The 72,089-nt window shown below is 36.7% G+C and overlaps 1 long non-coding RNA gene across 1 annotated transcript; it reads left to right on the top strand.

The window, feature by feature from the left end:
* The first annotated feature begins 32,608 nt into the window (after positions 1-32,608).
* Positions 32,609-61,246, top strand: LOC125122288 (uncharacterized). The gene is made up of 3 exons (XR_007133756.1): positions 32,609-32,653; positions 34,260-34,365; positions 61,186-61,246. It is a non-coding gene; the product is annotated as an uncharacterized LOC125122288 (long non-coding RNA).
* The last annotated feature ends 10,843 nt before the right edge of the window (positions 61,247-72,089 follow it).

The raw sequence follows: 72,089 nt of genomic DNA, 5'->3' as shown, positions 1-72,089 counted from the left end.
TGAGATGGTTATCAATGGCAACCTGTCCCCTAAAGTTCTTTTTTTTTTTTTTCTTGGTTTTTTCCCTGCCTTTTCTAGGGCCGCTGCCGCGGCACATGGAGGCTCCAGGCTAGGGGTCCAATCAGAGCTGTAGCCACCAGCCCACGCCAGAGCCACAGCAATGCGGGATCCAAGTCGAGTCTTCGATCCACACCACAGCTCACGGCAACGCCAGATGCCCGACCCACTGAGCAAGGGCAGGGATCGAACCCGCAACTTCATGGCTCCTAGTCGGATTCATCAACCACTGTGCCATGGCGGAACTCCCCCTCAAGTTCTTAAAGAAAGATTAAAATATTGAGTCATTAGCTCCTATCATGACCCTCCCACTTATACATCAATTAAATTCCAAGTCTTAGTCTTCCAACACTGGATGATTAATAGTGGCTTCCCCTTTTTCACAGAAGAGGAAAGTGAGTTGAACAGGTTATGTAGATTGTCCAAGGTCACAAGAGTTCAGTCATATATAAGTGATTTATGTGGTCCAATTCTAAGAGAATTCACAAATACCTCAGATCTTACACCTAAGAAATGTATGTTGATGAACATTAATTGAATAATTGGTAAATGCTAGCCACTGAGCTAAACACTTTCTGTGTAATTTCCCATTTAAGGAATAAACATCTATCCTAATTGCTCCAACTCTGTAATCTGTCCTTTCTTTGATGAATATGTAATAAATTATTTTGTTGCTACAATCTAAGGCTTAGAAATATTCAAGTTGGTCAACCGAAACACTCAGGGCAGGTAATATTACCTGGAAAGCACGTGAGGCGTAACACGGAGATGTCTCTCTTCATTTGACCTCTATCCCTCACTCTCTGAACAAATCAATCAGCCTTCTTTGACCCAAGTCTTCTTTTCTTTAAAGTTAGTGGATTAGATCAGTGACCTCTGTACACCCTACTGATACTATCTGTATTGTTTTTCTTTTAGTCACTCTGTATCCATTCGGATTAAGACAACAAGGAAGACGTTAAAACCTCTATCAGCTTTGTGAAAGAAGTTTCTAGAGCAAGGAAAAAGAATGACTAAGATGATAGTATGAATCAGACAAGGCTACATTCAGTCCTCAGCAGAAGTAATAGCTCTAGTAGGGTATTCTTTGTGTCATGTTTCAAGGGACTAACTTATGCTGGGGTGTCATCAGGACTAATGGAAGCAAATGACACTGAATTTTGCTTTGGTCATAGAGTGTAGCTGTTAACCTGCTTCTCAGCTTGTTGCAGCTTCTCCTGCAGCATGTTTTTCGTTAGCCTCGGTACTAGTACTATGCACTGAGTCTAAATCAAGTGAGAAGGGAAGTCAGAAGGAATTCAAATCAAAGGTAAAAAAATCCAGCCATCTCCTCTCATTTCCAGGTCTTTTGTTCCTTAAAGATTTTAGATGTCCTTTGAGCTCATGATTCCTAAGTAGTGACTGAAATTGCCTCATTTTCATGCTACTGCGATATTAAAGTACCACATTTCTGAAATGAAGTACTATACCAATGGTATAAAATCGGCTATTTTATAAAGACAAATAACAATTTTTTCTCCAGACAATAAGCTTACAACACCAATTTTTCTCAAGTGACAATAAACATACCGAAGAATGACTTCCTTCTCAAAAAGTGAATTTGTTAAAGAATAGGTTGTATGATATGAAAAATTCATACTGCATATAAAAGTTGTAATTATTTTAGTTCATCATAACATTATGTAAAAACAAATGGATTCTGTTATATAAATTGGCTACAAAGGCCAACTAAGTTTCTAAACCTAGTGACTCGAGAAAGATAGAACTCCTTGGAAACATAAGTAAAATCTTTTGGTGACCAAACAATTAGTCCCATAGATCATATCCAAGAAAGATGTGTCTTTATACAGTCTGGGCTCCAATCTGCTGCTTACTCCTTCAGATAAATCAGGCATATTTTCTTGTTAAACAGACATAACCAATATTTCTTTTTTTGTCTATTTGTCTTTTTGTCTTTCGGCCTTTTCTTTTTTTTTTTTTTTTTTTTTGCTATTTCTTGGGCCGCTCCCGCGGCATATGGAGGTTCCCAGGCTAGGGGTCCAATCGGAGCTGTAGCCACCGGCCTACGCCAGAGCCACAGCAACGCTGGATCCGAGCTGCGTCTGCAACCTACACCACAGCTCACGGCAACGCCGGATCGTTAACCCACTGAGCAAGGGCAGGGACCGAACCCGCAACCTCATGATTCCTAGTCGGATTCGTTAACCACTGCGCCACGACGGGAACTCCCCTTTCGGCCTTTTCTAAGGCCACTCCCGTGGCATATGGAGATTCCCAGGCTAGGGTTCAAATCGGAGCTGTAGTTGCCGGCCTACACCACAGCCACAGCAACGCCAGATCCAAGCCACATCTGCAACCTATACCACAGCTCACGGCAACGCTGGATCCTTAACCCACTGAGCAAGGCCAGGGATCAAACCTGAAACCTCATGGTTCCTAGTTGGATTCGTTAACTACTGCGCCACGATGGGAACTCCTGTAACCAATATTTCTAAAAAATTTTCACATAAATTATTTTGGTATAAAAATGGGGTATTATTTTAATCCTCATTTTACAGGAGAGGAAGCTAAAGCTCAGTGTTCAAAGCTCAGATTGTAATAATGATACAAAACCAGGTCACAGTGTTCCCGTTGTGGCTCAGCAGGTTAAGAACCCAACACAGCATCTGTAAGGATGTGGGTTCAATCCCTGTCCTCATTCAGCGGGTTAAGGGTCCCAGTGTTGCCACAAGCTGTGGTGTAGGTTGCAGATGACGAATCAGCTCCTCCCTTGCTGTGGCTGTGGCATAGCTCTGCAGCTGCAGCTCTGATTCAGTTGCAGCTCTGATTCAACCCATAGCCCAGGAGTTTCCATATGCCATAGCTGTGGCCCTAAAAAAGAAAACAAAAACATCAACAACAAACCAGGTCTTCAACCTCCAAAATCCAGGCTGTTAACTCAGTTTCACACATGGGGTTTAAATTCTCCATTATATTATCTATTGCTCTGAAAGAGATGGAGGTAACCAAAGAAGGATGCTTCTGGTATGACCCAGATATAGCGGACAAGACCAAGAAATTAATTCCAGTAATTGACATTTATTGAGAGTCTATGATGCGCCAGGTTCAGAGACACAGCAATAGACAAGACAGATGGAAGTGTCTACCTCATGATTTTAATGGAAACGAGGAGGGTTAGGGAGAGAAAAATGATAGATAAGTGAGATAAGTAAATTACATGATGTATTCAATAATGATCAGTGTGAGAGGAAAATAAGCAGAGTGGAAAGAAGGAAGGTGAGTTGCGGTGAATGCTGGTGTTTTAAAGGTCAGAAATGATCTTCCTGAAAACGTGACATTTTAGCAATAAGGTGACACAAGGGAAGGATTTGAAAATGCAGGTAAACTGTAATTATCAGGCACAAAACTGAGAATGCAATGTTATTCCAATTCTCCAAAGAGCCCAAGAGGATGATCCAAGCTGTGCAGACCATGGGATCTTAGCAGGTTCTGGGGAGGAAGCAAGCTTTGGGCTTTCTCCAGATGGTGCCGGCAGTGAGTGAAGAGCTACCAGGAAAAAGTCAGGGAGTACCACCCTGACAAAACGTCCTGTTTCCTTGATGCCATAATGCTCCTCCAACTTTCCATCCAAGGAGAAATTCCGGGACAACGTTCCATGGTTACTTCTTTTCTTTCTCTAGATGCCTTGTTCTCTTTACTCCCTTTGTCCCCATCATCTCCTTCTAATTTCCATATGATAGAAAAAGAAAAGGGGTATGAGAAATGGTGATTGGAGAGTCAAATCAGAGCTGGAAGTTAAAATCAATCCCTCCTTTTCTTCCTTCCCACTTCCTACTCCTAATAATTTTACCTACCGCTCATCTTAAAAGGTACATTTTTCTCTTGACTATATCTAGATCAATGTTGCCTATCTTTTTTTCTCACTTAAACTCAATTCTTCATCCATCCATTGTTGCTTTTATTTTTGAAATTTGAGAGTTTTAAAAACAAAAGCTATGTTTGCATGCATAAACATTTAATTCTCCTGAATGACTGATGAATTTAATCTTTAAGTGATTAAATCAAACCCTTGAAAACCTTTCTTTTCTTTGTGAATCTACCTTTTGACTGAACTACTGTAGCTAGAATGGTCAGTTCAGGTGTGTTTATTGTGGATACATTTTACAAAGAGAAATAAAAGGAAACTGAACCATATATCATCACTCAATTTAGACCACACAGAAGGAAGTTGCCAAGTATTTTTACTGCAATTTAGCTGAATAATATCGGAAGATAAAAATTCTTCCACTTAACTTCCTCCCTCTCCCACCTGCAACAGGTGTATTCACAATTAGACCAGATTTCCTTCAGCAATGCTGTCCCAATGAATCATCCATCTGGGTTGCCTTTATATTTTTCTAAATTGAAATGATGAATACCTGACTTAAAATTTTTACAGATGGTGTCCTCTTTTGGTTGGTCTTACTTTAAAAGAAAATTTATGTTTTATCTGGAGGTTAAAAAAAAACAACAACAAAAAACTCATGTCATAGATTTCCCAAGTCTGTCCAATATTTTAAATATTTGCTGCTGTAGAAATAAATGGAATGCTCCAGCCTGATTCATAAATGCCAGCAGGGTTTAATTCTGGTCCTAAATTATGTATAGAATTGGAAATGACATTTCGAATATTAAGAGCTTGTACGAGTTTAGAAATGCACAAACTTAGAGAAATTATCATTGGAAAGGTAATTAGCAGTCATCAATTCTTACTTATTTGATGTATATTTATATGTATCACTATATAACAGCCCAATAGATGGTTTTCTAGCTTCTGCTTGGACACTAATAGCATGTCTTTCAAAATATACCTGAAGCTCAGTCTGTGTTTGGTAGAAAAAGAATTAATTAGAAATAGGATACCCTCTACTGTCTCTATAGAGGTGAATACCTTTGTCTTTATATTTTAACTGTCAAGTCTTCAGCACAAACCTAAATATCCAGATGTGTTCTCAAAGATTTTGAAACAACCTTGCATTTTTAATAGGATGGTTACTGTATTTTCAAACAAGAATAGCCAAGAAATCTAATTTGAGGAAAATTGTAGTATGGTCTATTTTTCAAATGCAAATAGATCCCTGAAAAAGATGCCGAGGTTGGCATCCTCTTTGAACATCTTTCCCCTAATTAATAATGAGAACATTAAATGTGCTTTTAATGAAATTATTTTGCTGGATCTGTTAAGGCCAATAAATAAATCAATTAAATACCCTTTGTTTTAAGCCCATAGAATTCTTCATATGCATTTTATTTATTGCTTTACAAACGTATTGGTCACATTCATTTAAAAAAATGGATTTCTGGGGTTCCCACTGTGGTGCAGGAGGTTAAGGATCTGGCATTGTCTCTCAGGCAGTAAGGGTTTTTTATCCCTGGTCCAGTGCAGTGGGTTAAGTAAGTATCCCACACTGCTGTGGCGTAAGTTGCAGCTGTGGCTGGGATGCAATCCCTGGGAACTTCCATATGCTGTGGGTGTGGCCCCCCAAATGGATTTCTTCGTTTCAGAACCTGTCATGAATATCTAGCTCCATCTTACTCACTCCACATGCAGTAACTCTGTACCTTAATTCATTATCATTTTGACATGAGAGTAATTAGGTCAGGGAAAATAGTTCACGCTTTGTACTTTTAAACTTATAATTGATGTTTTCTACCATTTTTAAATGAATCCAAGGGTCTGGTGTGTATTAGTGCTGTGATTAAAAGCTCAAGCCCAGGAGTTAAGACATCCGGTGTTTGACTGTTGGACTTTATACTTGCTCACTATGTGACCTGGAAATGATTACTGAATCTCATTTATAAGACGCAGTAATAATAATATCTCGATTATAACTTTAAGTGATAGCCCATGAGGAAGTGTTAATCTCTCTGCTTATCACAAAACAAACTCACAAGAAATTTTATTATTACCACTTGTAATTTTTCCTAAACGCAATTTTAAATTGACTATGCCAACAAAGGCTAGTTTTCTACACCAGGCTGCATTAGTTAAGAGTGAACAAAGTCATCTGCTCATTGAATGACCAGTTCATTTCTGTTTTCTATGGATTTTCTGGATTTTAGTGCTGAAAACCCTACGTCCAAGGAATCCTTCTTATACCTGAGCAGACCAGGATGCTTGGTAAGCTTACTCAGAATTTACATCTCCAGTTTGGATTGATGATTCATAATTTCATTTCCATCTGCAATTTTTTTCAGTGGAGTAGCTCCTGAATTAAGATAATTAATTTGAAAAAACAGTAAAAATTTTCTGTATGTATCATTCAAAAATGTAAAGGTGTCCTTTAAGTTTTGAATTCTGGATTAAGAAAAACATGCTACCTTGCTAGGTTTTTTGTTTTTGTTTTTTTTTTTTTTTTTTTTTTTTTTTTGCTTTTCAGGGCTGCACCCACAGCATAGGGAGGTTTCCAGGTGAGGGGTCTAATTGGAACTAGAGCTGCTGCTGCTGGCCTACACTAGAGCCACAGCAATGTAGAATCCAAGCTGCATCTGCAGCCCACACCACAGCTCATGGCAATGCTGGATCCTTAACCCACTGAGATCCTGGGATCGAACCTGCAATGTCATAGTTTCTAGTCAGATTTGTTTTCTGCTGTACCACAACTGGAATGCCAGGACAGGTGTTATTCAAATGTATGAGGGTGATTATTTTTTTCTCCTACACCCCTTGTGACAAATTTAATTCTGAGTGGTTCTCAGGGATGCAACCTAGAATGCCTGAGCTGCTTGAAAAAAATCTCAAAGAATGTGCTTATTTTCCTCTGAACAGAGATTTTTACTTGGAGATATGGGAACCAGTGCTCATGAATGATACTCAGGGTATCTGGAAAACTCTTCAAGTGGCAATAAATATTCATGTACATATGTTTGCGTGTGTATTTTTCACAGAGAGTATTCATAGATTTCATCAGATTTCAAAAGGATACTATGGTGTCCAAATGTTTAAAATTCACTTTAAAAAAATTTAATTTTATTAAAGTCTATTTGATTTACAATGTTGTGTTAATTTCTGCTGTACAACAAAGTGATTCCACCATATATATACACATATCCGTTCCCACAGAGGTTAATCATAGAATATTGAGTAGATTTCCCTGTGCTGTAGAGCAGATCCCCGATTATCATCTTAAGCTTCCCTTTCTTGAGAAGATTTGAAAAGCTAACGTTTGTACAGTTTGGGTCTACTTGAAGCTAGATATACCTCCCCTCCCTTCCTTGGTGTATGTTATCCCTTGGATTTAGTAAGTGAAGTCACTTAGTAAGCTTTGGTAAGAAGATCATTTGAAAATAACTTGATTCAAATCCTCTATATAATTTCCTTTCCTTATTCAATATTATGTGACCAGCTTTGAATTGGTCACAAATTCAAACCCAGGATTGGAAAAATCTATACTGATGGGCATTTCTATGGGGGATTTGTTGTTAGAAACAATAATTAGCATTATTATTACTTGAATACTAGGGAGGATGTATTAGAAGAGGGTGGACAAGAAGTCTGTTCTGGATTGTACAGACAATGTAACTGAGTATGTATCCTACTCATGGGCTTAGGTCAGTGACTAAAGAACACTTCTAATTTTCAAATGGAAATTATTTTGTTACATATGCATGAGATAGCACATGTTGAAGGACAATCTAGATGGCCATGAGAGGTGGAAGCAATGGAAATAGTTTGTGGATAAGAAGTGGGTTAGAGAAAGTGGCTTCAAGACTATTCAAGAATAAGACTGTTAGAGACTCCTCTTTCTATGGTGTCAGTATATGGGTACATGGATGAGAATGGTGATTTACAGAGATATGCACAAAGTCACACAGAGATGAAAAGTTGTCTGTCATCCAAGCTCCCTTGTTGGGCATGCTGGACTTTTTACAAAAAGTGTTGTGCAAAACATATCTGATTGGTACTTCTAAATTTATGATCACTAATGTTAAATGGAACTTAAGCATTGCTTGGCAATCCTTCTACTTTTCTCTAATTGACTTGTGATTCCATTTAACATAATGTTTACTTCAGTACTCCAAAGTATTGTCAAGCCGCCAGCCTCCCACTCTTTTTTCACTCTCAGTAAAGGATTACTTCTTACTTTACAGAGAAGGTATAGCTACCAGAGAGGAAAGCTTTCAATTCTCGAAACTAAATATGCTTATTTACTACAGTGGTGGTGACATACCGTCTTCTATCCAAGTTCAGTTCCTTCACCTTTGTTCAAATCCTCCTCCTCCTGCTATCTCAGAAATCCTAAAAGTTTACCTATGTACTGTCTCCTGAGCCTTCAACACCTTACCTTTCTTGGAAGTTCTTATCTCAGCAAAACTTGCTTCTCAGCTTAAAAAACAAAAACAAAATCCTCCTTCTATTTTTTTGTTCCTTCTCTCTCCTGCTCTTTATGCTTCTTCTCTCTCAGTCAATGGTGTTGGGAGTTGTCTCTACTCAATTCTCCACTTGCTGAACTCCAAGTTCTTTTCTGCTCCCATTTTCACTCAAAAACTGACCATGCTAATGTCACCAATGACCTCAGTATCACAACATTCAAAAAGTACTCTTTGATTATTATCTTAGTTAAAATCTCAACCGTATTCAAAGCGTTTGATTTTGCTTGAAAGAATGTCTTGCTTCGATTCCACAGACACCAGAAACTTCTGATTTTCATTCAGCTCCCTGGTCATTCTTTGCTCATCTCCCTGACGATCTCCTCTTCTTCTGCTCCGTCTTCAAAGATTTCCATTCTGCCCTAAGCTTGACCATTCCCTCAATGCTCTTTTTCTAGGCAGTGACTTATCCCTACATCTCTCAAACTCAACTGCTGACTTGGCCCATGTGTTAAATGCCTCAAACTCAACTTTTCACATTCAGATCAGTTTTCTTGCATCAGGTATCTTTACCCAGGATTCCCTGTCTCAGTATATTATACCATCAGTAAGAATTCTGTTCAATGTGGAATCCTGCTTATCATTTTTGATGTCTCTTTCTCTCTCCAACCACACTCAATTCATCACCATTCTCTCAGTGTAGCCTACATCTCTCCACATGTAACATCCTATTTTAAATCAATAATGTCTTTTACTTGGTCTCCTCTTATCCACTCTTGCTGCCTCAACATACTAACCCTCCCTTTTTCTTTGTTCTCTAAGCAGGCAGAGTTGTTTTTTACAAACAGATTTTATCACTTTGCCCGCATTCTAATATCCATCAGTGTTTTGTCATGACTCCTAAAATGCCTCTAAAATCTTTAACATGGACTACAAGGTCTCGAGATTATATCAGTCTCATTGCAGTCTTAGCCTCATGGTTTCTCATTCCCCAACATGCTCTCTATGATAGAGTCAACTTGGCCTCCTTTCAAGTTTTTAATTACCCTGTGATCCTTCATATCACAGAGACTTCATGCACACCTAGGCTGATTTTCACCTTCTCCTGCACCTAACTAATGCATCTTTCAATTCTCACCTTATATGAATCACTGCCTTCAGCCCAGATTCACTTTCACTGTATTTCTTTCTTAATATCTATAAAAATTGCTATATGTGTAATTATTTGTTTAAAGACTTTATTGCCAGCAAGATAATAACCTGTTTGAAGCTCAGAATTATCTGTATTATTTATAACTGTATTATTAGTTATTTCTTGAATGAATGAAGATACTATAATCAAATTTCTCTTTTTTGATAACGTCTCAACTAATATATATTTTCTTCCATACCCATAGCATGTGGACATTCCCAGGGAATGTTTGTGGGATCAAACCCACAAACACAGCTGATAGCCAGAGCTACAACCATGGCAGTGACAACACTGGATCCTTAACCTATTGAGCCATGAGAGAACTCCATTTACGAAATTTGATATAGAGAAAGAACAAACTCATGGTTACCACTGGGGAAAGGGGTAGTGTAAGGGGGAAGATAAGGGCGTGGGATTGAGAGATACAAAGTATCATGTATAAAATAAGCACAGAGAAATATAGCCATTATTTGGTAATAACTTTTTTTTTGTCTTTTGTCTTTTCTAGGGCCACACCCATGGCATATGGAAGTTCCCAAATTAGGGGTCTAATCAGAGCTGTATCTGCCAACCTACACCACAGCCACAGCAATGTAAGATCCGAGCTGTGTCTGTGACCTACACCATAGCTCACGGCAACACCGCATCCTCAACCCACTGAGTGAGATCCAGGGATCAAACTTGCAATCTCATGGTTCCTAGTTGGATTCGTTTCTGCCCTGCCACGACGGGAACGCCTGGTAATAACTTTAAAAGGAGTATATTCTATTAAAATATTGAATCACTATGTTGTTGTATACCTGAATGTAATATAATATTGGAATTAACTACATTTCAATAAAAAAACATTGCTTTGAAAAATGATACAATAAAACCAGTACTTTATTTTTATTTTATTTTATTTTATTTTATTTTATTTTATTTTATTTTAATGTTATTTTATTTTTGTCTTTTGTCTTTTTAGAGCTGCACTCATGTCATATGGAGTTTCCCAGGCTGGGGTCAAATCAGACCTATAGCTTCCAGCCTACATCAGAGCCACAGGCATTTGGGATCTGAGCCATGTCTGCAACCTACACCACAGCCCAAGGCAATGCCAGATCTTTAACCCACTGAACAAGGCCAGGGATTGAACCTGTGTTTTCATGGATATTAGTCAGGTTCGTTAACCACTGAACTATGCCCAGGAACTCCAAAACCACTGCTTTAAAAGTTTTCTCAAGTGTCAGACGAAGGCATTCCCAGAATTCTCAACTGTGTGTCCATTTTCTAATGCATGTACTTATTTGCTTGTTTGCCCGTTTACTCATAAATATTATAAATATTGCAACAGTCTTGGAAGCTGATTACAAACAAATCAAAAGCTGTACTTCTGTGATTTTCAAAATTGTGTAAGTAAGTACCTAACATCATTAAAGTGTTCAGCTGAAAAGAATCCAAATTACAGATATATGAAGAGGGTTAAGGAGTCCAACAAAGACTGGTGATATACACAGGAACTAGCAACAAAACGAAGCCATTATCACCCTTAGGAATGGAAGGGATGGAAGAGGGGATACCATTGTTAGACTCTGATATGAATTAAATCCGTGGAAGAGGGGTCTTTCACCTGAAGCTGAGGCATGGAGGAAAACAGACTCTACTGACGTGGAGTCAGCCTGGAAGGGACCAGCAACAGGGTGTGTGGAGAGATAATTCCTTCATCTCTCCCACATCACTGTTCTAACCCACTGAGGGTTGGGAGATAGGTTTTCTTTCATTTAATCCTCTCTCTTGCTCTCTCTCTCTCTCTCTCTCTCTCTCACACACACACACACACACACACACACATCCCTTACCTGCCATTAGTCTAACCCAACAGGCACAGAGGACTTGGGCAACAGTAGGATAGAGACAATACTAATCTTTTGGATAGAGTTTAGGAAAGTGAGAGAGAGTCACAGAATACCCAGCACACATTACTTCTTCCATAACACCTTTTGAAGATGGTTCCTAACTTATAATGCCCCTTTCTTGCTTTTTTTTTTTTGGCTTTTTAGTGCTGCACCTGCTGCATATGCATGTATAGTCAAATCAGAGCTATACCTTCAGGCTTACGCCTCAGCCTCTGCAACTCAGGGTTTGAGCTGCATCTGCAACCTACACCACAGCTCACGGCAATGCCAGATCATTAACTCACTGAGCGAGGCCAGGGATCAAACCTGCATCCTCATGGATTCTGGTCAGGTTTGTTACTGCTGAGCCACCGTGGGAACTCCCACCCCTCTCTTTTTAAATGCCTGTGGCTTTGTCTCTTTTATTTTATTTATTTATTTCTATTATTATTATTTTAATGGTCACACCCATAGCATATGGAAGTTCCTGGGCCAGGGATTGAATCTGAGCTGCAGCTGCAACCTGTGCAGATTGCAGATCCTTTAACCCACTGTGCCAGGCTGGAGATCAAACCTGTGCTTCTGCAGTGACCTGAGCCACTGCTGTCGGATTCTTAACCCACTGTGCCACAGCAGGAATGCCAGCTTTGTCTCTTTTAGACAGAATAAGAGTAAGAACTTAGTTCTCTCATTTCAAGGATGACCCTTAATAATTATTTCCTCAGGTGCTTTCCATACCACACTAAATTAGGGAGGTGAGATGACTAAATAAGGACATGTCATTAAGGAAAACCCATAAAATGTATTCTTCCTTGTGGAAAATTTTTCACACTACCATTTAAATACGATACAGAAAGAAGTTATTACAAAGACATAGCCAACGTGGAATTGGTGTTATCATGACTAAAAGAGAGTTATTGTTGTGCATAAGATCACGTAGATGTCTATAAATAGTTTAAGCCAGAAGCAAACTTGATTTGGATAATGAAATCAAATAACAGGCAAGTAAGTAACAGAGGTGGAAAATAGCCAATAAAATATTTTGTAACTAGAGTATAAAATTAGATTCTACTTTGGAATACATTCAAATACTGTAGGTCAAGCGTCCTGGTATTTTGCAGTTTTGAGCTTGTCCTGTGTCATCTGTGTTACTTGGACAATTAATCAAGAATTCTATTATCTGATAATGAACATTCTATTAGGCTGAACCATATGAATTGCTGGTAATAGCCTATTTTGACCCATAAAAACAGTTAAACAGAGGCACCACCTAGTATGTAATATGTTAACTCTGAGTTTTAAAATAAATGACCAGATAAATGCATTACTCTTGCTTTCTGATGTTTATTAGTTTCCTCAAAGTCATTGGCCTTTTAAAAATAGCATTCATTTATTTCATAGAATACTAGCAATTTTGGGGGAAATGTACAATACTTGTATCACAGCCAGTGGCAACAAGTACATCTGTGCCAGAATTAATCTCTTTGACATTGCACTATTTGAAAGTAATTTGTTTACTCTTCCACAGTACATGCTTGTACAGATTTTTTTCTTGATATAACACACAAATTCATCTTTTTCATTAAGCATTTTGAATATAGACTGATGCTGCGATGATGGGAGAATAACAAATCTCTGTAATATATTTTTAAAAATCAAAAATAGCATAGCCACTATTTCTTCTTTGGTTTTTTATTTTTTGTATGAATGCTCTGTGGATATTTCTCTTATTCAGTTTTCACAGTTTAACTCCTATAAAATTTAGCAGGAGCTGAGAGTATTAATGAGGATATCTCTTGACTGTATTTTTCAAATCTCTAATTCCGAAGATCTCTAGCTACTTGTTATTGGAAACAAGCAATAATTTTAATGTGTTAAAGACTTAATAAGAAACATACATGATACCTATTGGTAAAACAAACTTTCTCCCATTGGTATTATATGTTACACTTTCGTGCAAAGGAAATATGTAAATGCTAGCCAGAAAGATGTTTGTTTTTACATTTATCATTATTTATAATGTAAAAAATTTACTTTTAATTTGGTATTTACATTTCTATGAAAAAATGCATTTTAAAATGATTTCCAAAAGAAACTATTTTTTCTATCTTAATAAATAGTAGTGAGGGTTTTTTTTTTGTATGTTCCTGAGTAACTAGAGGATTGAAAGTGAATGTAATATCCTTAATTTCGTATACTTAATTTCATAAACTCTTTTTTTCTTTTTTCTTTTTTTGAAGTGTTCATTTTATTTATTTTTTATATAATGATTTTATTTTTTTCCATTATAAATGGTTTACAGTGTTCTGTCACTTTTCCACTGTACAGCATGGAGACCCAGTTACACATACATGTATACATTCTTTTTCTCCGCATTATCATGCTCTGTCATAAGTGACCAGACATAGTTCCCAGTGCTGCACAGCAGGATCTCATTGCTAATCCATTCCAAAGGCAATAGTTTGCATCTATTTACCCCAAACTCCCAATCCATCCCAATCCCTCCCTCTCCCCCTTGGCAACCATGAGTCTATTCTCCAAGTCCATGATTTTCATTTCTGTGGAAAGGTTCATTTGTGCCATATATTAGATTCCAGATATAAGTCATAGCATATAGTATTTGTCTTCCTCGTTCTGACTTACTTCACTCAGGATGAGAGCCTCTAGTTCCATCCATGTGGCTGCAAATGGCATTATTTTGTTCTTCTTTAGGGCCGAGTAGTATTCCATTGTGTAGACATACACCACTTCTTCCTAATCCAATCATCTGTCATGGACATTTGGGTTGGTCCCATGTCTTGGCTATTGTAACTAATGCTGCAGTGAACATGCAGGTGCATGTGTCTTTTTTAAGGAAAGTTTTGTCTGGATATATGCCCAAGAGTGGGATTGCTGGGTCAAATGGTAGTTCTATGTATAGTTTTCTAAGATACCTCCACACTGTTCTCCATAGTGGTTGTACCAGCTTACATTCCCACCAACAGTGCAAGAGGGTTCCCTTTTCTCCACACCCCTGGTAGCATTTGTTATTTGTGGACTTATTCATGATGGCCATTCTGACTGGCATGAGGTGGTATCTTGTAGTAGTTTTGATTTGCATTTCTCTAATAATCAGGGATGTTGAGCATTTTTTCGTGTGCTTGTTGGCCATCTGTACATCATCCTTGGAGAAATGTCTATTCAGGTGTTTTGCCCATTTTTCCATTGGGCTGTTGGCTTTTTTGTTGTTGAGTTGTATAAGTTGCTTGTATATTTTTGAGAGTAAGCCCTTGTCAGTTGCATCATTTGAAACTATTTTCTCCCGCCCTGTAAGTTGTCTTTTGGTTTTCTTTTTGGTTTCCTTTGCTGTGCAAAAGCTGGTCAGTTTGATTTGGTTCCATTGGTTTATGTTTGCTTTTATTTCTGTTGCTTTGGGAGACTGACCTGAGAAAACATTTGTAAGGCTGATGTCAGAGAATGTGTTGCCTGTGTTCTCTTCCAGGAGTTTGATGGTGTCTTGTCTTATAGTTAAGTCTTTCAGCCATTTTGAGTTCATTTTTGTGCATGGCGTGAGGGTGTGTTCTAGTTTCACTGATTTGCATGCAGCTGTCCAGGTTTCCCAGCAATGCTTGCTGAATAGACTGTCTGTTCCACATTTTATGTTCTTGCCTCCTTTGTCAAAGATTAAGTGACCATAAATGTCTGGGTTTATTTCTGGGTTCTCTGTTCTGCTGCATTGGAACTCATGATGCATCATATAGAAATACAAAAAACCATGAGAGAATACTATGAACAATTGTATGGTAACAAATTTGACAACCTAGAAGAAATGGACAACTTTCTAGAGACTCACAGCCTGCAAAAACTGAATCAAGAGGAAATAGTTCAACTGAACAGACCAATCACTAGAAATGAAATTGAATATGTCATAAAACACTCCCTACTAATAAAAGTCCAGGAACAGATGGCTTCACAGGTGAATTCTACCAAAGATACAGAGAGGAACTTCTACCCATCCTCCTTAAAATTTATCAAAAGTTTGAGGAAGGAACACTCCCAAAGACATTCTATGATGTTACAATCACCCTAATTCCAAAACCAGACAACAACACCATCAACAAAGAAATCTATAGGCCAATATCTGCAATGAATATAGATGCAAAAATTCTCAGTAAAATTTTAGCCAACTGAATCCAACAACATATAAAAAAGATCATACACCATGACCAGGTGGAATTCATCTGAGGTTCACAAGGACTGTTCAACATAACGCAAATCAATCAACATCATACACCACATTAACAAGTCAAAAACCATATGATCATCTCAATAGATGCAGAATTTTATTAACTCTTAATTAGCACATCTCAAAATCATCTTCCACTAAAAGTTAACTTCATTTTAAGAAAATAGTAAAGAGGAGTTCCCATTGTGGAACAGAGGAAACGAATCTGACTAGGAATAATAAGGTTGCGGGTTCGATCCCTGGCCTTGTTCAGTGGGTGAAGGATCCGGTGTTGCTGTGAGATGTGGTGTAGTTCACAGGTGTGGCTCAGATCTGGTGTTGCTGTGGCTGTGGTGTAGGGCTGAAGGTGTAGCTCTGATTAGACCCTTAGCCTGGGAACCTCCATGTGCTGCTGGTGTGGCAGCTCCCCCTGTCAAAAAAAAAAAAGAAATGAAAAAAATTAATAAATAGAAAGGAAAAGGGAAAGGGAAAAGAGAGGAAAAGAAAGGAAGAAGGAAGTGTAAAGAAAGAAAAGAAAGAAGAAAAAGAGAAAAGAAAAGGGGGGAGAAGAAAACTAAAGCAGACTCAAAATCAATAAAAATAACAGCAGGAATTATATCCCAGTCTGTTTATCCTCCATTTTTCCTACATTGGCTGTCTCCCGTAGTTGACTAGAGATGGCAGGTGACACTGACCTGGGTCATGTGTGGTGAGGGATAATGAAGGGCAGAAGCCAACTCCTTCCTTTTTATTTATTTTTTATTTTTATTTTTTGTCTTTTGCCTTTTCTAGGGCCACTTCCCGTGGAATATGGAGGTTCCAGGCTAGGGGTTGAATCAGAGCTGTAGCCACCGGCCTACACCAGGGCCACAGCAACTCGGGATCCGAGCCGTGTCTGTGACATATACCACAGCTCAAGGCAATGCCAAATCCTTAATCCACTGAGCAAGGCCAGGGATCAAACTCGCAACCTCGTGGTTCCTAGTCGGATACGTTAACCACTGTGCCATGATGGGAACTCTCAACTTCTTCCTTTTTGCCTTGGAAGATCTTTCCTTATGCACCATCAGGGCTCTAGCTTTTGTTTTCAGAAGAGAATATTAGGTGAAAGCAACACGTCTGAGGTTACAGCCAGACATGAGTCAAGGGGAATTTCTATGGAAACAGCTACCTCTGTTCAGATCTAATTCTTAGATATCAGCTCAACATTTGCTCTGGGCAGGTGCTCTCAAAGATTCTGCTTACAGCACAATTTTTTTTAAATTCTTGATGGAACTGGAGAAGTTGCTACAAGTAAGACAAGACTAAGGATTAGGATCTCTAGACAGCTGACCAACTACTTTTTATGTGCTAATAATACATTTCATGTCTCAGAGCCTTGCTTTTCTCACATGCAAATTGGTACCTCTCAGCAAAGTCTCAGGGGCATCTCATGGACTTAGCTGAGAGAATATATACAAAAGTTCTTTGGTATCTACCAAATAATAAGCAGCTGGAAGCTCTGAGGTTACAATTGCGTTACTAGCTAATTTGAATTCAGTGATCTAGAAAAGATCTCTGACAGCCAAGAAAGCATACAGTCATAGAAAGTGAACAAAATCTTTTGATCTTTTGAAAAACATCTACTCTCAGGATCTGTATATTTATCTCTATTGTAAAGATTCAGAGTTCCCGTTGTTTCTCAGAGGGTTAAGAGCCCAACTAGTATGAGGATACAGGTTCGACCCCCTGGCCTGGCTCAGTGGATTAAGGATCCAGCATTGCCACAAGCCGAGGTGGGATGAAGATGCGGCTCAGGCCCAGATCTTGTGTTGCCGAGGCTGTGGCATAGGTCTGCAGCTGCAGCTGTGATTCCACCCTTGGCCATAGAACTTCCACATTCCACATAAAGAAGAAAAAAAAAAAGTACCTGATGCACTTAAGTAAAAATAAATATACCTTAATTACATCACTTGTGATTCAAAGTCAGTGCATTTTCACAAGTCTGGTGATTCTAGTGAAGAAATCAACATGGAGAATGACTGCTCCGCCTCTGTGCTCATGCAGAGTATCCTAGCATTTAAGAGCTTTTGCCTTCGTGTGAACAGCGTCATTCACTGCTTATGTACCCTTTGGGCAATGTTATGGACTGCAGGTGTGTGTTCCACCAAAATCCATGAATTGGAGCCCTAGCTCCCAAGGTGATTGTATGTGGAGAGGGGACTTTTGGGAGGTAATGAGCTCAGAAGACTGGAGCCCTCATGATAAGGGTTGTGTCTATGTAAGAAGAAATAGTAGATCTTGCATCCTTTTTCTGTCCTCTGTCATGTGACTATACAACTAGAAAATTGCTTTCGGTAAATCAGGAAGTGGACTTACACTAGAGCCCAACCATGCTGGCACCTTGACCTTGGACTTTCAGTCTCTAAAACGGTGAGAAATACATTTTTGTTGTTTAGGCCACCGAGTTTAGGGTTGTAACAGCCCAAACTAATGAAAATTGGCATGTTTACTCATTGTCCATTCATTCATCCTTCCTTTATCTTTTCATTCATTCAAATATTCATTAAGTATCTATTATAGTAGATGATGGCCTAGGCATTGGGGATAAAATCAACCAGCTTGCTATAGTCCTACCTCTGGGAATTCTGATGCTAGTGGTAGGAGTGCAGACAATAAGCAAATTAAAATCAGTGATTCATGCTTGGAGAATATAAATACATGCTTTAATAAAGAAGAGTCAAAGATTTTATTTTAGTGAGGTAGCCAGAATTAATAAATATGAGAGATCATTTGGCCACTGGCCACATTAACGATGTTTAATCTGAGAGTATAATTTTTTATAACATTCTCATCCTCAGTTTTCTCATCTGTAAAATGAGAATACATTTGGGAATTATTTCAAAAGATTGTTGGTAGGAATAAATATTGTGTTTCCAATTTAGTAGATTGTCAGGTACGTAGCAAATATTCAATAAAGATTAGCCACTATTATTATTATTATTATTATTATTTAAGTCCGTATAGTCAGGAATCATAAAATGCACTAAAGAAAGACTAAAATGATAACTTTTCTTTTTTTGAAATTTTATTAGCAATTTAAGAGAGAAAATGGTTGTATAATAAATCTATTCCAGTTATAAATTAAAATATATCTGTATGTATATCATAGAGAGAGAGAGAGAGCCACAAGCTATAGAAAAAAGAACAATTTAGAATGATGGTAGGATGGTTTGCCTCACTGAGGGTAAGACCATCATCAGGCTTCAGCTCCAGTTCTCCATCCGTCTCTGGGTCTGCTGAGCTCTAAGTGCTGCTTCATCCTCAGGCTGGCAACTAGATGCTTACAGTAGTGCCAGCTAAGTCCATTGGAACATAGGGGGTTGTTTCCAAAGGATTTTTCATGAGTAGGAATTAGTTTCTTTTTCAGGGACACCCAGAAGACATCTCACATCTCCTTTGGCGACTGGGTCTCGCGCTTGTTCCTGATCAAATTTGTAGGGAGAGAAACACCGTTTACTTGTTGGCATAGACCTTCCCATCCCTCTCTGATCATCATGAAAGGGGTCAAGGGATCATCCTCATTGTTGGAGGCTAATCGGGGACAAATCTGCAGCTTGGAAAAAGTTCCTCAATTTTGTGACTACACAGTGCAGAGGGGACCGTTGAGAACACCACACTCACTGAAAGTAATTCTGGAATCTTCTTCATCCCACACTGCGCTTTTGTGTTTTAGTTTGTAAGTCTAAAGGATCAAGTCCTGGATCATTATTTTTCTTACTATTTTCTTTTTATCCTAACAATCTCCAGTCTTACAAGTTTAATATGCTTGTGATATTTACTAAGTATTATTGGGCTTCTGTATCTTCTATTCTCCATCTGAGGATATGGACAGCAGACTGTCCTAGGCAGTCTTCTGTGAGGGACTTGAGGATCCCAGGGATTTTGGTGTCCCTGGTGGTCCTGGAGCCAATCCCTTGCAGATACCAAGGGATTTTTATATTTATTAAATGCATATTAAAATTTAAACAATTAAAATGAAAACAATGAAGTCTTTCTGCTTATTGCTTAGAAAGCTGTTCATTAATAGACCTATCTCACTTGGTGTAAAGCAATCTTTATACTGACCATCATTTTGGAAGCCCCTAAACTTTAATTTCAGCAAAAGCAACACATTTACAACTGCCTCTGGGTTTAGATGTCCTTTACCAATTCCTAGGGAGCCATTTTTGAGAAAATTTCAACTTTTATTTTTAAATCTCCCAAAGCCTTAAAAAAGTCACCCTTGTAGGCAGGTCCTGAGAAAATTCCTTTTACTCCTTTCCCAAGTTGGAGTTGGAAGTTGGGAGTCTTGACCCATCATCCCCTGCTCATGGCCTTGGAGCTCAACTCAGCACCTGAAATGAATACTCTCCATCACACTTTAGTTGATGCATCAACCGTGACATTTGCCTTTTACAGGTGTCCCTTTATGTGCTGCTTGTGCTAAATCTCCTGGCCCATTTATTTTTGATATTTTGCATATTCGATTTCAGATCTTCAGTTTTCATCTTTCTGGCAAATACATAGCATCAGAAGGTTGTGTTTCAGCACATGTCTGGAATTGTGTTTATGTAAAAAAGAAAAAAAGGTAGATTCAAATGACAAAGCTTAGAGAAGGAAACTAAGGACATACCAGAGTTGTTTAACCTAAATTGTTCTGCTTTCTCTGCTGCAGAAGTGTCAGAATAGAAATAGGTATCATTGAAATACTGTAGGTTATTTCTGAGGTTGCATATTGACAGTTTTTGTTTTGTTTATGCCTGGATTGAAAGTAAATGCTGACTTAAAAAAAAATTCTTCTTGCAAAATACGCAATAACAAAGAGGTTTTTTCCTAACTCATGTCAGTTTTTCAATTGTGTTACGACGAACGCAACCAGAAAAATAAAAACCAATTCCTTCTCACAGGGCCTTCACTGAAACCATTCACAAAAAAAATAGGCTCTTTCCCCTCTTTTTCATCCAGTTAGGAAGTACTATGTAGATAATAACAGCCACATAATAGAATTACCTATTTTTTATGAAATTTCTTATTTTGCTGTTAAGCTTAAGTGATTAGATTCTTACTAACCTCTGCCACTCTGGCAACAGTCTGAACCAGGCACAACCTCTCAGTCTCAGTTTCCTCAGCTGGAAAATGGGCATAATAATAATTGTGTTAACAGCTGTCTTGTGGACTTGCTAAGGGGATTAAATGAGAAATTTTATGTGAAACTGGTCTGTGAATTTTATGGGGCTATAAAATGTACAGCCATGTTGTAACACCTATATTCTGTAAATGTACATATAAATTTTATCATTAATATAATATAAATTACCACATATTGTAATTATTATGACAGTCACTAATACCATACATCTTCATACATTTAAAGAGTGACCAAGATAAATAAACACGTTTTCAATTACAACTATTATCCTCCATATACATCTCAAAGAGTACTAATGTGTAGTTTTTCTACTGGTTTGCTCTTTATTAAAATTTTTGCATCATTGGTGATCAACATGAATTTTAATACTGAATTAACGAGTATAGTTACTTAAAATTTAACTTTCTATTCTGTATTTTCTAAAGGACTTTTGCCAGAGTAGTCTTGTTAAATTGGGCTATACAAACATGTAATTATTTATACCAACTCACGTTAGGTCCATAGTTTAAGAAGTGCCAATTTTCCACCCATGTAATTATAGCTGTAACAGGTCTTCAGTTGTTTAAACTAAGGAGTTCACTGTCTTGGAGTCATACTTTTTGATTTTTTCCTTGCGATTTATATATGCATTAGAGTTTTAAAGGTTAAATTACTTTATATATATAAAGTTTTATATATATGTGTGTTACATATACAGACATTTAAACCATGTATGAGTTGTATTCACAATTCTTAAAAAGTTGGTAATTCTAAGCTCAAACATATGTTTCAGAAACAGTAAATGAAACTTTGACTTAAAAAGTTGTTCTTCATACTTTAAAATAACTTTAATTTCCTTGGATGTGAGTACTATGTAATTAAGTAATCCCTGTTATACAGAAAAAAAAAAGTGTTAGATGTAAATACATAATTCTGCCACCACAGCTAACAGAAATGTTATCATTAAGTGTTTTCTACATTCTTGAGGAAAGTAATAAATATCCGCAGGTCTCCAGGTCTGTCCTTTAAAAAATTTTTTTGAAAGAAGCATTAATCATATTGACTATCCAGTTCTACCAGGGAAATAGGAGAACACAGAACACATAGTATCAAATACTTTTTGAGGACAAACATTCTGTTTGTCAACTCTGGCTACCAGGAATGGTATTATTAACTAAGACTCACTATCATAAAGCAACTTTTGTAGCTCTCACCGTTCTTAATTCTCTGAGTTGAAATATATGTTCTTTGCAATATTTTAATTCCCAAGTGGTCCTCTTTTTTAATGGATAATTTCCACTAATTCATTCAATATATGTATGTGACACAGCTAGTTTTTGGTGGACTGACTTGGTATTTAGTTTGATCGCTTGCCTACTTCTAAATCATTACCACAATTCACATAATTGTGTCTAGGTAAACTCAGCACCCACTGAATTTAGAGTTATGTTTTCACCATTAATTTTGGCAAAAAAAAAAATTTAGCAATATGGAATGTTGGCAAAACTAGATTCCTCAGTGTAGATCAAAGAAGTTTATGTCTAAGAAAGGAAAGGTTGACATGATGTACTGTTACATTTCAGAGCCAAAAATGTACATTGGATCCATTTTCAACTAGCCCAAGCTACCTTCAGAATGTGCCTGATTTGGATCAAAGTACCTTTTCTTTTTTTTCCCCTTTAGAGCTTGGCCTCATTTATCTCAAATTTTTCTTAGAACAAATGAGCTAAGAAATTCCTGAACAAAGCTTGTGAAGTTCCATAATCACTAATTAAATAAATTTAATTTAGCAGTTTTTTAGGAAATTATTGAAGAGAAAAAATACACTTGAAAAATACTTGGGGTTCCATGTGTTTTTCAACATCGCCTGCATACATTCTCTTGATTGTGGATGATGAATCATTTGGAGAAAAGATAAAATAAAAGAAATTGGACATATCTGTGAGTGATTTGTAGGCAGAAATATTATTTATGCTCAAATTTGAGTTAATTTTCTCTATGGTTTTGTTGCTCTGCACTCATAAAAGATTACATTTAATTCACTCAATTCAGATGATTTCTGAATTTGTCCCTGTAAGTAATATTAATTGTATTTGAATTGCAAATGACCACATAATCTCATTTTAAATTTCGAGCCTGGGGACCAAAAATTGTCCTAAAATCCAAACAGATGTTCAACATGAAAAATGTTTACAGACTTACTGAATCGAATGTTTTTGGTCACTGAAGCTTGTTTGATGTTAACAAAATGTTTTAAGAAAAGAAACCCATTTTTGTGTGTGGCCTCATTTACGCAGAAATTGCGTGTGCAATCAATTATTAAAGCTCCTTCATTTCTCTATTACAGAGTTTTCAGGATGCAGAACAGTGTGTGTATAGTAAATGTCTTGACTTTTACTTCTGGCAATAGGAAGTGAAAGAAATCAGGTTTACTCTCCATTCTTAAAAAACATTTTAGTTGTTTAGGAAAAACAAAGGAAACAATGGTTTTCAGATATTGGACAATAGACAGTGATGTTTATGATATTGGAGAAGGGAGAAATAAGCAAGCTAAGTTCTACAACTGCCCCAACTTATTGCTTTGAATTCCAGGTACAGAGGGAATGCAAGCAAAACCATGCAGTTACCTTTTCTCCAAGGGGAGGGATTGGAAGGTTTGCTAGCATAAGGAGCCGGGCCTCCTAGGACAGAATAATGGTGAGGAGAAAGGTGCTCACAGAGATCCACCAAGTGTTTCTTCCTCTTAAGTCTTTATCCAAATGCTGATCGGTGCATGATCTGAGCAACTACTAAGCCAGGAAAAGAACTACTTGTAAAGTGCAAACAGAAAAATCCTTTAAGAACACGGAGTTCTCATTGTGGCGCAGTGGTTAACGAATCCGACTAGGAACCATGAGGTTGCAAGTTCGATCTCTGGCCTCGCCCAGTGGGTTAAAGATCTAGCATTTGCTGTGAGCTGTGGTGTAGGTCTCAGACGCTGCTTGGATCCCGAGTTTCTGTGGCCCCGATTCCACCCCTAGCCTGGGAACCTCCATATGCGGTGGAAGCGGCCCAAGAAAAGATCAAAAAAAAAAAAAAAGAACTGATGTTTTCAGCAGTAGAAAAGCCTTATAAAACATGGATGATTTAGTAAAGTGTTGGAAAATAGTGTTCCCCACCTAGTGGAGAAAAATCAGCCCTGGACTAGGCTTTTGGGTTCCACCTTGCAAAGTTCAGGAGAAAGCTCAAAAAAGATCAAACTCTTTCCACATGACTTAAGAGTTCCAGAAATAAAAGTTCAAGAGTACTTTAAAAAATACAAGTATATTTGAAGAAATAATCAGAAAATTTTCCAGAAATGAAAAAAGAAGCTCACTCAATGAACAAAGTGGAAGAAACTTAAGACAACTATAAAGAAGTACATCAAAATCAAATTGATTAAATTTGGGGACAGAGGGAAAAATCTTAAAGACAGCTTGAGAAGAATGACATGGTACATATAAAGAAATGAAGATCAGGATGACAGATTCTCTCAAGAAACAATGCAAACCAGAAAAGAGTGGAACAATATCTTTAATATAACGGAAAAAAAATAATAAAATTGTCATCCTGAAAGTTCATATCCAGTTTTAAACCTTTCAAAAACTAAGACAAAATAAAATATTTTTCCAGGATACAAAATATGAAAAAATTAAATACTATTAGACCAGCAATCTAAGAATGTCAAAATAAGTCCTTCATGTAGAAGGAAAATTATACCAGATAGATATCTGGATCTACAAAAAAGAAGGGAGATCACTAGAATTAGTAGCATATGGGTATATATAAATTAATTATTTATTTAAAATATTAGTTTAAAGGATAATTTTTAAGCAAAAATCATAACAGTGCTTTGTGAGGGTTTATAGCAAATGCAGAAAAAATTTTATCACAACAAAATAAAAATAGTAAGATAGGTAAATGGAAATATTCAGTTGTATATTAAGAATTATAATATTATTTGAAGGTAAACCATGATAAGTTAAAGATATATCAAGAATCCCTGAGAGAAAGTGCTAAACAAACACACAGGAAATTAGAACTAATAAAAAACATAGACATAAAATTAACTCATAAAATATACTTAATTCTAATTAAGGCAAAAAATGGGGGGAGGGATAAAGAACAGATGGAACATAGAAAAAGTGATAGGAAATTAGATTTATACCCAGTCATGTCCATAATCACATTATATATAAATGACCTAAACACCTTAATTGAAAGTCAGAGATTGTCAATTTTTCAGATCGTAGGAAAATAGGAATCTAATACTTGCTTCCTAGAAGAAATTGACTTTATTTATTTTTTTGTATAATGATTTTTCCTTTTTTCCATTATAGCTAGTTTACAGTGTTCTGTCACTTTTCCACTGTACAGCATGGAGACCCAGTTACACATACATGTATACATTCTTTTTTCTCACATTATCAGGCTCCATCATAAGTGACCAGACATAGTTCCCACTGCTGCACAGCAGGATCTCATTGCTAATCCATTCCAAAGGCAATAGTTTGCATCTATTAACCCCAAACTCCCAATCCATCCAAATCCCTCCCTCTCCCCATTGGCAACCATGAGTCTATTCTCCAAGTCCATGATTTTATTTTCTGTGGAAAGGTTCATTTGTGCCATATTATTAGATTCCAGATATAAGTCATAGCATACAGTATTTGTCTTCCTCGTTCTGACTTACTTCACTCAGGATGAGAGCCTCTAGTTCCATCCATGTGGCTGCAAATGGCATTATTTTGTTCTTCTTTAGGGCCGAGTAGTATTCCATTGTGTAGACATACACCACTTCTTCCTAATCCAATCATCTGTCATGGACATTTGGGTTGGTCCCATGTCTTGGCTATTGTAACTAATGCTGCAATGAACATGCAGGTGCATGTGTCTTTTTTAAGGAAAGTTTTGTCTGGATATATGCCCAAGAGTGGGATTGCTGGGTTATATGGTAGTTCTATGTATAGTTTTCTAAGGTACCTCCACACTGTTCTCCATAGTGGTTGTACCAGCTTACATTCCCACCAACAGTGCAAGAGGGTTCCCTTTTCTCCACACCCCTGGTAGCATTTGTTATTTGTGGACTTATTCATGATGGCCATTCTGACTGGCATGAGGAGGTATCTTGTGGTAGTTTTGATTTGCATTTCTCTAATAATCAGGGATGTTGAGCATTTTTTTCATGTGTTTTTTGGCCATCTGTACATCATCCTTGGAGAAATGTCTATTCAGGTCTTTTGCCCATTTCTCAGGATATAAGATTAACATTCAGAAATCAGTCATATTTCCTTATACTAACAATGAAATATTAGAAAAGGAATACAAAAATAACTTTTAAAATTACAACCTCAAAAATCAAATACCTGGAATACACCTGATGAAGGAGAAATCTACTTTAAAGTAATGCCACAAGGCAGTTGAAAATAAATGGGTGGAAATGAAAAGCAAATCTGGATGGCTTCTCCATAAATTACAGTTTACTAGTGATAAAAAAGGTCTTTTCATATGGATAAAGTGGTGAATTAATCATGAGGATCTAACAGAATACTGTTAATGTTCCTAAAAACAAACTTGCCAATGCATGAAACAAAAACTGTCATATCTGAGAGGATAAATAAACCAATTCACAATTATAGCCAAATGTATCAACACCACTCTATCAATAATCGGTAGAAAATACACAATGGAATTGGATCCATAGGAGCACAGAAGACTTGAACAACACTCTTACCTCCTTAAACTAGTTGACATTTAGAGATTATCACTTCACCCGACAACAGCAGGACAGACTTTTTTTTTTCAAGTGCATACAGAAGTTTTCGAACAAATCAGTTTGTCAATTTCTTATATTCTTAAGTATACTTATTACACAGTCCAGCAGTCCTAGTTGCTTAAACTAATTGAAAAATCACATTCACATAAAAATATGTACTCCAATGTTTATCACAGTTTCATTCATAATCAGTGAAAATTGTAAGCAACCTGAATGCCCTTCAGCTGGTGAATGGATGAACAATGTGGGGTGCATTCATACAACAGAATAAACCTCAGCAAAAAAAGTAACAGACTATGAATGACATGGGGGGGGGAAGCTTGTATAAGTTTTCCTGAGATCAAGATGTCAACAGGGTTGATTCTTTCTGGGAGCTGTGAGGAAGCAGCTGTTTCATGCCTCTCTCCTAGGTTCTGCTGATTTGCTGGTGATCTTTGATGTTCCTTAACTTGTAGAAGCATCACTTCAATTTCATCTTTGTTGCCACATAATATTCTCCCTGCTTGTGTCCAAATTACCTCTTTTTAAAAAGACATCAGTCATATATATGGGACTAAGGGCTCATCCTACTCCACTATGATCTTATCTCAATGGTATCTACAACAATCTTTTCAACAAAGGTCATGTTCTGAGGGGCTGAGGGATTAGGGCTTCAGCGTATGAATTTGTAGGGATAGAAGTGAGCTTCTAAAAAACCTCATATGCATTATTCCAAGGGAAATAATTTATTCAAAAATCTATATAAGATGTTATTCCATTTACATAGATTCCTGGAAAAATTGAAAATGTAGGGACAGAAAACAGATCAGTTAGGGTAGAGGTCAGGGTAGAGAAGTGTACACAGGATCTGGAGGAATTTTTGGTAGCGACAGAATTTCACTATATTTTAATTGTGGTAGTGGTTACGTAATTGCATTCACTTGTTAAAGCTTGTTAAACTACACCCAAAAGGGTGAATTTTAATTTATGTTGGTTATGACTTAATAAAAGAATGTGGAAAAGAAGTAAATAGTTACCTCTTAGGCATATTTACCACTTAAAATTTTGTGTTTCTATGGGCAGAAATTACCTTTACTATTTAGTGAGATTGGAAAAATACTTTCTTTCATCATTGGCCTCCAATTAAGAAAAAGACTGATTTAAATTTTCTGGATAGTAATTGGGAAAAAAGAAATACATACATATACATGCATATGTGTGTGTGTATATATATATATATAGATATATATATGTATGCATGTATATTTACACACTCTTCGAACTACTTGACTTGTGGGTTCCTGTTCCTAAGGAAATAAAGTTGTGCTTACAAAGATGCCCAAACCTTATCAAGAGAGATGTCAAGAATTCAAGTAATGTTTGTAAAATGGGATAATTATGAACCTTCTAAAATAATGGCATACATTTATATTTATTGACCCAAGAGATACCCACAGTACAGTGGACAAACGGTATGATGCCTGCCAAAGCCACACGTCCCTTTTCTTGAGAACGACAGCATGCTCTATTCAACTTATACAAACAGAGTCACGATTCTTTCCTCCAATCATTTGGAACTGCGTTTAAAGGATGCTAATTTTATCTGGGATGGTTACAAGAAATGACCTTTCAAACTCCAGAACTGTGAGGAGGCCAAAGAAGAGAGGGAAATAAAAAAGCTGATGTGAAGAAAGAAGCAGACACGAGACTTGATGACCTCACAGAAAAAGAGAAAAAATTGATGAGCTCTCTGATTATGTTCTTTTTTAAAAAATATTTTTTTAATTAAAGTATAGTTGATTTACAATGTTACATCAATTTCTGCTGTACAGCAAAGTGACCTAGTCTAAATATATATACATGTTCCTTTTCTTATGCTATCTTCTATCTCGGTCTGTCTCAAGAGATTGGATATAGTTCCCGTGCTATACAGCAGGACTCACTGCTTTTCCATTCTGAATGTAATTAATAGTTTGCATCCGATGCACTCCTTGATTACAGTATGTCTTGATATCCATTGTTCTTTGAAACTTGGGTTTTCTGAAATATCTTTTTTTCTCCACTGTCCTTATCTTCTTAAGTTAAAAACTTACATGTAATTGAAAGATTGCATGAAAAAGTAAAATTAAGAATTTACAACAAAAAAAAGGTGTGTGTGTGTGTGCAAGAGAGAGAGGGAGCGAGAATAAGAAAGTTAGCTGAAGGATATACACAAAACTCAGTAGTGATTATGTGTGGAAAGTGGGACCATAGGTGACTTCACTTTTTCATAAATGTTTTACATTTAGAGAGGGAAGATTTTTTTTCACAGACAGAGGAATATGCCACTCTGTACCAGTTCCGATCACTACAAGTGAAAACTGTTAATGGTTTGATATTTGATAGTTAATTACAATAGTTTAGAACTCTGAATTACTATCTTTTTTTCCACTTCCCAAATGGATTTGTTTGCAGTGAGAATGTATTTCTTTTATAATAGAACAGCAATACACACATTTAAAATAATTCAAAGTAGATTAGACTATTTTGAATATAAGCTATTTCCAGATATGAAATTCTATGGATTTTCCCCATTTCTTTGTAACATGGAAAAATGTTCTCATTTCTTTACCATTTCCCTTTGATAAAATTTTTCTTCTAAATTAGCACTAATCTTAACTTCAGTGATCTTTGCACAAGCAGAAGGAAAAATATTTGTTCTTTCCTTTAAGTAAAACCTCCTTTTAGTAAAGAATTTCCTAGATGTGCTCCAATTTCTTCACTTTTCATATTTAATATTATTCATAAAATCACAGGTATATAGATAATTAAATTCTTTTAAAACTAATTAGCTAAATCTCTCCGTTTTCAAATGACAAAGCTAAAACCTAGAAATGTTAGGTTACCAAACATCACCTACAAGCGGATCTGTTTTTGAGAGGAAAGTAATTGGGAATTCTGCGATTTATCTTAGGGTATTAAAGACTTCCATTCTCAATGACATTATTTTAAAAGCTGTCATCAATTCTTTTTTCCTATTTTTTTTAAAGGCAAGAAATAGATTTATTAAGATAGGACGCTTGTGAGAGATGCAAGCAGGCAGACAAGGAGACTCTCTATTTTCTTAAATATTTTTATGTTCTAATACATCTAGATGTAAAACTGTACCTTATTGAAAGGACTTCTCCCTCTCCATTCTGTTGTCCTCTCCTGTCCTCCTTCTCCCCCTCTGTCTTCCTTTGTTCTTCTTTTCTTTCCTTTTTCTTTTAAGAGAAACTTTATTTTTCTTTCAAGGGAACAATAGAGCCATAAACATTAGTAAAGGATGCATAATCTTTAAAGTTTCATGTGTTTAAACCAGATGTGGCTCATACAGATGATGGACCCTTGTGATAAGCTTGTTCCTTCTGCATAATCTTCTGTTCAAGCTCAGAATACTAACTACTGAAAAATCACATTAATGGGCTGAATTGCTTTCATAACAATATAGCAAGAAAAACATTTGTGGAATACAGGGAGTGTCACTTGTACATCATGTAATAATGAACATTTAGAAACAGATTCAATATTGAAAGACCTAAACTTCAGGGAATAGCTCTGCATATTACATGTTCGAGAATGCAATTGTCAGATTTATTTTAAATAGTCATAAATAATTGAAAATATTTATTTTAAAATGTGTTAAATATTTAACACATCATTTCAATAGAAAGTCTGGAAATACAGTAATGTTCCTGTTTTTATTATCCTGAATCTCATTCCCCACCCCCCACATTGAAGAAAGGCAAATCATAACAAAATAGAAAAAAAAAAATGGGCTGATAAAGTAGCAAATAACCTAAATAAATTTTTTTCTCTCCAATAGGATTTTAGGTCTTTCTTATTTTACCCGAGACAACACTACAGGGAAAAGCACAACTTTTTTTGGTACACATTTAACATTTTTCATTTTATCCAAGTAGAAATGATAGCTTTGTTTTGGTCATCATCTTTTAGCACTTCAAACTGTTCACCAATGTATCTCCCCTTCTTCTTTCATACAGAACTTGGTGATATACAGATTTTGGCACATAGCTCACTGGGAACCATATTTTACATTTGTGTACTAATTCTATCGTTACTTGATACTAGTTTCTCAAAGTTATTGGAATAATGACTTTTGTTAATTAAGGTCATTTGCAAGTAATTGCTGGTTAATTTCAGAGGAAAAAATCTACTTTCACAACTTCACTTTGTTAAATTCTATAAGCATATTCTTTTTTATCCTCACTTTTTATTTTATTTCATTTTATTTGCTTTTTCAGGGTCACACCCACAGGATTTGAAAGTTCTCAGGCTAGGGGTCAAATCAGAGCTACAGCTGCTGGCCTACACTACAGCCACAGCAATGCCAGATCTGAGCCATGTCTGCAAACTATGCCACAGCTCATGGCAGTGCCAGATCCTTAACCCACTGAGCAAGGATAGTGATGGAACCTGCATCTCCATGGATACTAGTTGGTTTCGTTTCTGCTGCACCACAACAGGAACTCCATACATTTTATTTTTTTTAATAAGTTTTATTGGAGTACAGTTGACTTACAAAGTTTTGTTAGTTTCACATGTACAGCAAAATAAATCAGTTATACATATACATTTTTCCATTCCTTTTCAGATTCTTTTCCCATATAAGTTATTGCACAGTATTGAGTAGATTACTCTGTGCTATACAGGATATCCTTGTTCCCTATCTATTTTATATATAGTAGTATGCATATATCAATCCCAAGCTCTTAATTTATCCCTCCCTCATTTGCATTTTATTTAGAGGTAACTGTAGAATTCTGCTCTCGTAATTACACATTTAAATTGTTTAATAAACAACAAGGTCCTAGTGTGTAGCACAGGGAACTATATATATTATCCTATGATAAACCATAATGGACAATAATATTAAAAATAATACATATGCGTGTGTGTATATATATATATATATATATATATGACTGAATCATTTTGCTGTATAGCAGAAATCAATGCAATATTGTAAATCAACTATAATTCAATTAAAAAAGATAATTGTTTAAATAGCCTCACAAATTCTTTTAAATAAGGTTTGATATACCAGCGTTTGAAAAAATCTTTTTTTAAATTTTTAAAAATTTTTTTTATTACTCAATGAAGTTATTACATTTATAGTTGTACGATGGTCATCACAATCCAATTTGTTTTCACTTTTCTTTTGAACTGGGTAACAGCTGAAATAAGTGAGAAATAGAGAGTTGGCATTGGGTTCCTGACTCTACTTAGGTTTACAAATTTGAGAAGTTAATAACTCACATTTACCGAGGATGCACTATGATCCAAGTACTGGATCAAGTGTTTTAAATGGAGTATTTTATTGAAATAGCCTCTCAACAAGCTTTTGTGTGTGTGTGTCTTTTTTCTAGGGCCTCTCCTGCGGCATATGGAGGTTCCCAGGCTGGGGGGTCTAAGCCTACACCATAGCCACAGCAATGCAGGATCCAAGCCTTGTCTGTGACCTACACCACAGCTCACGGCAATTCTGGATCCTTAACCCACTGAGTAAGGCCAGGGATCAAACCCACAACCTCATGGTTCCTAGTCAGATTTGTTAACCACTGAGCCACGCCAAGAACTCCCTCAACAAGCTTAATGTGATGCTTTTAGAGTCTCCTGTGAAATTGAGGCACAAAGAACTGCTTAAACTCAAATAGTTAGGAAGTGGGGGGGGGGGGGCTCTGATTCAAATGCAGGTGGTCTCATTTCAGAGACCAGATTCTAAATGTGGATACTATATCTGATCACAGTCACTGAGACTCAACCCTTTTTAACTTTGCAGGTGGGAATCCAGTATTTCTGGATCATAACAAAGGCCTGCACATGTTTCATTGTGACCATTGGCCGAGTTTCTCCACTGGGAGAGGCTCATGTAGACACTGGCCAAGACTGAGGACGTCCATTTAGATCAAATTCCAACTGCTTGTTTACTCCTCTAGCTGCGGTTTCAGGCTTGTCTTTTGGGGAATTTTTTTTTTTAATCCGTCTTGAAGCTGAAGACGTTCGATGCTGGAAAGTAAGTGACTATATTAAAAAGCAGTTCATTCTTAAGTCTTTTTATTTAGCCCCATAAGCAAAGTTAAAAAGTTACTTTGCTTGCACTGATTGTTTATGGCAACCATGGAAATTCAAACAGACTGACAGAGGTTTGCCCTGGAGTTCAAGGACCTCAGAGTATGGACAAATACATTTCTTAAAAATAATTAAATATCTGATAGTAATCATTCTATGGAGGCTGGTGCACAACCAAAAGATATTCGTTTGCTCTGATCATATTAGTATGGAATAAGTTTAGGGCTCATAAATATATTCAATGGCTAGTGTGTTTTTATTCTTACCATGACGTTAGATGTTATTTAATCATAATTCATAAGTTAAAATGTTACTTACAATTTTAAAAAAAGAAACTTAAATGTCCAGCAATATGGGATTGGTTAAGACATTTTTATTCGTAAGATGGAATGCAACACTCATTAAAATATATTTAGGTGAATAATCCTGTTAAAAATGTGGTTAAGTGGGAATAAATTAGTAACCACTAAAAATCAGGAACAGGATATGAATTCACTTTCATAAAACAATCAACAAAAGGAAATAATTACCTATGATAAGATATTTCAATCTTTTTCTTTTTGCTTATTTTTGTTTTTAACACTAAATATGTATTGTTTGCATAAGGAAAAATTACAAATGAAATATTACTTTAGGACAATGTACAAGAAGGCAATCTATTCATGAAGGAAACACAAATTAGGTATTGTGGATGAAAGACAAATATAAAAGGCAACTCATTGAAAATGCTTTCTTAAGATTTTATTTATGCAAATGCTAGGTAGCATATGCTGAACCTTGCAGTTTGGCATGCAAATAGCTCATCTTCTAATGGCCCAGGGGATCTTGCTCAGGTATGGGAGATTATTTAAAGTTATTTTAAACAACCAATTCCATTTAGTCTATAGAACCAAGCAGAGTAAAAAAAAAACAAAAGCCTATCCCAAGTTGGAATAGGTCAGCTACCCTATTAAAAACATGTGGGTTTTTATATTATTAATTCTCCTTAGGGCCAATTTTGTCTGTACATATTTGTTTACCTCAAGAATAAAAGTTACATTGACCTGGAGCAGAAATCTTATTCCTTCTAAAGTCCATCTGGCCATTTGCAATTTTACTCATTGGCAAGTATCCAAAAAAAAAAAAAGATCTAACATACTCCAAAATAGACCTTGCCTTATATTTAGGATTTTATAAAGTTTGAAATGTGTTTTCAACACTTATGAAATACTTAAACTTCTTTAAATGCTCCCCATTGCTCTTTGAATAATATCTAAACTTTAAAAAATGATTTATGTAGTCCTTCTTGGTCTGGCCCTTGTTTGCTCCACTTGTCCTATCCGCCTTGTCTCTCTAGCTCCTCAAAATGTTTCCAATTAAACTGGATTTATTTCAATTCCTTTGTGCACACTCTTGCCTGTGGAACTTCCTGTTCTCCTAAGCAACTCTCACTCATACATGAAGTCTAGGATGAAACATCCCAATTCCTCTAGAAATCACATCGAGGAATCACCTGTACCCCTGGATCGTGGAGAGAAATTAACTTTTTTTATTCTCCACTTCATTGCCAGGTCCTAATATAAAGAAGGTCTACACTGAATATGTAATGATGGATATCATGCAGATTTCCTTTGAACACTATATTTCTGAAGATGAATTTCATTCTCCCCCAATATGGTATGTGGGAAAGACAAGGAGATTTGGTGGTAAAAGCGTCTGGCTCTTGGGTCCCATGTTTGCTGTGAATGTGTTACTCAAACTCCCTGATCTGCAGTTTATTCAGTTCTAAATTGGGCCAATACAAATACCCTCCTTAGGATCTCCTACTGTGGCACAGTGGATTAAGAATCTGGTGTTGCCTCACCTGTGGCATAGGTTGCAGCTGTGGCTTGGATTTGATTCCTGGCCCTGAACTTTTATATGCTGTGGGTGCAGAAAAAAAAATACACTCCTCATTAGTTTAACTTCAGGAACAAATTAGGCCGTGCATATGAAAGTATTTTTTTAAATGATGAAGTGTCATGTATGTGTCAGTTATTTTACTATCCATGTTTCAACTGAGGTCTCATGAGTAACAGTAGGTAATGGTTGAGTTGTCGCTTATCCTAAGGCTTTATCTGCATCTATCAACAGCAGCAACAAATGGACATGCAAAGTAAGTAAAAGCAGTATGCTTGCTATGCAAATTACATTGTCATATGCCCTGAGCTGCTAATTCCTAATATGTTCCTGCTCCTTATATAAAGAAACTTTAGAGGCACTGCCATCTTAACTTACAAGATCCTTATAGCTAGAAGCACATAGCAATCAAAACCCATCTCAAATGGATTTTCTCAAAATTAAGTTGACCAGATATATTAGGGAGATTTTTTAATTGCCTTAATCTATGATTGGGTATTGTTGACATGAAATTTTGAATGATGGAAAAAAAAACATATAATTTGGCAAAGAATTAGCACCAAAATGAGTAGAAAGAAAATCTTGTTTTTTAATAGATTTTTTAAAAGGCTTATCTATGGGAAATTTTCCATTTAGGAAATGGTGACATTTAACTAATTAAAACCTGAGATATTCCAAAGGTACAGCTTTAACGCTATCTTTTAACTGTCAAACACTCTCTTTAAATAAGGTGTGTTGGGCTCATTGATTTGCATGGATTCTTCTGGTTTCTGTCATCTGAAAGTCACGTCTTACCATTTTAAATGTTTATGGGCTTTGACAGTTCCCATCTGCTGTGGGGATGTCTAAGTGCCCCAAGCCTAGTTTGCAAAACTCAGTTAAACCTTTGTTTTTTTTACCTGATAGAATTTAAATTATTTATAGTGGTTATGTATCATTGATTATTAGAGAGTTTTTAAATGACAAAAGGATTTACTGTCACCATTTTCTAGATGATAAATAAATGCAAAGCAAAAGACACACACGCCTTACTAACATGAACTTTCTGATACTGTGACCGTAATTAGTTGGACTGGAGTCCCTTCATTAGTTATTTATCTATTCACCTTCATTTTCCACTTCAATTTGAAGAGGATTTGTGCTGTTGTCATTTCATTAAGAAAAGTGCAAGGGCAATTGTATCAGAAGTGTCAAGTATTCAGAAATTGGCGACCTCGAAAAAATCACCCTTATAACTCCACAGAACAAAAATTTAATTATGGTGGAATGACTTTCTACAAGAAAGGAACTAGGGCATAGGTCAGCCCTGAATGCCACATGTGACAAAAATGGCTCACCCACGTGCCACATGCTCTCTTTATGCCCAATTCATGGACATTCAAGCTTCCTGTGACTCTTTACCTAACACTCATTTAGCGGAAAGCTACTGTGTGCCAGTTATTGCTCTTAGTACTGGGAAAAAATAAACAGAGGAGGTAACTGTCCTTGTGTGGCTTACATACTAATGAGATCATTCAGAGAATAAATTTTTTTTTTGCAGGAAACTATTGCTTATGATATTTTTTTTATTTTTATATATATATTTTTTTTATTTTCCCACTGTACAGCAAGGGGGTCAGGTTATCCTTACATGTATACATTACAATTACATTTTCCCCCCAGCCTTTCTTCTGTTGCAACATGAGTATCTAGACAAAGTTCTCAATGCTATTCAGCAGGATCTCCTTGTAAATCTATTCTATGTTGTGTCTGATAAGCCCAAGCTCCCAATCCCTCCCACTCCCTCCCCCTCCCCCTCCCCCTCCCCCTCCCATCAGGCAGCCACAAGTCTCTTCTTCAAGTCCATGATTTTCTTTTCTGAGGAGATGTTCATTTGTGCTGGATATTAGATTCCAGTTATAAGTGATATCATATGGTATTTGTCTTTGTCTTTCTGGCTCATTTCACTCAGGATGAGAGTCTCTAGTTCCATCCATGTGGCTGCAAATGGCATGATGTCATTCTTTTTTATGGCTGAGTAGTATTCCATTGTGTATATATACCACCTCTTCTGAATCCAATCATCTGTCGATGGACATTTGGGTTGTTTCCATATCTTGGCTATTGTGAATAGGGCTGCAATGAACATGCGGGTGCACGTGCCTCTTTTAAGTAGAGTTTTGTCCGGATAGATGCCCAAGAGTGGGATTGCGGGGTCATATGGAAGTTCTATGCATAGATTTCTAAGGTATCTCCAAACTGTTCTCCATAATGGCTGTACCAGTTGACATTCCCAACAACAGTGCAGGAGGGTTCCCTTTTCTCCACAGCCCCTCCAGCACTTGTTATTTGTGGATTTATTAATGATGGCCATTCTGACTGGTGTGAGGTGATATCTCATGGTAGTTTTGATTTGCATTTCTCTTATAATCAGCGATGTTGAGCATTTTCTCATGTGTTCGCTGGCCATTTGTATATCTTCTTTGGAGAAATGTCTATTCAGGTCTTTTGCCCATTTTTCCATTGCTTCATTGGCCTTTTTGCTGTTGGGTTGTATAAGTTGTTTATATATTTTAGAGATTAAGCCCTTGTCCGTTGCATCATTTGAAACTATTTTCTCCCATTCTGTAAGTTGTCTTTTTGTTTTCTTTTGGATTTCCTTTGCTGTGCAAAAGCTTTTCAGTTTGATGAGGTCCCATGGGTTTATTTTTGCTCTGATTTCTATTGCTTTGGGAGACTGACCTGAGAAAATATTCATGATGTTGATGTCAGAGAGTGTTTTGCCTATGTTTTCTTCTAGGAGTTTGATGGTGTCCTGTCATATATTTAAGTCTTTCAGCCATTTGGAGTTTATTTGTGTGCATGGTGTGAGGGTGTGTTCTAGTTTCATTGCTTTGCATGCAGCTGTCCAGGTTTCCCAGCAATGCTTGCTGAATAGACTTTCTTTTTCCCATTTGATGTTCTGGCCTCCCTTGTCAAAGATGAATTGACCATAGGTGTCACGGTTTATTTCTGGGTTCTCTATTCTGTTCCATTGGTCTGTCTGTCTGTTTTGATACCAGTACCACAGTGTTTTGATGACTGTGGCTTTGTCGTATTTCTTGAAGTCTGGGAGAGTTATGCCTCCTGCTTGGTTTTTGTTTCTCAGGATTGCTTTGGCAATTCTGGGTCTTTTGTTGCTCCATCTAAATTTTTGGATTGTTTGTTCTAGTTCTGTGAAAAATGTCAAGGGTAATTTGATAGGGATTGCATTGAATCTGTAGATTGCTTTGGGTAGTATGGCCATTTTTACAATATTGATTTTCCCAATCCAGGAACATGGAATATCTTTCCATTTCTTTACATCTTCTTTGATTTCTTTGATTAAAGTTTTGTAGTTCTCGGCATATAGGTCCTTTACCTCCTTGGTCAGGTGTATTCCGAGGTATTTGATTTTGTGAGGTGCAATTTTAAAAGGTATCGTATTTTTGTATTCCTTTTCTAATATTTCATTGCTGGTATACAGAAATGCAACTGACTTCTGAATGTTAATCTTATATCCTGCTACTTTGCTGAATTTATTAATCAGGTCAAGTAGTTTTTGGGTTGAGTCCTTAGGGTTTTCTGTGCATAGTATCATGTCATCTGCATACAGTGACAGTTTTATCTCTTCTCTTCCTATATGGATGCCTTTTATTTCTTTTGTTTGTCTAATTGCTGTGGCTAGGACTTCCAAAACTATGTTGAAGAGCAGTGGTGAGAGTGGGCATCCCTGTCTTGTTCCCGATTTGAGTGAGAAGGCTTTCAGTTTTTCCCCATTGAGGATTATATTTGCTGTGGGTTTATCATAAATGGCTTTGATTATGTACGGGAATGTCCCCTCTATACCCACTTTGGCGAGGGTCTTGATCATGAATGGATGTTGGACTTTGTCAAATGCTTTTTCTGCGTCTATTGAGATGATCATATGATTTTTGACTTTTCTTTTGTTAATGTGGTGTATGATGCTGATTGATTTGCGTATGTTGAACCATCCTTGTGAACCTGGGATGAACCCAACCTGGTCATGGTGTATAATTTTTTTGGTATGTTGTTGGATTCGGTTGGCTAAGATTTTGTTGAGAATTTTTGCATCTATATTCATCAATGATATTGGGCGATAGTTTTCTTTTTTGGTGGTATCTCTGTCTGGTTTTGGAATGAGGGTGATGGAGGCATCATAGAATGTCTTTGGGAGTATTCCTTCTTCTTCAACCTTTTGAAAGAGTTTAAGGAGGATGGGCACCAATTCCTCTTTATATGTTTGATAAAATTCACCTGTAAAGCCACACAAACCCCTGGCCAGACTCACTAAAAAGAGGAGAGAAAGAACCCAAATAACCAAAATTATAAATGAAAAAGGAGAAATCACAACGGACACAGCAGAAATACAAAAACCATAAGAGAATACTATGAACAACTATACGGCAACAAGTTTGACAATCTGGAAGAAATGGACAATTTTCTAGAATCTTACAGCCTGCCAAAACTGAATCAAGTAGAAACAGACCAACTGAACAGACCGATCACTAGAAATGAAATTGAAGAGGTCATAAAATCACTCCCTTCAAATAAAAGTCCAGGACCAGATGGCTTCACAGAGAATAAATTTTAAAAGAAAATTTAAAGAGCGGTGGTGAGGAAAATACAGAGAACTGTTGCTGAAAACACTCTCCTGCACAAATCTCCAGTTGCTCTGTCCCTGTATTTGTTGTAAAATACCCTTTCAAAGTAGAAAGTGAGGGGACAGTATTATATAAACTGTGGGCACTGTGCCTCTGACGCTATGGGTTTAGATCTAACTTTTTCTCTTCTGTAAAATGATCACTCTTCTCAAAAGTAATAATGCCTACCTGGATTATTTCAATTCCAATTACTCATTTTGTAAAAATCATGTTGGGTAATATTTATTAAACTCTTCTTCTAAGCATGAGTGATATCACTGATAACTTCACAGACTGAGATAAATATTTATTATTGTTGTTGTTAATGCTATTATTACTATTTAACTTTTAAGTTCACCCTCTCTTAGCAAATTTCATTTGAGCGATACCATGTTCTCAACTAAAATCACCATGTTGTGCATTAGATCTTCAGACTTTATCATCTTCCGTCTAAAAGTCTTTGTGTTTTTACCTACTTCTTCCTATTTCCTCCATGTCCCCACCACCACCCCCTCAACCAGACATTGGCAACAACTTTTCTATTCCCTATTCCTATAAGTTTTACCCTTTTTATTGGATTTCACATATAAGTTTTAAAATGAGATATTTTATCTTTTTCTGTATGGCTTATTTCACTTAGTATATCACCCTCTAATTCCATCCATGTCATCACAAACAGCAGGATTTCCTTTTCTTCCCATGACAGAATAGCATTCTATTGCATACATATACCACTTCTTTACCCATTTATCCCCTGATGAACACTTAGGTTGCTTCCGTATCTTGACTATTGTGAAAAATGCTGAATAAAAATGAGGATGCTCATATATCTTCAATATCCTTTTTTTATTCCCTTTGGGTTATACCAGGATGATACTATTGATTCATATTACTTATTGGTTTGACATTGATTTTTATCATGATTTTTTGTTATTGTTGTTGTTTTGACATCAAAAGCAAAGCCAGAAAAAACAAAAGAAACACAGGAGACTACATTGATCTCAAAATCTTCTGCCCAGCAATGGAATCTATCACCAAAAGTAAGGCAAGCTATGGAATGGCAGAAAATATTTACACATCATATATCTGTTAAAGGGCTAATGTATTTTGAAGAAACAGCTAGTATTATTTGCTATGGAGCAGCGCACATTCTTGATACAGACCCTGGAAAAGCTGAAGGAAGAGAGAAACTAAGAGCTTTCAAGCTGTGAGTGACCACTGCAGTAACTGCCACTATACCTGACTTTCTGCACTGACCCTCAGAGCAGGAGAAATATGGCTCCTGCTTTACTTCTGCCTTTCAAATGTTACTTCAAATGCCTTTTCTGGTCAATGTTAACAAAGAATCATGTGGAGAGAGGACTTTTTTGAAATGTAGTTTCAGCTTAGTTGAGTAGATGAAGGACAAAGCCACCTTATTCCAGCTCTTGTCTCATTGACATCTGTACACACATTTTCTATCTTCCACTTAAAAAAAAGAAGCAAAATCGCATTTCTATTTAACATGATACAACTATTCTTATGCAACTCAAAATATGCTATCTTTCTATACTAAAGAGAATCATCCTCCTGTGTGATTTCAAAATCCTGAATCTAAATACTGACATATATGTTCAGTGTCTATGAATAATCTTATGTTAGGTGGTAGAGAAATGGGGAAGAAAAAAGAAAAATTGTTGGTTAATATTTATACAAATAGGTGTTCCCATGGTAGCTCAGCAGAAATGAATCTGACTAGCTTCCATGAGGATGCAGGTTCAATCCCTGCCCTTGATCCGTGGGTTAAGGATCTGGTGCTGCCATTAGCTGTGGTGTAGGTTGCAGATGTGGCTTGGAGCCTGCATTGCTGTGAGGCTGTGATGTAGGCCAGCAGCTAAAGTTCCAATTCAAACCTTAGCCTGGGAACCTCCATATGCCACAGTACAGCCCTAAAAAGACCTAAAAGAAAACAAACAAACAAACAAACAAACAAACAAACAAAAAAGACCAAGAAAGACAGAAAGAAATAAAAGAAAAAATATATTTATACAAATGGAGTCACATCAAAATAAAGAAGGAAGATACATAAGTATTATTGTCTTCATTTCCACACCTAGCTACATAGTTGTCACTGGTATCTTTCAACTCCATTTTATTTTATTTAAACTCAGCAGGCACTCAGCTGGTCAAAATTCCTTGATTGGTGTGGTGACTCAGGCTTTTATTTCTTTTTCTCTTTAGGGCCACACCCACAGCATATGGAAATTCCCAAGCTAGGAGCTGCAGATGCCAGTCTACACCACATCCACAGGAATACTGGATCCTTAATCCACTGAGTAATCGAACCTACGTTTTTGTGAGTACTGGTCAGGTTCATTACTGCTGAGCCACAATGGGCACTCTTCAAGCTTATATTTCTGAAGGATCTGGGCTATTCACAGTCTTGCCTGTATTGGGTTGATTTTAATGAGAGTACATATAAGTATTAAGAGGCACCCAAAGAATATTCTAAATTTCAAACATACTTCTTTATCTACATCATGCAGTAATAGTATAATTTGCTATTGAGATTCAGGATCAATATACACCAATAGCATAGTAGCTATTGAATCCTTGTCATAGAACTTAAAGTCACCAGCTATCAAACTGACTTTCAGTTTAGTGGAACAATTACATGTCCCCTAGTGTAAGTAATCACCTTTTGGTAACTTTAGAAATTGTGTTATACATTAGCTAAATATTACAGACTCTAGTCACTTACGGTTGTTTTCATTAAATTGAACTTACATAAAATTATTAAAATTTAAAATCCATTAGACTGCAATTGCAAGAGTTCAAAAATCATGTGGGGCCAGTAGCTACTACACCAGACAACACAGATATGGAATATCGCTAGCTAAGCTAGAGACCATCAGAGTCCAAAACTTTGTTGAGGGAAGTAAAATTTTGCTAGAGTATAATCAGAGCTAATAGTGAGAAGGGTCCCTCCCATTTTCAATCAATGATTCCTGGACCAGTGAATTTTGGCTGGGAGAAATGGTGCTGTATACAGGTTGTTGATTTAGAGTACATACGGCATCCTGGAAGACATTATTTCAGCCCCATGAGATGCAGTGTTCTTATCCACCTAAAGCCATAATCGAGTCTTCAAAAAGCCATTTCACTGTTTTATTAATACAGCTGCTTCAGGATTCTGGGGAACATGGTAAGATCAGTGAATTGTATAAGTATGAGACTGTGGCCTTTTACCAAAAGATGTGTGGAATAACATGATGATGAATAAGTATTTCTCTAAATCCTTCAATGATGATTTGGGCAGAAGCATTATAGGCAAAAAAAGGGCTGATTCATATTCATAGTAAGAATCTATTCTAGTAAGAACAAAGTGCTAATCCTTACAGTATGGACTGGTCCAGTGTATTCAATTTGTAAGTCACTGAATGGTGCAATATTTGGAGGATCAGCATTGATTTCTGCTGGTGGTGGGTTGTATATTCAGTAGTGGCTTTAGCCAGATTGGGCTTGGTAGGTTGTAGTTTATGTTTTTGAGCCCATGTGTAAACTCTGCCCCGAAATCATAGCCACTTTGTTCATGCACCCATTGGACAAGGACAGCAATATCTGGGAACAGTCTGCCTCACTGACCTCCAGAGAATGTGTCATCGTGTCTAGATGATAAATAAATTATCTCTCTCTCTCCTTTTTTTTTTTTTTTTTTTGCTTTTTAGGGCCTCACCTGCAGCATGCAGAAGTTCTCAGACTAGGGATCAAATCTGAGCTGTAGGTGACGGCCTACACCACAGCTACAGCGACTTATGGGATCTGAGCCACATCTGCCACCTATACTACAGCTTATGGCAACACTGTATTCTTAACCCACTGAGCAGGGCCAGAAATCAAACCCACATCCTCATAGATACTAGTCGGGTTCATTTCCTCTGAACAACAACAGGAACTCCCAAAGTCCCCTTGTTTTGAGGTCAGTCTTCACTAAGTGTTCACATGAGGAATAAATATCTTTACAACCTGTGCTCACTGACAGAACCAATTTTCCAATAGTCAATTTCTTAACTATTTAATCATTAGCCACTGTCCATTAAGTAGTATAGATTCATACCTCTTGTTATCTGGTTATCTATTTCTCCTTCTAGGCAAAGCCAACAACCAGGTACACAGCTCCAGATTTGCCTACTGGATGGTTTCCCTTCATCATCTTTCTCTAAGGCCACTCCAGATTGAGACTGCACTGGCACCCCATCTCTAAAAAGGGCCATTCCCCTCCCCCCTCATCGAATGTTTATAGGAAAATCTCCACATGGCCATGAGAGAGGGTTGAGAAGAGCAAGTCAATGAAGAATGAAAGTGGCCTGTGGGCATGAAGGCCACTTGTCCCTACAACATATATTCGCCTTTAGGATAAGACTGAGTTCAATTTTGTACGTATGGCTTCCATTCAACAATGAAGTGCTGCAGTGCTGCTCGTGTTATGGTTTAATGGTCAGATCACACATACTTCGGTGAGAAGCTAAGGTTTTTTGATAATCTGGGGGTCAGTGATGAAGTATTCATTCTTTGCTTGGCCCTAGTAATAAGCCTGAACTTATTTCTTAAAATAATATTAGTTATTTGCAGAAGAATGCATAGTTTTGATCCAAAATCTTAAATGTCTGTACTGTGATCTATTTGTAAGATATTGTCAAAGTCTCTGTAAAACATCCTGATCTGCTATAGACATGTCAAACTCCATGAGAACATGTGAGGTCATATGGTCCAATGGGTCAGGCAGATGAAGAGTGTTTTTTGTTTGTTTGTTTTTTTCCCTGAGCCTTGCTCATATCTGGTCAGAGTAGCATGTCCAAATGAGGTTTAAGCTTCTGCAAAATCTAAATGGCACACTAGACATTTTATTTCTCTTTTAAAAATAAAAGTAAGATGTAGCAGTAGTCTTTTACTTTGGATATAGTATCTTATCATGCCTCTACTCCTAGAAGTTTCATTAGGTGACAGATTCCTGAATTTTGGGGGGACTTCTTTCCCTTCCTCTTCATGCATGAACCCTAAACAAGTTTAGAATAGTTACTGCTTCCTGCTGACTGGTCTAATCAGCATAAAACCATAAGTTTAATGAATTATCAATGTAATGATGTCATGTGGAATGAAGATGCCATAGAAGTCCTTGTAGACTAGATTATGGCATGGGGCTGGAGATTTAATGTGGTCCCGCATTGCTGGCTCTTCTAGGGGAAAGGAAATGATTTCTGATAGTCTTTACTGACAGGGAGTGTGTGGGGTGTGGAGAGAGAAGGAGGAAGCATTTGTCAGATGCTGGGGATGTGTTGATTTGTTCCAGTAAGGACCCTACATCCGGACCAGCAGCTGCAATTGAATTTCACCACCTGATTAAATTTACAATAATGCACTGTCATCTTCTAAGTCCCATCTGTCTTCTGTGCAGGCTAAAGAGGCAAGTTGAATTGAGGATGTAGAAAGATCATCACACTGCCTGTTTCAAAACCTTGTTGATAGAATTTATCTCTGAAATCCTTCCAAGAATATGTTGCTTGCTTTCAGTTCATTATTTTCATAGGTGAAGGCAATTGTATAGGTTTTCTTTGGAGTTTTCTATGGTTTGGTAAGGAGCTGCTCGTGTACTTGGTTCATGCTTCTAAGAAGTTGGTGGAGGCTATCTGGTGGGACCAGAAGAAACTGAAGCCCAGACTGCTGCCCTGTAAAAACTCAATGAGCCGGCAGATAAGTGACAATATTCATGAATTATCCTAATCTCTGTTCCCTGCACCGGCTTCAGAGTATAAGAAACATGGGGGTTCCTGCTATGGTATAGTGGGTTAAGAATCCAACTGCAGTAGCTTGGGTCACTGCAGAGATGTGGGTTAAATTCCCAGCCCAGTGCAGTAAGATAAACGGTCCAGTGTTTCCACAGCTGTAGCTCATATCAGATTCTGCCCCTGGCCTGGTAGCTTCTTTCTGTAAGAATACGCAGCCAAAAAAAAAAAGGGACTATTGCTCTACTTTGCCTTCTAAATACCATCTCGTAATCATGAAGACATTTTTCTTTTTTATCGTATAAAATTTTAAAATTTTATTGTTTTATTATTCAAAATTTTTTGTTTTTTTGTTTTATTATTCAAATTTAGATCTACAATATATCTGGAATGGATTTTTATATGTGGTTTAAATAGGCACCGAAATGCATACTTTTCCTTTATTTTTTTTTATCTTTTTTTAATTGTTATTTCCTCAATAGAATTTTTTTTCTACTGTACAGCATGGAGACCCAGTTACACATACATGTATAGATTCTTTTTCTCCACATTATCATGCTCTGTCATAAGTGACCAGAGATAGTTCCAGTGCTACACAGCAGGATCTCATTGCTAATCCATTCCAAAGGCAATAATTTGCATCTATTAACCACAAACTCCCAATCCATCCAAATCCCTCCCTCTCCCCGTTGGCAACCATGAGTCTATTCTCTAAGTCCATGATTTTCATTTCTGTGGAAAGGTTCATTTGTGCCATATTATTAGATTCCAGATTTAAGTGATAGCATATGGTATTTGTCTTCCTCGTTCTGACTTACTTCACTCAGGATGAGAGCCTCTAGTTCCATCCATGTGGCTGCAAATGGCATTATTTTGTTCTTCTTTAGGGCCGAGTAGTATTCCATTGTGTAGACATACACCACTTCTTCCTAATCCAATCATCTGTCATGGACATTTGGGTTGTTCCCATGTCTTGGCTATTGTAACTAATGCTGCAGTGAACATGCAGGTGCATGTGTCTTTTTTAAGGAAAGTTTTGTCTGGATATATGCCCAAGAGTGGGATTGCTGGGTCAAATGGTAGTTCTATGTATAGTTTTCTAAGATACCTCCACACTGTTCTCCATAGTGGTTGTACCAGCTTACATTCCCACCAACAGTGCAAGAGGGTTCCCTTTTCTCCACACCCCTGGTAGCATTTGTTATTTGTGGACTTATTCATGATGGCCATTCTGACTGGCATGAGGTGGTATCTTGTGGTAGTTTTGATTTGCATTTCTCTAATAATCAGGGATGTCGAGCATTTTTTCGTGTGCTTGTTGGCCATCTGTACATCATCCTTGGAGAAATGTCTATTCAGGTGTTTTGCCCATTTTTCCATTGGGCTGTTGGCTTTTTTGCTGTTGAGTTGTATAAGTTGCTTGTATATTTTTGAGAGTAAGCCCTTGTCAGTTGCATCATTTGAAACTATTTTCTCCCGCCCTGTAAGTTGTCTTTTGGTTTTCTTTTTGGTTTCCTTTGCTGTGCAAAAGCTGGTCAGTTTGATTTGGTTCCATTGGTTTATGTTTGCTTTTATTTCTGTTGCTTTGGGAGACTGACCTGAGAAAACATTTGTAAGGTTGATGTCAGAGAATGTGTTGCCTGTGTTCTCTTCCAGGAGTTTGATGGTGTCTTGTCTTATAGTTAAGTCTTTCAGCAATTTTGAGTTCATTTTTGTGCATGGCGTGAGGGTGTGTTCTAGTTTCATTGCTTTGCATGCAGCTGTCCAGGTTTCCCAGCAATGCTTGCTGAATAGACTGTCTGTTCCCCATTTTATGTTCTTGCCTCCTTTGTCAAAGATTAAGTGACCATAAATGTCTGGGTTTATTTCTGGGTTCTCTATTCTGTTCCATTGGTCTGTCTGTCTGTTTTGGTACCAGTACCACACTGTCTTGATGACTGTGGCTTTGTAATATTGTCTGAAGTCTGGGAGAGTTATGCCTCCTGCTTGGTTTTTGTTTCCCAGGATTACTTTGGCAATTCTGGGTCTTTTGTGGTTCCATCTACATTTTTGGATTGTTTGTTGTAGTTCTGTGAAAAATGTCATGGCAATTTGATAGGGATTGCATTGAATCTGTAGATTGCTTTGGGTAGTATGGCTATTTTTACAATATTAATTTTTCCAACCCAGGAACATGGACTATCTTTCCATTTCTTTACATCCTCTTTAATTTCCTTGATTAATGTTTTATAGTTCTCAGCATATAAGTCCTTTACCTCTTTGGTCAGGTGTATTTCCAGGTATTTGAATTTTTGGGGTGCAATTTTAAAAGGTATTATATTTTTTTATTCCTTTTCTAATATTTCATTGTTTGTATAAAGAAATTCGACTGATTTCTGAATGTTAATCTTATACTCTGCTACTTTGCTGAATTTGTTGAGCAGTTCAAGTAGTTTTTAGGTTGAGTCTTTAGGTTTTTCTATATATATAGTATCATGTCATCTGCATATGGTGACCTTTTCTCTTCCTATTTGGATGCCTTTTATTTCTTTTGTTTGTCTGATTGCTGTGGCTAGAATTCCAGTACTAGTTGAATAACAGTGTCAAGATTGGGATTCCATGTCTTATACATATTTTAGTGGGAAAGCTTTCAGCTTTTATCCATTGAGTATTATATTTGCTGTGGGTTTATCATCAAGCCATTTACTTTTCCTTTGTTAATACCCATTTGATTCAGCATCATTTGTTAAAAAGAGCATTCTTTCCTCCACTGCATTACTTTGGCATCTTTGTGGTAAAATACATGACTATGCAGGGAATGGAGAAAATATGGTTATAGGACTTTAATTAAGACATTTGAATATTTAGTAGCACATCTCCAAAATGTTGGTCTTTACTATGTTGTTGTCTTTCAGTTTTCCATAAATATTTTCAAATTCACTTGTCAATTGCCACCAAAATTCCTATGGAGATTGGAATTGAATGGAGTACAATGAATGTGTAAAACAATCTGTTGAGAATCAACATTTTTATAATATTTTGTCTTCCAATCTGTGCACATAGCATGTTCCTCTGTTTATTTAAGTCTACCCTAATTTCCTTCAATAGAGTTTTATAGTTTTCTGTCCAGAAGTACATATGTTGTTAGTTAGACAACACCCTTAGGTATTTGATTTTTTTAAGCTACAGTAAAAGTTACCTTTTAAAAACTTTAATTGCTTTACTACTATATAGGAATAGGTATATATGATCTTTTATCTTATAATTTTCTGCATTTAATTATTAACTGAATTTCTGAATTATCTATGTCTTCAATTATGCCATATGAAAATCTTAACCCTTTAATGTTTTCCTTTCTGGTTATCATTTTCATTTTTAAATTTCACTTTTTGAAATATATAGGGCCTCCAGTACAATTTTCCTTCTATATAATGATAACGAAAAGTCTTGTTTTATCTGTAGTGATAGCCCTAAGTTTTTTTTTCATTTTATAGTTTATCAGACTAAGAAAATTCCTTTTATGTCTTTTTATTCCTTGTTTTATTTTTTAATTAATGGGGGTCGATTGCTTTTTCTGAAAATATGGAGATGACTACATAATTTTTCTTTATTTTTCTGATGATGTAATGAATCATGTTGATTGATTTTACAGTATTACCTAATCTTACATTTCCTGAATAAACCTAACCTCTTTAATACATGATTTTAAATTTGACTTCTAACATTTAGTTTGGTATGCACACATAAATATTTTCATTTATGCTCATGCAATTGCTGTTAGTTTCTGTTATAATCACTATGCTGTAAATTTGGCAACTGAGGGATAGAAATTTAAATAAATAAACTAAGCCAGACAGAGAGAAATGATTCAAAGCAAGGAAATTCTATTCAAGAATATATTTCAATAAAAGCAACTTATTAAAAAATTGCTGCATCTGTGTTCTCCAGAGAAGCTAAACCAATAGAATATATACCTATGATAGTAATATCCATTTAAATTGGTTAAACAATGAGGTCCTACTGTGCACTACAGGGAACTATAGCCAGTCTCTTGTGATAGAACATGATGGAAGATAGTATAAGAAAAATAATGTGCTGGAGTTCCCTTTGTGGCACAAAGGGAACTCCAGCACTGAGTTGCTGATTATTTTCAGAAAATGGTATAAAATGATGCTACTGTTCTGTGAAGTCCCATATAATAAAGACTATATATTTGTATTTTTCTAAACTTTGGTAAGAGTAATGGTGAATTTTATGTGTCACCTTGACTGGACCAAAAGATGTCCAGATGGCTGGGCATTATTAAAAAACAAAATAAAACAAACTAGCCTTATTTCTGGGTATGTCTGTGAGGGTGTTTCCAGAAAAGATTAGTGTTCAGAGGTTAGAATTTGAATCAGTAGACTGAAAAAAAAGATTCTCCTCACCAATATGATGGGAATCATCCAGCATACTGAGAGCCTGAACAGATCAGAAAGATAGAGGAAGGGTGAATTTGTCCTTTTTCTTTGAGCTGTGACACCTGCTCTCCTGGTTCCTTGGCCTTTGAACTCGGACTGAATCCCACCACTGGCCCTCCTGGCAGTGTCCAGCTCACAGACAGCAAATCATGGGGCTTCTTGGCCTTCACAAGCACATGAACATATTACCATATTTTTGAAATTTTATTTTATTTTGATTAGAATATAGTTGATTTACAATATTGTGGAAATTTCTGCTGTACAGCATAGTGACCCAGGCATACATTCTTTTTCTTTTTCTTTTTTTTTGCTTTTAGGGCTACACCCATGGCATATAGAGGTTCCCAGGCTAGTGGTCGAATCAGAACCATAGCTGCAGGCCTACACCACAGCTACAACAATACCAGATCCAAGCCATGTCTGTGACCTACACCATAGCTCACAGTAATGGACAATACCAGATCCTCAACCTGAGTGAAGCCAAGGATTGAACCTGCAACATCATGGTTACTAGTTGGATTTGTTTCATTTCTGCTGCGCCACAAAGGGAACTCCAGCACATTATTTTTCTTATACTATCTTCCATCATGTTCTATCACAAGAGACTGGATATAGTTCCCTGTGGTGCACAGTAGGACCTCATTGTTTATCCAATCTAAATGGATATTACTATCATAGGTATATATTCTATTGGTTTAGCTTCTCTGGAGAACACGAATACAGCAAGATTTGTTTTTGCTATACAGTGGTGGTAGTGCATTTTGACCACAGCTTCCAAAACCTAAATAATCTTTCTTTTTTACTCCCCACCACGAACCACATTCATTATTCTTCAGCTACACCAACCACTTACTGTTGTTTGAACATGCCAAAGCCAAGGTGTGGCAGGGCACCATACCTGAAATTCTCCTTCTAGACATCTGCATGGCTCAGTCTCTCATTTCCTTCACTTCTCTGCAGAAGTGCCCTATCATTAAAAAGGACTTCCCTGACACATGTCACCTTCCTATACACATTATTAACACAGACACTCAGAGCCACGTCTCTTCCTTCTCTGTTCGCCCATAAACAAGTTCTCTTTTTAACTCTCTAATGTGTTTCCTACTACCAACAGGTAGAATATTTTAAATTCATTTCTTTCACTTCTCCAGAATTATGTAAATTCCTCCTTTAAAAGGTGAGACTTTGCTCTGAATCCTATTATTAGAACCTGGATAAGTATTTGACATATGATAGACTATTATTTTTTTTACATATATTTGTTGTATGAATGAACAAGCAAGTGAATGAATGAGTGTCTAAGTGTCAAGAATATCTAATTTCTCAGAAACTCTTGATAATTATTTTTTCCCTGTAAATCTAACCCCGTAGAAAGACAAGCTTGTTGCCTTCATCATTATCTCCTTTTTATAGCAATGACCACGGAACGTGTTGATAGATATTTAACACAGCTTTGAGATGCATCCTGTCTATGCTCAAGGTAAATTGGAGGTGGAAGCATTCATCATTTGCCACATGATAAGCTTTAGTTGTTTGCTTGTGATGCAGGGAGTTCATAATGCCCACTTTATATGCAATATGCTTAAAAGTGAAAGATTATTGTTGATATTAAAGTAAGATACACACAATCATATGTAATTTGTTTCCTTCAGCGTATGCCCCATAGTTATATTTAACCCTGTCCTTCACACCCAGTCCTGAGATAAATGTAAAAGTAGGATTCTGTGTATAAATGGTGCATCCATCTCCCAAATTGATTTCTGGGGCCAAAGAAATAAATGGAATTTATGGGATACACTTGTGGTAGTCGTGAATGTTAAGCACCGTAGTTAAACTGGGTGGCATAACTTGAGTTTTAATTATAGATCAACTCAGCTTAATTCTATAGTATCACTCTTCATCCTTCCTTTATCCTGAAAGCTAAAAGTGAAAATGAACTAACTTTTGAATGTCAGCTTGAGTTCCAACAGCTAGATGTGGAACCCTGAGCAAGTACTTTGACCTCATGGTCTCTCTGTTTTCCCAGCTTGGTCCATGCAATTTATTACGTCCATCCTTAAACCTGCAAAATGTAATGATTCTGTATAATAATTTATTAAGGGAACAAGTTTGGGGATTAGGACTTAGAAGAAGTGTTTTAGTCCTAAATCTCAGGCATAGTTTTCTGATAAACAGAAAGGGAGGGAGAAAGGGAAGAAAGAGAGAGAGTCCTAAGTCAGAAACCTTAAAAAAAATTAAAAAAAAATGCAACCCCATTTTTCAAAATGCAACCCCAGTCTGCCAGACTTTTCTTACCTGGGAGGACATATGGATGAGTTACGGAGTAACAGATTTCTCATGATATTCTTGAACATCATTTTTCCTCCACATGAAGATATTTCTAAGAATTTCTAGGGAGTGTTCTTAAAAGTGAGGAAAGGAGTTGGGGCAAGCAAGTCCTAAGGAAAGTGGTTTTGGTGATGTCAAAAGCAAGAGTGAAGTCTCCATTATCTGCCTGAGTACGATACTTTAGAGATACGAAGTGTTTAGAGCCTAAAGAATGGGAGTAGGGGAAAGGCGTAACATAAGATCAGAAAGTTAGGAGGGGCTAGCTCAAGCAGGGGTCTATCAGATGACTATTGTAGCTTTTATGTGCAATAAGTATGCTTACCATAAATCTAGGAGGGACCAAACGTCATGCTGTATTTAAGGTGGCTCCTTCTTCCACTGCTAAAGATTTCCTTATGAGTTCATAGTCCTCCTGGGTGGTTTTGTCTCACTTTAGCATAAGAGAACCCCCCCTTTCTTGAAAGGTCTAGAACCTTTCATAGATTTCTTGAAGATCAGCCCTGCTAACTCACTAGATATGCCCAGATATATCAGAATCACATTTTAAGTACAAGGCAGAAGTATCTGGACTCAGGGCACATGATAATAGAATTTCATAATCAAAATTTGTGATGATTTCAGGAACCTAAAAATTTATAGGCTAAATATACCTGGACTTCTAACAGGAGGTTAAAGATGTTTTAGATAAGGCTATCACTTACCTCTCTCATCAAAAAAGGACTTTTAATTAGCTCCTTTTCTATCTGCTTACTGACCCACTAATCTTAGCCAATCTTATGGCCCCTTCACAGAGATGAAGACCTAACCCTCTTGAAATAGGTCTCCATAGCAGTAGAACAGGCTGGAACTACTGGGATTGTTTCCAAACTCTCTGACAAAATATAGACAAACCCTCTCAGAATGGCTGCCAGAGCAATAGCTGGCCTAATGGGAAGCTGATAACTAAGACAATAATATATAATCTCCTATATTGCCTTAAAGGTTCACTGACTTCATGCAAACACTTTGAAAGCTCACTGCCTTCCCATTAGAGAGGATGATCAAATATATTCTCCTATTACATTTATGTGGCAGGGCTAGCTAGTAAGGACTAACATAATATCTGTTTCAGCCACAATAATAAAAACAAATGCCTGCAATTGGGAAAGCTCCACTAATTAAACCATTTTCATGGAGAGAACACACTGTACTGCTAAAGTTGTATTCTAATGTAAGACGTTTATTGTGTAAATGATGCTTTAGTAACACGAAGCTCAGTGAGGAGGTAAAAGGACTAACAAACTGAAATACAGTCTTAATTTTTTTTGCAAAATATTTTACAAGAAAACTATTTCATGGGTTGACCTAAGGGCTTTTGTTTTTATTTTTAAAGGGGAGGAATTCATTTGCTGATCTTTTCTCATTAGGCTCATTAAATGATATAAGGTCATTTGTTGATAATCTCCTTAATGTTGCATTTTTTTGTTGCAAAGCTTTGATCCTATGGTTAATTGAGATGAACTTGTTAACTCTTGCATTTTTGGGGAAAATGGAATTTGAAATCACAGTGTTGGGTGTAAGGCACCTGGGAGTTAGTGATATCTGCTTCACTAATCCTATGATTTTGTAAGGAAACCCCAAAAGGACACCATAACTCCTGCTACAAATCAGTCTAACAGATTTATTAACTAAGAGATGTATGTTAAGTAATTATGTAGGACCTCTCAATGCAGATTAATTTGAGACTTAAATTCAGGATGCCCTTTTAGCATGATGGTATCACAAAGAATTACACACCGTTTGAACAAGGGTGAAAATTCCCAACAATCTCTCTTTAAATCCATAGAAGAAATAGTTTAAAAAAATACTTTTGGATTTCCCGTCATGGCTCAGTGGTTAACGAATCCGACTAGGAACCACGAGGTTGCAGGTTCAATCCCTGGCATTGCTCAGTGGGTTAAGGATCCAGCATTGCCATGAGCTGTGGTGTAGGTCGCAGACGTGGCTCGGATCCCATGTTGCTGTGACTCTGGTGCAGGCCAGTGACTATAGCTCCGATTAGACCCCTAGCCTGGGAACCTCCATATGCCGCAGGAGCAGCCCTAGAAAAGGCAAAAAGACAAAAAATAAAAATAAAAATAAAAAATAAAAAAATAAAAAATAAATACCTTCTATCTTGTTAATTGTGTTGAATAATTTGCCCAGAGTAGACGACTATATAATGTATAATACAAGGCTAAACAGACCATTGAAATACATTTTCTTTGAGGTGAAGATATAAATTAAAACATTCAATTTAAGGAACAAATAAGATTATTTTTGGTTCTACTCACTCTTGGAAAGTTTGTATGAATGACTGAGGCCCAATCACATCCATGGCATGGTCTGAATTGCTCCAGCAGGAAAGGCTTTGCTAAGTTGTACTTAAGGCTTACTGGGTGCCAGACATTTTATGTCTATTAGTTCATTGAATCTTCACAATAGCTCTCTAGAGGGAGGTTTGCCATTGTTATCCTCCTTCTAATGATGATGACTCTGAGGTGAAGAGATTAAGTATAATCATGTGTCTAAGGTTAGACAGAAAGGGAACACAAGAGGGAGGATTTGAACTCAGAACCTTTAACTCCAGACTCTGCTCTTCACCACTGACCTATCTATGCTCTAAGAATGGAAGTTGATTACTTCCATACCCTCTCTGTGGGTGGTAAGGCTGCCTGGACTCATCTTGGTTTGAAGTTGGAAAGACACTGGAAGTTGGAAAGACCCTTCCAGCTTAAGATTCCCATGATTATCCTAGAAGCATCCCCAAGGATCAGGCTCTCATTCTCTGTTTCCTGTCGTGGGAGAAGGGGTGGCAATCAGATTAATTTCCTGAACTTTGTGAAGGGGGTAGGAAGGGCAGAAAACTGTGATATTTGTTCAAGTTCAGCATACAGAAGGAGAGCTCTATCAGGACAGAATGACTGATAGATAATAACTTTCCACCTTAGAACAAATGTGAAGAAACTTGTTAAACTTTCCATAGTCAAGAATAATGGCTCTCTCTTAGAAGTTCATGGACCATCTAAACCAGGGTTTCTTAACTTCAGCACTACTGATATTTTGGAAAGTAAAATATTTTGTCGTTGTTTCCAGAGGCTGCCCTGTGCCTTGTAGGATGTTAATCAGCATCCAATGGCCTCCACTCACTGGATGACAGTAGCACTTGCAGTGTGGTAACAAAAAAATGCCTGCAGACATAACCCAATGTCCTGCGGAGGTAGAATAATCCCTGGTTGAAAATGACTGATACACAGAACTGTGTGTATATAGTTGTGATCTAAGTTGAATAAAAGGTTTTCCTAACTTTAATATTAATATAATTCCTATGAATTTCTATAGGTTTAGAAAAATGGAAGTCTTTTAATTTCCATTTAGATTGGAATGAAAATTTGTATTTTCATTAATTCATTGATCTTTGATAGAGTGATTGTTACATATTAGCTAAGAAATGTAGGTTTTTTTTTTTTTTTCAAAGCATGGAGTAATAAAGGTTAAAGCAACCTGTTGGCTTAGAAACTGATTTATTGAGAAATCAAAATCAAGTTACTAGGGAAATTTCTAATGTAAGCAGAGTGGAAGTTTATCATATAAAAAAATTAGAGCTTTAAATATCATATCAAGAAGTAGTAAATGGTAAATTTATCAGCTTTCCTGATTAGTATCATGGCTTGTCAGAGTCTGAAGGCCAATTTAAGATAAACTTAATTCTCTCATTTTGCAAAGAAATGGGAGTGCATGAAAGTTAAACTACTCTTCCAAGTTCCCGGTGGTCAATATAGTAATAGGAGGTTGGTCTGATTCTCATTTCCACTAAACACAGTTTTTCTGAGGAATGTATGAAATCTGGAAGTTAGTTGTCAGGAATAGCTTTCATTTCTCACTCCATGGAATCAAGGACTCTCATTTCTCTGCTCCCATAACTCATGCTTTTTTTCCCCCCTCTTTAATATTTCTGTTATAATGCCATCACCCTAAGTTTCTTTTCACATGTTGGTTTGTTTGTTCATTTGTTTTTTGTAGACACTATATCATCTTAGTACCTGGCATGGTGACTGTAGTGTTTAATAAAATATTTTATGAACCTTAAGAATGATGGATTCTCAGCATTGTGGACTCAGGCAGAGGCTTCTGTGAAGCACCCAGATGATACCTGTGGTTCCCCAACGTGGAGGAAACTATTGTTAGAAGCTATTGTTTTATTTGATTGATTTTCCTGTCCTCACTTCAGAATGCTTCTATGAGAATAGGGCTCCTTTCTTCCCTCTCCAATCTTGGTTCCCCAGAGCCTCACATAGTAATTGGCGAATAGGAAACTTGGAATAAATGTATTCTTTGAGTGATGAAACACAGTGGTGGCTTTGCCAGGATGGACATAGTGGAAATTTTCAAAACGAATTCACATGTAATGCAGTCTCATGACAACCATTTACCAAACAGGGTATGTATCATAATGTGTAGAAACAGCAGACAGAGTCATCCAGACTTGGATGGGAAGTCATTTCTGATTGTTATTAGCTATGTGACCTTAGTCAAGTTGTCGCTCTCCCATCAGTCTCAAATTCTGCATCTGTAAAAATGCATTACATTTTTAATACTATAATTATAATAATATAGTAGTTATGTAACACAGTAGTTATAGTAGCAGTAGTTATCTCTTAGGGTTCTCATGGAAATTAAATGAAACGATACAAGTAAGTTAATTAGAACCACACTTTGTACCTAGTGTACACTTCATCATTGTGAGCTAGGGGAAGAATATGTCCCTCCCACCTGGCCATTTTGCCTAAGGAATCATTTTCACTGCCTAAACCTCAGGATTTTTGAAAGAATTACTCTGATGTAAGTTCACGATTTATGCCGGAAAATCCCCTCATTTTTTCCCAGCATCAAGCAGTAGGTGCCCCTGCTTTTACCAGCCATCTTTATGAAGTGACCAGCTGTGTAAATGGACTGAAACCCTCACCCACAGGCCCGTTATTCTAGAGGCATAGAGAAGCTGAAGGAAAGAGCCCTTTGAAATTTAGCCTGAGTCTCCTGATACTGCAGTGCTTTCCAGGGAAGTCCTTCATGAGGCGCCACATCACATGTTCAGTAATTATCAACAAAATGGAATTCATTTTCCACTTGATTATTTTTCCCTCTGTGTGAAGGGACTATAGAGAACAGCAAAGGTGAACTACCAAGAAGCAATCCTTTCAAGTATTATTAAAATAAATATAAGCCTTAGGATCCTATCCTTAATCTATGTGAAAACGTAAGATAGAGATGACAACAACTAGCTAAGTGATGGGCTCTATATGTAAGCAAAGAAAACAGAACCAACTATGTTTAAACATGGCAGAGACATCCTAAAAAGTGCTGGCTATTTTATAATCCGTCTTCCGTCTATGCATACAGCCATGCACCTTACACCAAACTGTATTAACATCTATTTCATTTTTAAATAATGAAATTACATACCACTGTTGAGTTGTATACATAGACTTTTTTGGTCATTCCAGATAGAATGACTTGAGAGTGAAAACACTGGGTAGCATGAGAAGGTAAAGCAGAAAGTGGAATCGAATAGCACCCCCACCAGGGTGAGGAGGAAAAGGGAAGTAATGTAGCCCAGCCCAAGAAGTGAGGTGATGTAACAGACTGGGCCAATGAGGTCACAGAGAATGAATCTATTCTGAAAAGGACTGTCAATGCTGAAATGAGTAGATTAAAAAAATAACTTTTTTAAAAAAAATTCCATTTTTTTCTTCTCAGTTGTGTAAATTTCTTTATGTCTCTGAGGCCACTGTGCTCAAGAGTTAGGCAGTCAACAATTTTGAGACAAACAGAACTTGAACACATGGAGAGAGAATTCATTCCTTCATCCACTCATCCACTTATTTACCCCTTTAACGAACCTGTAGTGTGTTCCTTCCATGTCCCACACAATTAAAAAAAAAAAATGAGGAAATGCATCTCAGTGGTGTCAATGCTCTGAATGAAAATCCTGAAGATAAACAAATTTGGAAAAATTCTAGCAATCCAGAGATGTCCTATTAAAATTAACTGTTACTGTAAATGAAGCATATGAAAGATAACAATAAGCTTATTTATCATTTTACATACTAGAAAAAAAAACTTAAAAAAGTCTGCCTAAGTGTATTGGCATTCTGTGCAAACTTTAGATCTTCAGTAGTGATTCTTTTTTAAGATAATGCTTTTATAGAGCTGACACTCTAAATTTAGTTGTAACTACTCTATCCAATAACAGAATGATGAAAAAATAAGACTTTTAGATTAAATTGTCTATCTCCCTTATAACAGAGTAATAGATGATAAATTTTAGTTCACGTTATTGATTGGCTCTTTATGATAATTCCTTTTTGATTGTTTTATGTAAACTGGAACTTGAAATTTATAGAGGAGATTTATAACACTGGGAAGATTTTTAAGCCCTGAACAAAATAGAATATATTTATAAAGTGAATTTTAATTAGATTTCTCTCCAAAAAAATGAGTTCATATTTCACAATTAAATAAAAACTGCTCAGGATTAAGACATTTCTATTGATGAAATCTTCTCAGTTCCTTGTAAAAGGTAAGCCATAAAATAATAGAGAATTGGAATTCAGGAAAAAATATCATTTTCTGACCTAATAGTCCAAATCACATATAAATTCTATAATTACAATAACAATGGTGCCTCCCTTTTATTGATCACTTAGGTTGTGCCAAGTTTAGTGTCAAGCACATGTCTACAAGCCATCTTACTTAATGTTCATCACAGCCTTGTGAGACAAGCATGATCATTCTCATTCTGTAGCTGAGATTCTGTGCCACTGAGGTGTTGAGTAACTTTTCCAAAGTCACACAGCTGATAAAGAACAGGCGCCGAATTTTCCAGATCTATCTGGTTCCTAAACCCCCTGGGTCAATTATACTTGATGCCAAAACATAGATGTTGCTTTATTTGACATTTTCAGCTGACATTTGCATCAAGGGAAAAAAAAGTCTTACTGCAATCCTTGTTTGATTTTAAACCATGAGCAAGAAAATAGAGAGGAGTGCAGACCCTGTCTTTTGATGAATCATAAATTCTGTCTTAAAGGGATACAACTTTTGCTCCCTTCCATTTTGGAGCACAGTCTCTCACTTAGCACTAAGAACCTCCTTAAGTCTAAGAATACCACATCCAAAATGCACAGACTGTTTGTGAAAATTTCCTTTGAGTGTGTATGTTACAGCGAAAATCCCAACTGTAACCTAAAATGAAATGAGATGAAAAAAAGAAAAATGAGAAAAAAAAATTTAGCTCTATTCTCCATTCTGCTCCATGGTCTCCATTTGGAGACAATTTCTCAACCTTCTCATGATTTAAGCACATATTTAACATTTTGAGAAACCACTATTTGTCTTAGGCTAGAGTATCCTTCATAAACATCCTCTGCCTACTTATTTAGGGCAGATCCTGTTTCTTCTCACACTGTCTTCTTGCAAACTCACTGTTGTGATAGCAATGGCATCCTCCAAAATGTAGTAAGCAATGCTTAGTAATAGGAAAGTAGGGAAGTTTATTTTTGGTTTCTCTTATTCCGAAATGAAAATGCTTTTTCTTTAAGACCTTGGGGGACTACTAGGTAGTGTGGTAGTTTGCTTGAATTTCCTACTCTTATTCCTGAAGAATTCCATCAATAGGAATCAACCAGTTGAAATTGTGCTGAGGATTGTGCTTCTCCCTAAAAGCTCTTGAATGAAGAATGCCCCCAAAGGACAATTTCATCAGAAATTCCAAACCAGATTGATTATTTCTCCTTTCTCATTAATTTTAAACCAAGCAGAGATGTTTGTGGTATACACACATTTGGAGTGACAAGCCAGACAAATGTCAGGTTGATCAAATAAAGACAAAAATAGAAAATGGAATTGAAAGACAGACTGGGAAGTAAGATGAATGCTATGGAAATACCCTGTGATAGAACAATACATTTATTCGTGTTACAACCCTGAATATCAATTTATCAATAATGCAGCATTTGGATCATAATTATATTTGGAAATAGAGTTCTTAATTTGATTTTCTGTACTTTGTAATATTTACGTTTTTAGCTTTATCTGATTTTTTTCTGAATTATTCAACTGAACTACTAGTCAAATTTTTCTAAAGCAGGTTTTTAGGAGAATTTGCAAATTATTCTCACTTATATTTAAGTGGCCTAAACCCTTTAAAATGTTCTCCCTCCATACTGGTTTGTGTCCATTTGTTCTTCTCACGGGCTCCTTAGCTCACTGCACATTTTATAATGTTAATAGTTTCTATTACTCTCAGGTCAAAGGAAACTTTGCTTCCATTTTTGTTGAGAAGAAAGATTGTGTTGCTTTTTTTTTTTGAGCTGGAACATCTTGATTTTATAATATCACCTTTTGTGTTATGTCTTTCAACTTTCCCCAAAGTAATAAAACTTTCAAGATGGTAGAAAAACATAATTGTTCTTCATGAAAATGCACAGAAAAGAACTGATATGAAGTACTTGACTTTCTTTCCCTGTGGGATAAAGCAACAAAAATGTGTTAGCCTTCTCATTCTAGCTCTAAATAAGTCATTTGTTTCTGAGATATTTGGAATTGTTAGCCACTTGCCACAGTGCTTCTACCCACTAGATGGAGAAAATTCCTATCAGTTTTGAAGGTTCAGCTTGATTTATGGTTGTCATTTTGCTCTTGAGAGACATATATCATTATCACACTTGTAAAATAAAAGAAAATAAATAAGCTTGTGGACCCAAACTCTTGAATTGAGGTTCATAAAGCCATTGACACGTGATGGGATTTGAAGGATGCTAGAAGGATTTGATTTCTGGCTCTCTTCCACAAACTCAGTCCCAACCCTCACCACTCAGAATCGTGTCTACATGCTGGGTTAACTCTCTGTTTCCTCCACTTGAGTTACACCTTTCTAATTGATGGTGTTAAACCCCATTGAAATGCAAGGACATCTCTTTTGTTGTTTTGCAAGAAAATTATGCAGTCGTTGGCAGAGGTAGCACTATGGTTGCTGCAGCATGTGGGGATGATTAACATTACCTTAAAGTGTTGTCTGGCCCAGATTTGCTTGCATAGCATTCATTACGATGTCGTCCCATCTTAGTTTCTAAGTGAAGAATACGGGACAAGCTTTTGATAAGGCAACAGGAGGTTGGGGGTGGGCTTAACTTCCTAAAGTACTGGTAGCAACACCAATGAAGAGGTAGGAGGGCAATCATATAAACATGAATATCTAACATTCAATAACAAACTGTTGGGTCCCAAGAAAGTAGGGTGACAAATGACAGTCCTGGACTGATGCAATTGGGAATTTCTTTATTTAAAACCACATCTCTTATTGAAACTTTATTAATTCTGTCTTTGCAGGCAAGGCTTTCCCACAGCAGTATCAAAATATGAATAGTTAATGCTTCTATTAAAACAAGCTTTTTAGGTGAGTCTGAGTTGTTATTTATTCTTCACTACACTATTAGTATGTTAATGGTTGGGTATTTTAGGCACAAGTAAATAAAGCGTCTTTGTATCCACTGAATAATATATCATATTATTATACATATGTCATATATATATAAACACACACAGACACAAATGTATTTATATGTAATACACATGCACATGAATGTGGAACAACCTTCTGTTCTCCTTATTAACTTTAATAACTGGTGACACATGATGTCTGATGAGTCTAAAATTGCTAATATTGTTTTTCATTTGACAGAGGAGTTACCTTGGATAACCTAACCTATCTCCACACAGAGTTTTATGGCCGGCTTTCCAAATTACACAAATTACTCTGAAGTGAAAACCACAATGGAAATATTCCAGCATCACATTCCTGGCTCTGGAACACAATGCCTTGGTGGCTTGCCAATTTTCTTTTCTTAAGCATTCACAGTAATTTACAAAAATGTTTTTATATGCCAGTGGTAAGTACTGGCACTCATATGTTCTCCTTTAAATTTATGGCTGGTCCAAGATAATTAGGATGGACCACATCAGTATTCACTGAATAGTACATCTCAATCCAGGAGATCTCTCACTATCTTATACATATCATCAATTTGTATCATAGACTCTATCTTAAATGTATGGTCAGAGAGGAAAGGAATGAACCAAGACTTAAAGGAAATTGCTGGTAGAACAACATACTACTGCCAGCTTAGGGTCTTAGCAAAGTAACTTTTTCAGTGACTCAGTAGTATCATTACTCGTGTCATCCACAAAACATTTAAGAATTCTGCACAACAACCTGAGCATTTAAACAGTGCCATAGAAAGGAAACAATGAAAGGAACACGTATTCTATGATCAATAACTATAGCAATTATAATGCGTCACATTAAAAAGCCTAACGCATGAATATGTAAAATTCATTCAAGAATGCAAAAAATGTTTTAATATTAGGAAACATGTTTATCTACTTACATAATTCGTCATATTAATGGGTTAAAAAGGAAAAGAGGAGTTCCCGTCGTGGCTCAATGGTTAACAAATCCAACTAGGAACCACGAGGTTGTGGGTTCAATCCCTGGCCTTGCTCAGTGGGTTAAGGATCCAGCTTTGCCATGAGCTGTGGTGTAGGTCCCAGACTCAGCTTGGATCCCGCGTTGCTATGGCGCTGGCATAGGCCAGCGCCTATGTCTCCTATTAGACCCTTAGCCTGGGAACCTGCATATGCCGGAGGAGCGGCTCTAGAAAAGGCAAAAAGACAAAAAAAAAGAAAAAAGAAAAAAAGAAAAACAAGCAACTAACTCAATACCTATTAAAGATGCATGATAAATTTTCATGACATTGTTGGAATATTTCATGTTGAAAACATTTTTTGAAATGGTCATGTGTATTTTCTTAGTAGCCTAGGAATAATCAAATTCACCCAATAATTTGAAGAACACTAAGATTGTATTTAAAATAAAGAACAAGACATGAATGCCGCTATCAGCATTACTCTTTAGCATTATCTTTCAAGAGCCTATTTTTCCTTTGGGAAATGCCAACAACAAACTAGAGGTGTAATGATGAGAGAAAAAGAAGGCAAAAGTACCCATATTTAATTTTTTGATTATGTCTATACAGACCACAAGATAACCAACTGGGTGGAAGTAAGGTTTTAGAACTACTGAGTTCAGTAAGAAAATCATTTACAAATTAATTGGTAAAACTCTTCTTTGTTCCCTTTTGACCATAGTAAGTTAAATATAGTAGAAACAAAAATGTAATGCCTAGGAATAACAAGGAATGTGTGGTACTTCAATGAATAAAATTATAAAAAATCTTTAAGGCACATACTAATTGAAATACGGGGAGTGGAGAATTGTTTTTCCAAAGATGTCAATATTCTTTGCATTAATATGTAAATGTGGAGTTGCTGTTGTGGCTCAGTGGAAATCAAAAGGATATGGCGTTCACTGTGAGCTGTGGTGTGGGTGGCAGACTTGGTGCGGATCTCACGATGCTGTGGCTGTGGCACAGGCTGGCAGCTACAGCTCCCATTGGATCCTTAGCCTGGGAACCTCCACATGCTGCAGGTATGGCCTTCAAAAGACAAAAGACAAAAAAAAAAGTAAATGTAATTCAATCCTCACGAAAATCTTTCTCCTTTCTAGAATATGATACAGTGACTCTAAGGTTGATCTGCAAGAGTGTATGTCTCATTATAGGGAAACATCTTCTGAAAAAAGATGAGCGTCGAAAGGGGATCTTAAAATGTATTGAAAGCCATGGTAATTAGAAGGTTTCGGTACTGGGATAGATGTGAAGGAATAAGGAAATTAAAACCCAGCTTTGTGGCCGATGTGATAGTCCCTGAGGACATGTTGAAAAGAAATATTTCGTAGCTGTGACGATCGGTCACTTCATTCCCATTATCCTGTGGTTACATACGCAGCTAATTTCATTGGAAAATATACAGTTCTTCCTATTGTAAGGAAGCTATTTTTCTTGATATGATTGGACAAGTTACATAGATGCAAACACTACATTTTAATGTCATTTTTTAGTCCCCTTTTCCTCTAAAAGCCCTTACATTTCACAACTAATTCTTATTTATTTATTTATTTATTTTTTAAAAGCAATACATAAAAGTAACACATGTTTAGAGACAAATTAGAATATATATGCCTTTTACACACTAGGATATGATCGTTTTTCTTTTTCCTTTTTTTTTTCTTATCTTCTTAGGGCCTCCCCCACAGCACATGGAGGTTCCCAGGCTAGGGGTTGAATCAGAGCTGTAGCTGCTGGCCTACACCACAGCCACAGCAACGCAGGATCCTTAACCCATGGAGCGAGGCCCTGGATCCTGTGTCCTCATGAATGCTCGTCAGATTCATTTCCGCTGAGCCACAACGGGAACTCCTAGTATATTTTTTCATCACTGACTGTCTGAGGGGCTAAAATTAGTATTTCGTACTTTGTATTTTATATTTAATTATTAAACGTTTAATATTTAATTAGTTTGAAATTTTGCTTTGCGTTTATGGTTTCCTGTGTGAATTATACGTTTATATTTTAGGCCTGGTTTTCCAAGGTATGTTTATTATTCTACAAATTGATTTCTAAAAGTATATCTACATAACAAGACTTGTTCAAACACATGGCAAGTATGTTGCCATATTGTCCTTTGACATAACGCATTTCATCCTAGATTAAACTTTGATTTTTATCTAGTCAGATTTATTGATTTTTCCCTGTGACTGTCATGCTTAATAGGACCTTCCCCATTCTTACGTTCACTTACACGTCTCCTTGTAAACTGGTACTTTCATTTTCATCTGCAAATCTTTAATCCATATCTCTTTATTATGGCGTAGAATATGAGAAGGGACTACAACTTTACTAGTCTGCTTTCCTTCTATTATTAAATATGATAATTATTTGATGCAAGTCAATATAATTTGTATACAAGTATATAATATATTGATACAGATTTATGTATTCAGTACAATATGATACATAAATCAATATAGCCTGATGCATAATAATGTACACATACAAGTTAATTTCTAGAATATCTTCCTTTCTTCCCTCTTAGTGCTGCTGCTGCATTTCAAAAGCAAGCAGCTAGCATTTTGACGGGCGTATTGGACCATAATAAGGCTTTCTAAATAAAGCAGGTGTAGAGCCGATTAACTGTGTTTAGTGTAAATGCATAAACAACCTTTAATTTGCCTTCATAGGAGGCATAAATTATGTCACAATTGCAAAAGAAGTGTAAAGAGACAATTCAGAGGAGAACATTTAGCTTAGTTTTTAACTTTCAAGCCATGTACTAGATACCATTAGTGACTTCTGATATTTATTGTGACCAGTGCACAAGCTCGATAGATCCTAGGTTTCCTAAAAGCAGAAATATTGAGAGTGGACCTAGAAAAGTTCTATTCTCAAGTACCTATTTCAGTTTTTCTGCCCCCATTATCACTGCCATCATCACCACCACCACCATTGGCAGCAAAGTCTCTGCTGCTCTGTGCGGAAATCTCAGGTACGAATAACGAACAAATGTACACTCAACAGTGTTCTTCATTATTATTTTGATACACGCAAAATATTATTGATATTATTTTTATTCAAGGCGCTACTAAATAAAGTGCTTTATGTGAACATACATGTATCTGCTTGGTGAAATATTGATTGTCCCAATTTTTCATGTCATTTTCAATAGGTTCTTTCACACCAAAGAGAAACCTAGAAGGTACTACTTTACTCAAGTGATCAAAGCAAATACTATCAGTAGGGGGGCACATCTAAATCACTGATATAATATAATGTGAAAAACACAGCATCATTTCTATAATTTACTGACATAATGCATAGCATACATCTAATCACAAGACGATATCAGGAAAAGCCCAAATTTGGAAGACAGTTTGAAAAATAACTGGCCTGTAATCCTCGAAGGTGTCGAACAGAGAAACTATTCCAAATTGAAAGAGATTGGACAAATATCCAACTAATTTCAATGTGTGATTCTGAACTAGATATTTTTTCTTGCTATAAAAGTCATTATTAGGTTAATTGGAAAACATAAACAAGAGGGTCTGAAAGTTAAATGGGAATAATATGTCTGTGCTAACTTCCTGAGTTTTGAGGGTGATAGTTTGGCTTTGAGGAAGAATGTCCTTATTTGTGGAATATGACTGTAAAGAGTTTAGAGGCGTTTAGATGTCTTGCTGACAACTTTTCCATAAGTTTGAGAGTACTTCAATTGTTTCAAACTAAAATTTAAAAAATGATTAATAGTTATGCAAATTATTAAGATGTAGTTATTGATTTTCTACAAGATGCCAGCATTCTCTGTGACCTCTCAAGGATGGAGAGACATCATTTAAGATAATGCTTGCCATCCTGGAAGAATTTAGTCACCTATGAAGCAGAATCATTTAAGCTTAATGGAGTTCTACTCTATATGTTCAATAATCATTCAGAGATTGACTGATATATGTAGAAACCAAAGAGTGTGGCTTTGGGGAATATTTTGCATAAAACATTCTTTAAAAGTCAACAGGAAACCTATCTTGCCTGCATCAGTGAACGGTGGTTAAGCAAGATGCGACAAGCAGCTATAATATTGAGTAGGTGAAATAGATGACTGGCAGAGGATTTGTCAGCTGAGTTACTAATTGTAGCAGCTGGGCTCTGGATAGAAGCTTGTGCATTTAGAGTCTGCAAAAATCCAACACTCCACTTTCAAATTGAAGTAGGTCACACAGAGATTCTCATGATTCTTTTTCTTCTTTGTAGGACACGAAATGTTTTGGATGACTTTTGAAGCAGCACTGTAATATACTCTCATGTCCGTCTCCTTCAAATCTTGTCTTTAATATAGTACATGAATAGCATATCAGTAATTTAGATTCAGGAAGATCTTGGGACAATTTTTTTTTTTTTTTGCGCAAAAGGATGAAAGCATTTCCAGGGTCTGTGTCAGCTGATGGGTATGGAAAAGTCTCCTGAATGAAGACGGTATTATTATTTGATGTGAACTTATTGAGGCCAAGCTAATGCATCCTCCTGCCTGGTGTATGTCCATTTGCACATTATGTTCTCCTGCAAGTATGCCCTCTGCATTTCATTGCTTGCACTCAGAGGGTCCCTAAGCTTTCAATTACTTTGACCAATAAAAAATGGTTCTCAACACTTATGACATCAGCTGGGAGTTAAAAGAAAAAGCCCACATTTGGTTCACATACACACACAGAAAGATAATTAACTGAAGAGGTGAATTTGGAGAAGAATCCAGTTATTGTTATTGGCTTAGTATTAGTTATTGTTACTTTAAAAATCTTCTCTGAGCTCTAAAATGTAATCAGAGATGAACATTAGATGGATTAGCTGGCAGAGACTTTCTAAAAAATTCGCTTGCTTATCTATCTTGTACTGTTCAAACAACTGTTAGCATGTTAAAACTTTTTTTTAACTGAATTAATGTAGCATACTCAGGTTGCGTGGAATCTTTGGCGCTGCTTTGATGCCAAGGGAAGGAAATCATACTGAGAAATAAGGCAAGAAGAGGCAGTTTACAGTGAAACCACCTCCTGGACCAGTTTTAAACAATGAGCATAAATGTAAAGTGACTGAGCTTAATGATGTAGTATTCATTCTGAATGAATGTGTTTATTAATCAGCACCTAACATGAGCCACGTGCTATACTACACTTTAAGGATTGAAACTTGAACAAGATTCAGCCTCTGCCTTCATGGACCACACATCATAGTAACGAAGAGAAGCAAATACAAAATAAATACTTTGAAGACAATACATGGGACCACAGATAAATGCAGTGTGGGAAAGGGAAATAGGGTATTTGGTGAAAAATAGAGAGGAGCATTATTTTCCCTGAAGGGTTAGATATTTTGTATTTTTTTTAAAACTGTGGTAAATTCCCTATAATTCTTACATTTACTGCAGTATCACTGGCCCCTTGTTTACAATTTTTTTCTTCTTGGCTTATTTCTGCTTGCTAAGTAACAGAACACCATGATCCGAGACTCTTTATTTGAATAAAAGTGTTTATTTATGAGAACTTAAAAAACCAATGGGTCAGTTTCAGTTAATTCTCTAGAGGCCTCAGCAATAGTTAATTGTTTCCATCCTGGGGCAGTTATAGTCAGAATTTCCCAAAACTAAGACTTGGAACTTTTCCAGAGGTGGTTGATAGGACAATCTCCAACAAAACCAAGTCGAATGAATCCGGGTAAGTTTGGATTAAGTGAAGTTCAATATGTTTATTTACCTCAGGGTTATTTAGAACCTTTAAAACACTAGTGCACACTCTGACTTACAAAGAAGAGGGTATTTTGTGCAGTGTTTCTCAAACATGAGTCCTTTTTTCCTCAGAGCTGACAGTAATACAGCCTTGTGGTTCTTTCACTTACATCTTATAGGAGTCTATGATTTGGAGTTCCTGATGTGGCACAGTGGGTTAAGAATCTAACAACAGCAGTTCTGGTCACTGCAGAGGTGCAGGTTCAATCCCCAGCCAGTGCAGTGGGTTAAAGGATCTGGCATTACCACAGCTACGTAGGTCACAGCTGCAGCTTGGACTCAATCCCTGGCCTGGGACCTTTCATATGCCACAGGTGCAGCCATTAAAAAAACCAAACCAAACAACAACAACAACAAAGACCTGTATGATTCAGATGTCCCTCTCTCAGAGAGACTTTTGCCCACTACCCTATCTAAATTAACGTCAGATTTGCATCAATCAGTTTCTAACCTCTCACCTTTTTCTCACTCTGTTCTTCATAGAACTTCCTAGTAGCTGGCATCTTTTGCATCTGTTTCTCACTTCTCTTTAGAATGTAAAGCCCATGGGAATGAAACCCTGTTTCTCCTCAGTACTTGCCACAGCGTAAACACTCAAAATATATTAGTTGGCTGAGTTTGTCCTGCACCACCATCTTTAGTGTTTCTTTTGTTTCCATGGCCACAAGATGGTCACTCTGTTTCCAGGCATAATAATCATATCCTAGACAGAAAGAAAGGCAAATGATAAAAGTCTTGTGCCTGCTGGGGCTGCCCTTCCTGTTTGGAAAGACAAGAGTTTTGCGTGTAGACTTCTACTTGTCTCTCATTGCCGTAACTGTGTCATCTGACCACCACAGGTTACAAGGGATTCCACAAAGATGAGTTTTTTCACTGGACAAAGAGCCATTCTGAAGAAAATAGGATTTCTGTTAATAAGAAATAAGGCTACCCTGGATACAATGCATGTCACTAGCAGGCAACCCCACCAGGCCCAGAAGGCTGTGGTTGTCACATAGTCAGCTCCATTCATGCAACTTACTTGGCTCCTGTAGGCATTTGAGTTTGCAACCTTGAATTAGAGATTTCTTTCTCTCTTTCTCTCTTTCTCTCTTTCTCTCTTTCTCTCTTTCTCTCTTTCTCTCTTTCTCTCTTTCTTTTCTTTCTTTTCTTTCTTTCCTTTCTTTCTTTCTTTCTTTCTTTCTTTCTTTCTTTCTTTCTTTCTTTCTTTCTTTCTTTCTTTCTTTCTTTCTTTCTTTCTTTCTTTCTTTCTTTCTTTCTTTTTTTTGTCTTTTGTCTTTTCAGGGCTGCACCCACCCTGAAGGTTGGAGGTTCCCACCTGGAAGTTCCCAGGCTAGGGGTCTAATCAGAGCTATAACTGTCGGCCTACCCTAGAGCCACAGCAACACCAGATCCGAGCCGCATCTGTGATCTACACCACAGCTCAGAGCAATGGCAGATCCTTAACCCACTGAGCAAGGCCAGGGATCGAACCTGCAACCTCATGGTTGCTAGTCTGATTTGTTTCTGCTGTGCCTCGATGGGAACTCCAAATTAGAGATTTCTTAAAGTTTTTCCCAGTCTTTAAATTTCATTATTCCATATAGATAACCAACAGGAACCAAATGTGTAGCACAGGGAACCATACTCAATATTTTTTTGCGTGTGTGACATCCATAGCATGTTTAAATTCCCAGGCCAGGGATTGAACCCAAGCCTCTGCAGTGACCCAAGCCATTGCAGTGGCAACACTGGATCCTTAACCTGCTGTGACACAAGATAATACTCAATATTTTTATAATAACCTATAAGGGAAAAGAATCTGAAAAAAAGTACATATAATCTAAATCACTTTGCTGAATATCTGAAACTTATACAACATTGTAAATCAACTATACATTAATAAAAAAAACAATTATGATTTTATGATTTTTACATTTCCAGCACATGCCCTTGTTTTATCTGTATAGAGAAGCTTTTCGTATGTTGGGTTTAAATTATTAAAATAATGATTATTTAAGGAAAAAAACTTTCCTTTTTTTTCTCCTGTTTAAAAACCTCAACACTTCCAGGTAATAGTCAGCTCTGTTTTGAAGTCATTCTTGGTCATGTTCACTGAAGTAAAACAAATTCTCTGGGACAAGTGAAAGTCCCTCCTCTGGGAAGGCTTGTCATGCAGTCATCACGAGTCCTAATCACAGTCTCAGGAACAATGATGATGCTGTCACTAGGAGGTCAGGAGAGGAAGCCAAGAGGCTCTGAATTCTTAGCCAGAGCAAGAATGACAGAGGACACAGGGAAAAAAAAAAAGTCACACTCGCATAAAAGGAAATGAAAACACAAAGAAAACGCTTTGAGAAATGTGTCGAAAATTGGAACACTTGGTTCTATAAAATACCCTGTCAACTTCTAACAATTTTCCACCTTGCTGTTTGATAAGTGACAAGTTTCACATTGCACAGTGGCCAGTTCCCCTAAAGATAATTTCTGAGCTTATTGGTATCATTTATCAGAGGCAGCAGAGAACATTGCTGCTGGTGAGAAACATTCACTCCAGTTCTGCATTCCTGCTGCTCATGGACTTCGGGGTGGGTCAAGAAGAGAGGCTGATATTTATTGAGTGTCTACCATTTTCACCCTAATTATATTATTTATTTATTTATTTTTTGGAATAACCCTGCTAAACTATTGTAAAGGAGGAAATTGAAGCACAGGGTAAAAACTTACGCAAATTGCTTGAACCTGCTGATTTTCCATTTTCTCTCATCTTATTGGCATTGGACTGGGTGACACCCTTCTGCATTCATCTGGTGATGGTGTAATTTTCAGCAAATGACTGAACATCCCTAAAATTCAGTTTCCTCATTTGCAGAATGGAGATCACAATATTTACCGTATATATTTTACAGGGTTTTCAGAAAAACAAATAAAATAATTATAAGTGAAAGAGCTTTTCATGCTGTCAACAACATGTAAAATTAATTTTTAGGACTTCCGATTTATGCTCTTTTATGTTTTCATAAAAATCTGTAGTTTCATTTTTGTTTATGGTATGAGGTACAGGGCAAAGGTTTATTTAATTTTTTTCCCAGTAGAGATATTCAACTAACTTATCATTATTTTTTTTTATTTTTATTTCCCCAACACATTTTTTTTCCACACCGTACAGCACGGTGACCCCGTTACACGTACATGTATACATTCTTTTTTCTCCACATTATCATGCTCTGTCATAAGTAACTAGACCTAGTTCTCAGTGCTACACAGCAGGATCTCATTGCTAATCCATTCCAAAGGCAATAATTTGCATCTATTAACCCCAAGCTCCCAATCCATCCAACTCCCTCCCCCTCCTGCCAGGCAACCATAAGTCTATTTCCCAAGTCCATGATTTTCGTTTCTGTGGAAAGGTTCATTTGTGCCTTATATTAGATTCCAGATATAAATGATAGCATATGGTATTTGTCTTTCTCATTCTGACTTACTTCACTCAGGATGAGAGTCTCCAGTTCCATCCATGTGGCTGCAAATGGCATTATTTTGTTCTTCTTTAGGGCCGAGTAGTATTCCATTGTGTATATATACCACACCTTCCTAATCCAATCGTCTGTCAATGGACATTTGGGTTGTTTCCATGTCTTGGCTATTGTGAATAGAGCTGCAATGAACATGCAGGAAAAAACCTGCAACCCAGAATACTCTATCCAGTAAGGATATCATTTAAAATAGAAGGGAAAATAAAGAATTTCTCCAACAAACAAAAGCTAAAAGAGTACAGCAATGTGAAACCCATTCTAAAAGAAATACTGAAAGGGCATCTCTAAATTAAAAAAAAAAAAAGGAAGAATTAGGATGGAGGAAACCACAATAAGAAAGCAATCACTTAAATAAGCCAGCATACAGATTTAATCATGAAGATATAAAAAAAAAAGACTTCAAAGTAAGGAAATAGATTTTTTTTTATGATTGTAATTAAGTGTTTGAGCCTACATGACTATCAGGCTAAAGCACACAGTTATAGGAAGGGG

Source organism: Phacochoerus africanus, chromosome 3 (assembly GCF_016906955.1).
Source record: "Phacochoerus africanus isolate WHEZ1 chromosome 3, ROS_Pafr_v1, whole genome shotgun sequence".
Lineage (NCBI taxonomy): Eukaryota > Metazoa > Chordata > Mammalia > Artiodactyla > Suidae > Phacochoerus > Phacochoerus africanus.
This window is presented reverse-complemented; position numbering and strand designations above follow the sequence as displayed.